Source organism: Lycium barbarum, chromosome 5 (assembly GCF_019175385.1).
Source record: "Lycium barbarum isolate Lr01 chromosome 5, ASM1917538v2, whole genome shotgun sequence".
In the NCBI taxonomy this organism is placed as follows: domain Eukaryota; kingdom Viridiplantae; phylum Streptophyta; class Magnoliopsida; order Solanales; family Solanaceae; genus Lycium; species Lycium barbarum.
The window spans coordinates 138,833,902-138,901,952 of NC_083341.1; the positions used below are offsets into that span (position 1 = coordinate 138,833,902).

The 68,051-nt window shown below is 35.5% G+C and overlaps 3 protein-coding genes and 4 long non-coding RNA genes across 14 annotated transcripts; 1 reads left to right on the plus strand and 6 right to left on the minus strand.

Moving 5' to 3' along the window:
• Positions 1-896: 896 nt before the first annotated feature.
• On the minus strand, positions 897-4,137 carry LOC132641855 (uncharacterized). 2 transcript variants are annotated; one of them, XR_009583001.1, is made up of 3 exons: positions 3,502-3,787; positions 2,578-2,628; positions 897-1,186 (listed from the first exon to the last, which is right to left on the minus strand). It is a non-coding gene; the product is annotated as an uncharacterized LOC132641855 (long non-coding RNA). The 2 variants fall into 2 exon arrangements; XR_009583000.1 differs by having other exon boundaries at positions 897-2,628; positions 3,502-4,137.
• Positions 4,138-6,057: 1,920 nt separating this feature from the next.
• LOC132641856 (uncharacterized) lies at positions 6,058-8,929 on the minus strand. 2 transcript variants are annotated; one of them, XR_009583003.1, is made up of 3 exons: positions 8,663-8,920; positions 7,739-7,789; positions 6,058-6,347 (listed from the first exon to the last, which is right to left on the minus strand). It is a non-coding gene; the product is annotated as an uncharacterized LOC132641856 (long non-coding RNA). The 2 variants fall into 2 exon arrangements; XR_009583002.1 differs by having other exon boundaries at positions 6,058-7,789; positions 8,663-8,929.
• Positions 8,930-11,218: 2,289 nt separating this feature from the next.
• On the minus strand, positions 11,219-14,109 carry LOC132641858 (uncharacterized). Its single transcript, XR_009583004.1, has 3 exons — positions 13,824-14,109; positions 12,900-12,950; positions 11,219-11,508 (listed from the first exon to the last, which is right to left on the minus strand). It is a non-coding gene; the product is annotated as an uncharacterized LOC132641858 (long non-coding RNA).
• A 2,270-nt stretch (positions 14,110-16,379) lies between these two features.
• LOC132641859 (uncharacterized) lies at positions 16,380-19,251 on the minus strand. Of its 2 annotated transcripts, XR_009583006.1 has the most exons (3): positions 18,985-19,242; positions 18,061-18,111; positions 16,380-16,669 (listed from the first exon to the last, which is right to left on the minus strand). It is a non-coding gene; the product is annotated as an uncharacterized LOC132641859 (long non-coding RNA). The 2 variants fall into 2 exon arrangements; XR_009583005.1 differs by having other exon boundaries at positions 16,380-18,111; positions 18,985-19,251.
• A 20,046-nt stretch (positions 19,252-39,297) lies between these two features.
• LOC132641860 (putative phospholipid-transporting ATPase 9) lies at positions 39,298-46,773 on the plus strand. Of its 2 annotated transcripts, XM_060358948.1 has the most exons (11): positions 39,298-39,597; positions 39,851-40,302; positions 41,032-42,380; positions 42,962-43,072; positions 43,165-43,441; positions 43,703-43,791; positions 43,872-43,980; positions 44,070-44,399; positions 44,526-44,624; positions 44,765-44,956; positions 45,774-46,773. In XM_060358948.1, exons 2-11 carry the CDS (start codon positions 39,907-39,909, stop codon positions 46,413-46,415), a joined length of 3,594 nt encoding a protein of 1,197 aa, XP_060214931.1. In that variant the 5' UTR covers positions 39,298-39,597; positions 39,851-39,906; the 3' UTR covers positions 46,416-46,773. The 2 variants fall into 2 exon arrangements, with proteins under 2 accessions (XP_060214931.1, XP_060214930.1); XM_060358947.1 differs by having other exon boundaries at positions 39,298-40,302.
• A 533-nt stretch (positions 46,774-47,306) lies between these two features.
• On the minus strand, positions 47,307-47,805 carry LOC132641862 (uncharacterized). The gene has a single exon (XM_060358952.1). It carries the CDS (start codon positions 47,780-47,782, stop codon positions 47,348-47,350), a length of 435 nt encoding a protein of 144 aa, XP_060214935.1. The 5' UTR covers positions 47,783-47,805; the 3' UTR covers positions 47,307-47,347.
• A 1-nt stretch (position 47,806) lies between these two features.
• On the minus strand, positions 47,807-55,806 carry LOC132641861 (proline-rich receptor-like protein kinase PERK9). Of its 4 annotated transcripts, XR_009583008.1 has the most exons (10): positions 55,591-55,746; positions 52,948-54,305; positions 52,448-52,858; positions 52,278-52,364; positions 51,545-51,615; positions 51,377-51,453; positions 51,127-51,274; positions 49,296-49,457; positions 48,876-49,197; positions 47,807-47,936 (listed from the first exon to the last, which is right to left on the minus strand). XR_009583008.1 is itself a non-coding variant. In XM_060358950.1 (9 exons), exons 2-9 carry the CDS (start codon positions 54,092-54,094, stop codon positions 48,994-48,996), a joined length of 2,307 nt encoding a protein of 768 aa, XP_060214933.1. In that variant the 5' UTR covers positions 54,095-54,305; positions 55,676-55,806; the 3' UTR covers positions 48,767-48,993. The 4 variants fall into 4 exon arrangements, 3 of the variants coding, with proteins under 3 accessions (XP_060214933.1, XP_060214934.1, XP_060214932.1); XM_060358950.1 differs by lacking the exon at positions 47,807-47,936 and having other exon boundaries at positions 48,767-49,197; positions 55,676-55,806; XM_060358951.1 differs by lacking the exon at positions 47,807-47,936 and having other exon boundaries at positions 48,767-49,197; positions 52,278-52,361.
• Positions 55,807-68,051: the final 12,245 nt, after the last annotated feature.

A 68,051-nucleotide genomic window follows, 5' to 3' on the forward strand; every position in this document is an offset into this window, starting at 1 on the left:
ATATTATTAATATTAAATAGAAAGTCCAAAAACAAAAGTAAATCAAAGACCCATCTAAACGATGCGGTCCAAATAAAATCAACAAAAACAAAAAGCAGCCGACCAAACACCACACCACTCCACCATTTAGGAAAGTTCTCGATCGGTCAAATTCGCCGGAGCAAAGAATCTAAATGGGTTTTCCGACAAGTTTTTTAATGAGGCAACAAGTACAACGTGTTACTTGATGAAGATAAAGGACAAACGTCCGGATTCCCGGAGAATGGGGACTTAATAGCACTCACCCGGTCATACAGCTCGGATGAGAGCTTGGGGACTATTACACCCACTCCGGAGTTTGCCTCGGTTAGCCGAAGCCGGAGGCCGCCCTCAACAAACAAAACCGGATCTAAAATATTAGGTTCCGATGTAAGGACCAAACGATCAAAAATGAATCGTGTCCACACAACATTTGCTACGACAAAACAAAGAGTCGGACCTTCTACCTTAGGTTCCGATGTAAGGACCAAACGATCAGAATGAATCGTGTCCATTTAGTACTTGCTACGGCAAAGGCAGGAGGAAAAAGTTCGCTCTCATGTATACAAATACTTGCAATGCAAAAATTATCGAAAATTTGGATAATATTCTCGAAATGTCTTTCTGGTAAAACACTTACCCCGAAGATTACTGCCGTATTTCGGCACTACTTCATTCATACGTACCTGATACCGGGCGCTACGCTCGAAATTCGGCAAAGGCAACAAGGTCATAGTGAAGTGAGCCAAAATTAGTAGCCCCACAGTGTCACGACCCAACTCCGTAGGCCGCGACTAGTGTCCGTGCTGGACACCCAAACGTACCCAATAACCCAAACTAGCATATCAGCAGAATATTTTTAAATGAAAAAAAATCAATTGGCGTTAGTAATTATCATAAATGAACCGACATAGTACATGGAAGCCGATAAGGCTGTCACAGATCATATCATCCAAAACATATACAGAACCCACACAAGTATGTCTACAGACCTCTACAGAACATAACAGAATCATAAGACGGGACAGGGCCCCGTCGTACCCCTGAATAATGTACATATATACGATAGCAGAAGACTGTACCAAAATATGGGCTCCGGATAAAGGAGCGCTCCAAAATAGCAGAATAAAGTCCTAAGCGGGCGGATCAGCAAACCTGTCGTTTGTACCTGCGCGGCATGAAAACGCAGCCCCCGAAGGAAGGGGGTCAGTACGAAATATGTACTGAGTATGTAAAGCACGGAACGTAGTAAACAAAGTCATAATCGAAGCAGAAGATACAGAAAATGAACTGAATATCCAGATTAGCAAAATGCTGATCATATAGCATAAATAATATTCGCTGGAAACATATGTCGTACCTGGTCCCATTATGGAACAAGATCATAACCGAAACAGAGCTTACAGAGAAGTGAGTGTAACATCCGAAGTATCAAATGCATATTTTCGAAACATGAGGAGTGTGTACAGAAACATATACCATATCATATCCGACCCCTTCCAAGGGACTCGGCAAACAGAACGTGGCCACCCCCCGACGCTGGTGCCACCACACATAAGGAGCAGAATAGGGGATAACCCCGTAACATAACATATCATATCAGATGGCCATATCAGATCATATCATATCATATCAGAGTGTGTACATGGCACAGCATACTCCACAACCCATGTACATGTATACCTGCCCCCTCACATCGAGGCACGGCGAACAATGCAGAGGAATACGCTTGACAACATATCCTGGCCCGGGCTCAGTGTGGGAAACATTGGGGCATCCACGAATGGAGTAGTGAGAAACTAATGCAAAATAAAATATAGCACATTTACGGAGACTCAGTAGCATAATTCAGATGACAAACCATATGACAGAAGCGGAGCAGTAATCATAGTGTATGCATTTCGGATATCCCAATAGCATATGTCAAAATAAGCTTTTTGTAATCATTTTCATGTTTCAAAATACATTATGGGCTTATCAAAATAATTCAAACGAATGTCATATATTTCCAGAGACTCAATAAGACCTATCGGATGACAAATCGAAATAATGAAATCGGACAGAATCATAGTGAGTGTATTTCGGATGTCATAATGGATTACAGAAGCATAATCTTTCTAAGTTCGTTTCCAAGTTCCGAAACAGTTTTACAAGACTTAATGGAATATTTAAAACAAGTTTTATTTAGTAATTACAAGCGTAGTTAAAAACATTTCTTTAAAAAAAAAACGCTCGAAGACAAGTCATAACCACTAAAAGGGTAAAATCGGAAATAGTGGGCCCACCTCGGGACAAACGAAGCGGTGGGCTCAAATTACGTATTTTAAGCTTATAAAGTCACCTACGGAGATTCTGGGGACATTCCATAATTTTCTAAACAATTTGCGGAAGTTTGCACAATTCTTTCAATAAAGCATACTTATAGGGTTCAATTCCATTGAATGAAAAAGGGGTATTTTCAAATGCGGATTCCGATGAGCAGAATACTTTCCGAGGCTCGAATCCGATCCTAGTACACCTAGGACATGCCAAAAGAATAATCGGGATAGCTTTACATACCTTGTATGCTCTTTACGCCTTTCCAAATTCAATTCCCGTTTCGCCCAAAATCTGCAATTGGTCACATTTACCAATTCTCAATTTCCAATCTTTAAGTATTCAATCTTTATTCATAATTGCCTACAGAAATTTGGGCAGCATCTCCCCTATACATATAGCATCCCCGAGAATTTAACTCGGCCAAAACAATCAACAACAACCCAACAACAACATAAACAACAACAACAATCACTGTAAACACAATATAACTTAACTAGCTATCTTCCCAACATAATGTCATAACCTTCATTTCAACTTCAATTTCCAAACTAACCTCAATGGTTTCACATTCATCATCTAGATCATCACAATATAATTTGGAAATATTTCATATCATTTCTACGAAATATTCACAAGATATACAAAATATACAAACTTTCCACCAAAACATAATTCACCCAAAACTTCAAATCTTCAACCTACATATTCATAACATATTTCCATCTTCCAATTTCATCAACCATAATCATAATTTACACCTTAACAATTCCATTTTCATAATTACATAAATCTACCATAAAATCACAAAACTTCCCATAACAACTTAACAACCAACCTTTCATGCTAATATGGACTTACATCCCTCCAAATCCACCAACCAACATAGCCATTCACATTTAAAACTTCATTTCCATATTTACATAAAATTACATTAAAATCACATAAGTTCCTATAATCATTTTCCAACAATTTTTCATGCCATCTTAAACCATTTTTCCTCCACATTATACAAGTGAACTACATTTATTTTCATCCAAAATTCTCTTCAAATCTCATTCCATAATTCACAATGCCAACGGACGAATTTATATCGCTATTTTCCCGTTCTAATCCGTTAAAACTTTAAATAAACTTGTTAGCAATGAAAAGGAACCTTATTCATACCTTAAGAATTCAGCCACCACGTTATCACCCTCCTCCTTGGTTGATTTTTAGCTCAAATTGAAGACAACGCAGCGTACAACACTTTTCCCTTCATGGGCTTCGGGATTCGGGGCTCGGATTTTGGTCAAAATTAGTTTTTCTTCTCTCCAAAGCTCCTCTCTCTCTCTTTCCAGAATTTTCTGGTTGTTACAGGTCTTAAAATGAGGAGGAAGGCCGAAATTTTCACTTATAAAAACTTGGGTAATGGGCCTAACCCGGTTGGGCTCGGATTGGGCCTAGCCCACCAACCTTTCTGCATTAAAACGTCCATATCTCATTGTCCCGACGTCACCTGGGAACCCACGACCTATGGTTGGAAAGATAATTCAATTATCTACAACTTCTATTTCTTGGTATTTTTCCAAATTCCAAACTTATAATACTGTTTTTGCCCCCCAGAGTCAGGTCACCCGAAAACGTTTTCTTAAAAATATTCGTTTGGAGGACTTCCACTTTGATTTGGCCCAAGGGTCCTTCTTGAGTTGTGTTTAACTTCACATATGTGATTCATATAATTTGTCACATGTCCCAAAAAAAATCTTGACGTGTGGGCCCCACCTCAACTTACAATTAATCCGACGTTCAAAAATACGGGATGTAACATCCTCCCCCCCTTTAGAACATTCGTCCTCGAATGTTCAACTAGCCTTATGGGGTATTATAATACGTCGGAGAGGTGTCTTTCTTTCCTTCAAAATTTCCCAAACGTTACTATTATTGTCCCCCTTTTACGTACTCGCCCCTTTTGTTTTTTCTATTTCCGAACATCGTTGTGCTGGAACGTCCCGGCCTTAGCTGGCGACGGAACTAGTGTCAGTTTACTTATAATATCTGTACCATGTCTTTCGCTTTGTCTCTCAAATTCTGTTCGGTTAATGTCTTTCATACCTCGCGACACTGGCTGCTGAGGTCCACCTGTCGGTCGGTACAATCATGAATGGGGTGTCATGTGTACAAATACACATTTACTACCATTTTGCTTACAAAACAATTCTCAAACGCTTATTCAAACTTACTCTCATTCCCAAGCTGCATTGCGCTATCTTCTTCCTCACCAGCTTATCTTGTCTTAGTCTACCCGACTTCTTGAGTGTTTCTAATCACTCCGCATATCCTAATTTCCTTTAAGTTACCTCAAATTTCCCATTCGTCCCTTATTCCTATACTTGTGAAAATTTTAGTTTACTTCCCAGGGGGTCACCCATCCCAGAATTGCTCTGGCCCTAGCACGCTTAACCTTACAACTTTAATGCATTTAGGCACGTTAAGGCCGTTATAATTACACCAATTGCCCTGCACGTCCTTTGTCACGTAATTTAAGACAAGTCGGGGTCTTGACAGCTTTTCAAAACGTTCTCGTAGCGGGTCCCACCCCGACCTAGCGAGAATTCTTTTACTTTTCTGACTATATAGTTACCGTGTTGCCCCCTGTACGTCTTCAATATTTACCTCCATGTATATATATATATATTATATATTTGAGTCGTGAGCGAACCACTCAATTCCCGACTGCTTGTCATACACTTTGTATTCTTTCAATTAGAGGAAACTTGATCGTTGGACATTTTTGCCCTTCCACATATTTTTGCCCTTCACATGGGCTGTGCTAAAGCAAAATGGGGTTGGAACATATTTCTGGTTCATTTAAATAAATTGCGAACTTGCTACTCGTATATGCTTTCTCGAGATAAAATTTTCCAAACAAGGATAATGCTTCTTACAAATGACATGGAGGGTATCTCTTAAACTTTTAATCCAACATAATAGATTTACCCTATCGGTATCGACCTTCAAGACATGTTAAGAATTTATGTCTCATTTTCCTCTTCATATTCCTAGAAAAGTTTGGGCAGAGGTTCCTCTGTATTTCTTACTATCCCAAAACCTGTACACAGGAAATACCAACCATGCCTCACAGGGCCAACACATATACGTATATACATATCATATCATATCGCATCATAGCTACACGAGGCTAACAATTTCAAATAAGAGTACAAAGATGCCGAGGCTTACCTCACATGCCCAACTCAAATGGCACCTGCTACACTTTCCTGTTTATTTTTCTTTTTAATCTTCAGCTTGTGTTTCAATCGTACTTCAAATACCTTACCCAGCATACGTCTTTCATACCATTACTTACCTGTGTACTGTGCAGCTTCCAATATCATCAGTCGCTGTCTTACGTCGATACCGTCCTCCAGCTGAAATCAAGGGTTAATAAAAAAAGGAATTCATTTCCTACAGCTGGCTCTATCGCACGATCTAAGATTCAAAGAAAGGTAACACCCTAAATGCCCTGTAGCCTCCTGTTTATAGATGTGGTGCACAACACACCGATAAACAAGACTCTACTAGACACGGTCTGTAGACATTCCGAGGACGAACTGCTCTGATACCACTTTTGTCACGACCCAACTCCGTAGGCCGCGACTAGTGTCCGTGCTGGACACCCAAACGTACCCAATAACCCAAACTAGCATATCAGCAGAATATTTTTAAATGAAAAAAAATCAATTGGCGTTAGTAATTATCATAAATGAACCGACATAGTACATGGAAGCCGATAAGGCTGTCACAGATCATATCATCCAAAACATATACAGAACCCACACAAGTATGTCTACAGACCTCTACAGAACATAACAGAATCATAAGACGGGACAGGGCCCCGTCGTACCCCTGAATAATGTACATATATACGATAGCAGAAGACTGTACCAAAATATGGGCTCCGGATAAAGGAGCGCTCCAAAATAGCAGAATAAAGTCCTAAGCGGGCGGATCAGCAAACCTGTCGTTTGTACCTGCGCGGCATGAAAACGCAGCCCCCGAAGGAAGGGGGTCAGTACGAAATATGTACTGAGTATGTAAAGCACGGAACGTAGTAAACAAAGTCATAATCGAAGCAGAAGATACAGAAAATGAACTGAATATCCAGATTAGCAAAATGCTGATCATATAGCATAAATAATATTCGCTGGAAACATATGTCGTACCTGGTCCCATTATGGAACAAGATCATAACCGAAACAGAGCTTACAGAGAAGTGAGTGTAACATCCGAAGTATCAAATGCATATTTTCGAAACATGAGGAGTGTGTACAGAAACATATACCATATCATATCCGACCCCTTCCAAGGGACTCGGCAAACAGAACGTGGCCACCCCCCGACGCTGGTGCCACCACACATAAGGAGCAGAATAGGGGATAACCCCGTAACATAACATATCATATCAGATGGCCATATCAGATCATATCATATCATATCAGAGTGTGTACATGGCACAGCATACTCCACAACCCATGTACATGTATACCTGCCCCCTCACATCGAGGCACGGCGAACAATGCAGAGGAATACGCTTGACAACATATCCTGGCCCGGGCTCAGTGTGGGAAACATTGGGGCATCCACGAATGGAGTAGTGAGAAACTAATGCAAAATAAAATATAGCACATTTACGGAGACTCAGTAGCATAATTCAGATGACAAACCATATGACAGAAGCGGAGCAGTAATCATAGTGTATGCATTTCGGATATCCCAATAGCATATGTCAAAATAAGCTTTTTGTAATCATTTTCATGTTTCAAAATACATTATGGGCTTATCAAAATAATTCAAACGAATGTCATATATTTCCAGAGACTCAATAAGACCTATCGGATGACAAATCGAAATAATGAAATCGGACAGAATCATAGTGAGTGTATTTCGGATGTCATAATGGATTACAGAAGCATAATCTTTCTAAGTTCGTTTCCAAGTTCCGAAACAGTTTTACAAGACTTAATGGAATATTTAAAACAAGTTTTATTTAGTAATTACAAGCGTAGTTAAAAACATTTCTTTAAAAAAAAAACGCTCGAAGACAAGTCATAACCACTAAAAGGGTAAAATCGGAAATAGTGGGCCCACCTCGGGACAAACGAAGCGGTGGGCTCAAATTACGTATTTTAAGCTTATAAAGTCACCTACGGAGATTCTGGGGACATTCCATAATTTTCTAAACAATTTGCGGAAGTTTGCACAATTCTTTCAATAAAGCATACTTATAGGGTTCAATTCCATTGAATGAAAAAGGGGTATTTTCAAATGCGGATTCCGATGAGCAGAATACTTTCCGAGGCTCGAATCCGATCCTAGTACACCTAGGACATGCCAAAAGAATAATCGGGATAGCTTTACATACCTTGTATGCTCTTTACGCCTTTCCAAATTCAATTCCCGTTTCGCCCAAAATCTGCAATTGGTCACATTTACCAATTCTCAATTTCCAATCTTTAAGTATTCAATCTTTATTCATAATTGCCTACAGAAATTTGGGCAGCATCTCCCCTATACATATAGCATCCCCGAGAATTTAACTCGGCCAAAACAATCAACAACAACCCAACAACAACATAAACAACAACAACAATCACTGTAAACACAATATAACTTAACTAGCTATCTTCCCAACATAATGTCATAACCTTCATTTCAACTTCAATTTCCAAACTAACCTCAATGGTTTCACATTCATCATCTAGATCATCACAATATAATTTGGAAATATTTCATATCATTTCTACGAAATATTCACAAGATATACAAAATATACAAACTTTCCACCAAAACATAATTCACCCAAAACTTCAAATCTTCAACCTACATATTCATAACATATTTCCATCTTCCAATTTCATCAACCATAATCGTAATTTACACCTTAACAATTCCATTTTCATAATTACATAAATCTACCATAAAATCACAAAACTTCCCATAACAACTTAACAACCAACCTTTCATGCTAATATGGACTTACATCCCTCCAAATCCACCAACCAACATAGCCATTCACATTTAAAACTTCATTTCCATATTTACATAAAATTACATTAAAATCACATAAGTTCCTATAATCATTTTCCAACAATTTTTCATGCCATCTTAAACCATTTTTCCTCCACATTATACAAGTGAACTACATTTATTTTCATCCAAAATTCTCTTCAAATCTCATTCCATAATTCACAATGCCAACGGACGAATTTATATCGCTATTTTCCCGTTCTAATCCGTTAAAACTTTAAATAAACTTGTTAGCAATGAAAAGGAACCTTATTCATACCTTAAGAATTCAGCCACCACGTTATCACCCTCCTCCTTGGTTGATTTTTAGCTCAAATTGAAGACAACGCAGCGTACAACACTTTTCCCTTCATGGGCTTCGGGATTCGGGGCTCGGATTTTGGTCAAAATTAGTTTTTCTTCTCTCCAAAGCTCCTCTCTCTCTCTTTCCAGAATTTTCTGGTTGTTACAGGTCTTAAAATGAGGAGGAAGGCCGAAATTTTCACTTATAAAAACTTGGGTAATGGGCCTAACCCGGTTGGGCTCGGATTGGGCCTAGCCCACCAACCTTTCTGCATTAAAACGTCCATATCTCATTGTCCCGACGTCACCTGGGAACCCACGACCTATGGTTGGAAAGATAATTCAATTATCTACAACTTCTATTTCTTGGTATTTTTCCAAATTCCAAACTTATAATACTGTTTTTGCCCCCCAGAGTCAGGTCACCCGAAAACGTTTTCTTAAAAATATTCGTTTGGAGGACTTCCACTTTGATTTGGCCCAAGGGTCCTTCTTGAGTTGTGCTTAACTTCACATATGTGATTCATATAATTTGTCACATGTCCCAAAAAAAATCTTGACGTGTGGGCCCCACCTCAACTTACAATTAATCCGACGTTCAAAAATACGGGATGTAACATCCTCCCCCCCTTTAGAACATTCGTCCTCGAATGTTCAACTAGCCTTATGGGGTATTATAATACGTCGGAGAGGTGTCTTTCTTTCCTTCAAAATTTCCCAAACGTTACTATTATTGTCCCCCTTTTACGTACTCGCCCCTTTTGTTTTTTCTATTTCCGAACATCGTTGTGCTGGAACGTCCCGGCCTTAGCTGGCGACGGAACTAGTGTCAGTTTACTTATAATATCTGTACCATGTCTTTCGCTTTGTCTCTCAAATTCTGTTCGGTTAATGTCTTTCATACCTCGCGACACTGGCTGCTGAGGTCCACCTGTCGGTCGGTACAATCATGAATGGGGTGTCATGTGTACAAATACACATTTACTACCATTTTGCTTACAAAACAATTCTCAAACGTTTATTCAAACTTACTCTCATTCCCAAGCTGCATTGCGCTATCTTCTTCCTCACCAGCTTATCTTGTCTTAGTCTACCCGACTTCTTGAGTGTTTCTAATCACTCCGCATATCCTAATTTCCTTTAAGTTACCTCAAATTTCCCATTCGTCCCTTATTCCTATACTTGTGAAAATTTTAGTTTACTTCCCAGGGGGTCACCCATCCCAGAATTGCTCTGGCCCTAGCACGCTTAACCTTACAACTTTAATGCATTTAGGCACGTTAAGGCCGTTATAATTACACCAATTGCCCTGCACGTCCTTTGTCACGTAATTTAAGACAAGTCGGGGTCTTGACAGCTTTTCAAAACGTTCTCGTAGCGGGTCCCACCCCGACCTAGCGAGAATTCTTTTACTTTTCTGACTATATAGTTACCGTGTTGCCCCCTGTACGTCTTCAATATTTACCTCCATGTATATATATATATATTATATATTTGAGTCGTGAGCGAACCACTCAATTCCCGACTGCTTGTCATACACTTTGTATTCTTTCAATTAGAGGAAACTTGATCGTTGGACATTTTTGCCCTTCCACATATTTTTGCCCTTCACATGGGCTGTGCTAAAGCAAAATGGGGTTGGAACATATTTCTGGTTCATTTAAATAAATTGCGAACTTGCTACTCGTATATGCTTTCTCGAGATAAAATTTTCCAAACAAGGATAATGCTTCTTACAAATGACATGGAGGGTATCTCTTAAACTTTTAATCCAACATAATAGATTTACCCTATCGGTATCGACCTTCAAGACATGTTAAGAATTTATGTCTCATTTTCCTCTTCATATTCCTAGAAAAGTTTGGGCAGAGGTTCCTCTGTATTTCTTACTATCCCAAAACCTGTACACAGGAAATACCAACCATGCCTCACAGGGCCAACACATATACGTATATACATATCATATCATATCGCATCATAGCTACACGAGGCTAACAATTTCAAATAAGAGTACAAAGATGCCGAGGCTTACCTCACATGCCCAACTCAAATGGCACCTGCTACACTTTCCTGTTTATTTTTCTTTTTAATCTTCAGCTTGTGTTTCAATCGTACTTCAAATACCTTACCCAGCATACGTCTTTCATACCATTACTTACCTGTGTACTGTGCAGCTTCCAATATCATCAGTCGCTGTCTTACGTCGATACCGTCCTCCAGCTGAAATCAAGGGTTAATAAAAAAAGGAATTCATTTCCTACAGCTGGCTCTATCGCACGATCTAAGATTCAAAGAAAGGTAACACCCTAAATGCCCTGTAGCCTCCTGTTTATAGATGTGGTGCACAACACACCGATAAACAAGACTCTACTAGACACGGTCTGTAGACATTCCGAGGACGAACTGCTCTGATACCACTTTTGTCACGACCCAACTCCGTAGGCCGCGACTAGTGTCCGTGCTGGACACCCAAACGTACCCAATAACCCAAACTAGCATATCAGCAGAATATTTTTAAATGAAAAAAAATCAATTGGCGTTAGTAATTATCATAAATGAACCGACATAGTACATGGAAGCCGATAAGGCTGTCACAGATCATATCATCCAAAACATATACAGAACCCACACAAGTATGTCTACAGACCTCTACAGAACATAACAGAATCATAAGACGGGACAGGGCCCCGTCGTACCCCTGAATAATGTACATATATACGATAGCAGAAGACTGTACCAAAATATGGGCTCCGGATAAAGGAGCGCTCCAAAATAGCAGAATAAAGTCCTAAGCGGGCGGATCAGCAAACCTGTCGTTTGTACCTGCGCGGCATGAAAACGCAGCCCCCGAAGGAAGGGGGTCAGTACGAAATATGTACTGAGTATGTAAAGCACGGAACGTAGTAAACAAAGTCATAATCGAAGCAGAAGATACAGAAAATGAACTGAATATCCAGATTAGCAAAATGCTGATCATATAGCATAAATAATATTCGCTGGAAACATATGTCGTACCTGGTCCCATTATGGAACAAGATCATAACCGAAACAGAGCTTACAGAGAAGTGAGTGTAACATCCGAAGTATCAAATGCATATTTTCGAAACATGAGGAGTGTGTACAGAAACATATACCATATCATATCCGACCCCTTCCAAGGGACTCGGCAAACAGAACGTGGCCACCCCCCGACGCTGGTGCCACCACACATAAGGAGCAGAATAGGGGATAACCCCGTAACATAACATATCATATCAGATGGCCATATCAGATCATATCATATCATATCAGAGTGTGTACATGGCACAGCATACTCCACAACCCATGTACATGTATACCTGCCCCCTCACATCGAGGCACGGCGAACAATGCAGAGGAATACGCTTGACAACATATCCTGGCCCGGGCTCAGTGTGGGAAACATTGGGGCATCCACGAATGGAGTAGTGAGAAACTAATGCAAAATAAAATATAGCACATTTACGGAGACTCAGTAGCATAATTCAGATGACAAACCATATGACAGAAGCGGAGCAGTAATCATAGTGTATGCATTTCGGATATCCCAATAGCATATGTCAAAATAAGCTTTTTGTAATCATTTTCATGTTTCAAAATACATTATGGGCTTATCAAAATAATTCAACCGAATGTCATATATTTCCAGAGACTCAATAAGACCTATCGGATGACAAATCGAAATAATGAAATCGGACAGAATCATAGTGAGTGTATTTCGGATGTCATAATGGATTACAGAAGCATAATCTTTCTAAGTTCGTTTCCAAGTTCCGAAACAGTTTTACAAGACTTAATGGAATATTTAAAACAAGTTTTATTTAGTAATTACAAGCGTAGTTAAAAACATTTCTTTAAAAAAAAAACGCTCGAAGACAAGTCATAACCACTAAAAGGGTAAAATCGGAAATAGTAGGCCCACCTCGGGACAAACGAAGCGGTGGGCTCAAATTACGTATTTTAAGCTTATAAAGTCACCTACGGAGATTCTGGGGACATTCCATAATTTTCTAAACAATTTGCGGAAGTTTGCACAATTCTTTCAATAAAGCATACTTATAGGGTTCAATTCCATTGAATGAAAAAGGGGTATTTTCAAATGCGGATTCCGATGAGCAGAATACTTTCCGAGGCTCGAATCCGATCCTAGTACACCTAGGACATGCCAAAAGAATAATCGGGATAGCTTTACATACCTTGTATGCTCTTTACGCCTTTCCAAATTCAATTCCCGTTTCGCCCAAAATCTGCAATTGGTCACATTTACCAATTCTCAATTTCCAATCTTTAAGTATTCAATCTTTATTCATAATTGCCTACAGAAATTTGGGCAGCATCTCCCCTATACATATAGCATCCCCGAGAATTTAACTCGGCCAAAACAATCAACAACAACCCAACAACAACATAAACAACAACAACAATCACTGTAAACACAATATAACTTAACTAGCTATCTTCCCAACATAATGTCATAACCTTCATTTCAACTTCAATTTCCAAACTAACCTCAATGGTTTCACATTCATCATCTAGATCATCACAATATAATTTGGAAATATTTCATATCATTTCTACGAAATATTCACAAGATATACAAAATATACAAACTTTCCACCAAAACATAATTCACCCAAAACTTCAAATCTTCAACCTACATATTCATAACATATTTCCATCTTCCAATTTCATCAACCATAATCATAATTTACACCTTAACAATTCCATTTTCATAATTACATAAATCTACCATAAAATCACAAAACTTCCCATAACAACTTAACAACCAACCTTTCATGCTAATATGGACTTACATCCCTCCAAATCCACCAACCAACATAGCCATTCACATTTAAAACTTCATTTCCATATTTACATAAAATTACATTAAAATCACATAAGTTCCTATAATCATTTTCCAACAATTTTTCATGCCATCTTAAACCATTTTTCCTCCACATTATACAAGTGAACTACATTTATTTTCATCCAAAATTCTCTTCAAATCTCATTCCATAATTCACAATGCCAACGGACGAATTTATATCGCTATTTTCCCGTTCTAATCCGTTAAAACTTTAAATAAACTTGTTAGCAATGAAAAGGAACCTTATTCATACCTTAAGAATTCAGCCACCACGTTATCACCCTCCTCCTTGGTTGATTTTTAGCTCAAATTGAAGACAACGCAGCGTACAACACTTTTCCCTTCATGGGCTTCGGGATTCGGGGCTCGGATTTTGGTCAAAATTAGTTTTTCTTCTCTCCAAAGCTCCTCTCTCTCTCTTTCCAGAATTTTCTGGTTGTTACAGGTCTTAAAATGAGGAGGAAGGCCGAAATTTTCACTTATAAAAACTTGGGTAATGGGCCTAACCCGGTTGGGCTCGGATTGGGCCTAGCCCACCAACCTTTCTGCATTAAAACGTCCATATCTCATTGTCCCGACGTCACCTGGGAACCCACGACCTATGGTTGGAAAGATAATTCAATTATCTACAACTTCTATTTCTTGGTATTTTTCCAAATTCCAAACTTATAATACTGTTTTTGCCCCCCAGAGTCAGGTCACCCGAAAACGTTTTCTTAAAAATATTCGTTTGGAGGACTTCCACTTTGATTTGGCCCAAGGGTCCTTCTTGAGTTGTGTTTAACTTCACATATGTGATTCATATAATTTGTCACATGTCCCAAAAAAAATCTTGACGTGTGGGCCCCACCTCAACTTACAATTAATCCGACGTTCAAAAATACGGGATGTAACATCCTCCCCCCCTTTAGAACATTCGTCCTCGAATGTTCAACTAGCCTTATGGGGTATTATAATACGTCGGAGAGGTGTCTTTCTTTCCTTCAAAATTTCCCAAACGTTACTATTATTGTCCCCCTTTTACGTACTCGCCCCTTTTGTTTTTTCTATTTCCGAACATCGTTGTGCTGGAACGTCCCGGCCTTAGCTGGCGACGGAACTAGTGTCAGTTTACTTATAATATCTGTACCATGTCTTTCGCTTTGTCTCTCAAATTCTGTTCGGTTAATGTCTTTCATACCTCGCGACACTGGCTGCTGAGGTCCACCTGTCGGTCGGTACAATCATGAATGGGGTGTCATGTGTACAAATACACATTTACTACCATTTTGCTTACAAAACAATTCTCAAACGCTTATTCAAACTTACTCTCATTCCCAAGCTGCATTGCGCTATCTTCTTCCTCACCAGCTTATCTTGTCTTAGTCTACCCGACTTCTTGAGTGTTTCTAATCACTCCGCATATCCTAATTTCCTTTAAGTTACCTCAAATTTCCCATTCGTCCCTTATTCCTATACTTGTGAAAATTTTAGTTTACTTCCCAGGGGGTCACCCATCCCAGAATTGCTCTGGCCCTAGCACGCTTAACCTTACAACTTTAATGCATTTAGGCACGTTAAGGCCGTTATAATTACACCAATTGCCCTGCACGTCCTTTGTCACGTAATTTAAGACAAGTCGGGGTCTTGACAGCTTTTCAAAACGTTCTCGTAGCGGGTCCCACCCCGACCTAGCGAGAATTCTTTTACTTTTCTGACTATATAGTTACCGTGTTGCCCCCTGTACGTCTTCAATATTTACCTCCATGTATATATATATATATTATATATTTGAGTCGTGAGCGAACCACTCAATTCCCGACTGCTTGTCATACACTTTGTATTCTTTCAATTAGAGGAAACTTGATCGTTGGACATTTTTGCCCTTCCACATATTTTTGCCCTTCACATGGGCTGTGCTAAAGCAAAATGGGGTTGGAACATATTTCTGGTTCATTTAAATAAATTGCGAACTTGCTACTCGTATATGCTTTCTCGAGATAAAATTTTCCAAACAAGGATAATGCTTCTTACAAATGACATGGAGGGTATCTCTTAAACTTTTAATCCAACATAATAGATTTACCCTATCGGTATCGACCTTCAAGACATGTTAAGAATTTATGTCTCATTTTCCTCTTCATATTCCTAGAAAAGTTTGGGCAGAGGTTCCTCTGTATTTCTTACTATCCCAAAACCTGTACACAGGAAATACCAACCATGCCTCACAGGGCCAACACATATACGTATATACATATCATATCATATCGCATCATAGCTACACGAGGCTAACAATTTCAAATAAGAGTACAAAGATGCCGAGGCTTACCTCACATGCCCAACTCAAATGGCACCTGCTACACTTTCCTGTTTATTTTTCTTTTTAATCTTCAGCTTGTGTTTCAATCGTACTTCAAATACCTTACCCAGCATACGTCTTTCATACCATTACTTACCTGTGTACTGTGCAGCTTCCAATATCATCAGTCGCTGTCTTACGTCGATACCGTCCTCCAGCTGAAATCAAGGGTTAATAAAAAAAGGAATTCATTTCCTACAGCTGGCTCTATCGCACGATCTAAGATTCAAAGAAAGGTAACACCCTAAATGCCCTGTAGCCTCCTGTTTATAGATGTGGTGCACAACACACCGATAAACAAGACTCTACTAGACACGGTCTGTAGATATTCCGAGGACGAACTGCTCTGATACCACTTTTGTCACGACCCAACTCCGTAGGCCGCGACTAGTGTCCGTGCTGGACACCCAAACGTACCCAATAACCCAAACTAGCATATCAGCAGAATATTTTTAAATGAAAAAAAATCAATTGGCGTTAGTAATTATCATAAATGAACCGACATAGTACATGGAAGCCGATAAGGCTGTCACAGATCATATCATCCAAAACATATACAGAACCCACACAAGTATGTCTACAGACCTCTACAGAACATAACAGAATCATAAGACGGGACAGGGCCCCGTCGTACCCCTGAATAATGTACATATATACGATAGCAGAAGACTGTACCAAAATATGGGCTCCGGATAAAGGAGCGCTCCAAAATAGCAGAATAAAGTCCTAAGCGGGCGGATCAGCAAACCTGTCGTTTGTACCTGCGCGGCATGAAAACGCAGCCCCCGAAGGAAGGGGGTCAGTACGAAATATGTACTGAGTATGTAAAGCACGGAACGTAGTAAACAAAGTCATAATCGAAGCAGAAGATACAGAAAATGAACTGAATATCCAGATTAGCAAAATGCTGATCATATAGCATAAATAATATTCGCTGGAAACATATGTCGTACCTGGTCCCATTATGGAACAAGATCATAACCGAAACAGAGCTTACAGAGAAGTGAGTGTAACATCCGAAGTATCAAATGCATATTTTCGAAACATGAGGAGTGTGTACAGAAACATATACCATATCATATCCGACCCCTTCCAAGGGACTCGGCAAACAGAACGTGGCCACCCCCCGACGCTGGTGCCACCACACATAAGGAGCAGAATAGGGGATAACCCCGTAACATAACATATCATATCAGATGGCCATATCAGATCATATCATATCATATCAGAGTGTGTACATGGCACAGCATACTCCACAACCCATGTACATGTATACCTGCCCCCTCACATCGAGGCACGGCGAACAATGCAGAGGAATACGCTTGACAACATATCCTGGCCCGGGCTCAGTGTGGGAAACATTGGGGCATCCACGAATGGAGTAGTGAGAAACTAATGCAAAATAAAATATAGCACATTTACGGAGACTCAGTAGCATAATTCAGATGACAAACCATATGACAGAAGCGGAGCAGTAATCATAGTGTATGCATTTCGGATATCCCAATAGCATATGTCAAAATAAGCTTTTTGTAATCATTTTCATGTTTCAAAATACATTATGGGCTTATCAAAATAATTCAAACGAATGTCATATATTTCCAGAGACTCAATAAGACCTATCGGATGACAAATCGAAATAATGAAATCGGACAGAATCATAGTGAGTGTATTTCGGATGTCATAATGGATTACAGAAGCATAATCTTTCTAAGTTCGTTTCCAAGTTCCGAAACAGTTTTACAAGACTTAATGGAATATTTAAAACAAGTTTTATTTAGTAATTACAAGCGTAGTTAAAAACATTTCTTTAAAAAAAAAACGCTCGAAGACAAGTCATAACCACTAAAAGGGTAAAATCGGAAATAGTGGGCCCACCTCGGGACAAACGAAGCGGTGGGCTCAAATTACGTATTTTAAGCTTATAAAGTCACCTACGGAGATTCTGGGGACATTCCATAATTTTCTAAACAATTTGCGGAAGTTTGCACAATTCTTTCAATAAAGCATACTTATAGGGTTCAATTCCATTGAATGAAAAAGGGGTATTTTCAAATGCGGATTCCGATGAGCAGAATACTTTCCGAGGCTCGAATCCGATCCTAGTACACCTAGGACATGCCAAAAGAATAATCGGGATAGCTTTACATACCTTGTATGCTCTTTACGCCTTTCCAAATTCAATTCCCGTTTCGCCCAAAATCTGCAATTGGTCACATTTACCAATTCTCAATTTCCAATCTTTAAGTATTCAATCTTTATTCATAATTGCCTACAGAAATTTGGGCAGCATCTCCCCTATACATATAGCATCCCCGAGAATTTAACTCGGCCAAAACAATCAACAACAACCCAACAACAACATAAACAACAACAACAATCACTGTAAACACAATATAACTTAACTAGCTATCTTCCCAACATAATGTCATAACCTTCATTTCAACTTCAATTTCCAAACTAACCTCAATGGTTTCACATTCATCATCTAGATCATCACAATATAATTTGGAAATATTTCATATCATTTCTACGAAATATTCACAAGATATACAAAATATACAAACTTTCCACCAAAACATAATTCACCCAAAACTTCAAATCTTCAACCTACATATTCATAACATATTTCCATCTTCCAATTTCATCAACCATAATCGTAATTTACACCTTAACAATTCCATTTTCATAATTACATAAATCTACCATAAAATCACAAAACTTCCCATAACAACTTAACAACCAACCTTTCATGCTAATATGGACTTACATCCCTCCAAATCCACCAACCAACATAGCCATTCACATTTAAAACTTCATTTCCATATTTACATAAAATTACATTAAAATCACATAAGTTCCTATAATCATTTTCCAACAATTTTTCATGCCATCTTAAACCATTTTTCCTCCACATTATACAAGTGAACTACATTTATTTTCATCCAAAATTCTCTTCAAATCTCATTCCATAATTCACAATGCCAACGGACGAATTTATATCGCTATTTTCCCGTTCTAATCCGTTAAAACTTTAAATAAACTTGTTAGCAATGAAAAGGAACCTTATTCATACCTTAAGAATTCAGCCACCACGTTATCACCCTCCTCCTTGGTTGATTTTTAGCTCAAATTGAAGACAACGCAGCGTACAACACTTTTCCCTTCATGGGCTTCGGGATTCGGGGCTCGGATTTTGGTCAAAATTAGTTTTTCTTCTCTCCAAAGCTCCTCTCTCTCTCTTTCCAGAATTTTCTGGTTGTTACAGGTCTTAAAATGAGGAGGAAGGCCGAAATTTTCACTTATAAAAACTTGGGTAATGGGCCTAACCCGGTTGGGCTCGGATTGGGCCTAGCCCACCAACCTTTCTGCATTAAAACGTCCATATCTCATTGTCCCGACGTCACCTGGGAACCCACGACCTATGGTTGGAAAGATAATTCAATTATCTACAACTTCTATTTCTTGGTATTTTTCCAAATTCCAAACTTATAATACTGTTTTTGCCCCCCAGAGTCAGGTCACCCGAAAACGTTTTCTTAAAAATATTCGTTTGGAGGACTTCCACTTTGATTTGGCCCAAGGGTCCTTCTTGAGTTGTGCTTAACTTCACATATGTGATTCATATAATTTGTCACATGTCCCAAAAAAAATCTTGACGTGTGGGCCCCACCTCAACTTACAATTAATCCGACGTTCAAAAATACGGGATGTAACACACAGACGGGGACTTCGACATCAAAATCCAGCTAAGGCTGAGATTCAGGTGTCCGAAGAATACCGGCCCTAAAAGATAAAAATAGCCGAATAATTCCGGCCCTAAAAATGCCCGTTGTGATTCAGAGACGTCCTTATTCACTAAGCATAAGATAAGTCGCATGGGCAAAAACTCAATAGAATTCTCGGACATAATGTACTGGATGAGGCAAAATGCCGATATATAGGCATAGTCTGAAATAATGACTCCTTAAAAACGAAATCGACAATTCGGGCGGAAACCATAACAAAACATTCAAGCAAAGTGAAGAGTCAAGGAAAATACATGTTCCATTTATAGCAAAGGGTTTTTACATTGAAAACTCCTACAAAGGCAAAAAAACATATATAACGAAATGCTAAGTACAGGCCCAAATCTATCCGGAATGGCTGGAGCCGAAGTCCTCGGACACTGTCCGCTCGAAGTCATCAGAGTCGGTCCCGAGGGCACCCTTTGCCTCTTCCTCGATTCTTTTAGCCTCGAGAATAAGGGTCGGCAGATACGTAAAACCATGCTCGGCTTGCTCAAGGGTGATCCTCCGAGACTTCCATTTTTCATATTCAGCGGCAATGGTAGCATGAGTCTCAGCGGCCTCGACGCTCTTCAAAGCTTCGTCCAAATCAGCCTCGGCCTGGGCTAACTTCGCCGCTAAAGCATCCCGAGCCTCTCCAAGAACATTCTGCATTTGGATGGCCGATTGAAGCTCGGCCTGGAGAGTGTCATTTGCATCAACCGTCTCCTTAAGCTCATTTTTCAGATCATCACTCATCCGGGCCCTCATCTCCGCCTTCTCCTCGAACACCCTTACACACTCATGATATCGGGCACTCTCAGATTCGAGCAGCCGATTCCTCTCGGCCAAGCTCGCAACATCCGACTTCACCAGGTCCAGCTCCTACCGGAGTTGGGAGAAGGTGGTTTCGAGCTCACCAAGCCTCGAGGAAATTTGAGCGTTGTCTCGGTTAAGGCCGATTTTATCAGCTTCGAGACTCCGATTGTATTCGGCCATCGCAGCAAGCTCACTCCTTAACTGATGATTTTCGGCCTTATCGGTCAAGCTCGGGTCGGAGATTGGAAAGGGCGACTGCTCGGTTCAAATCCTCCTCTTTCTCCTGAAGAAGGTGCAGATATTTCTCCGTTTCCCGGCCCTGGGCATCTAGTTGGCCCTTAAGATCGTCCATCTCTTGCTGGGCACGGATGAAGGCTTCGTTGACGAGCACCACACTCTGCAAGTGAAGCAAGTTAAAGACTCGAACAAAACAAGGCTAAAATTCTCAGTAAAGTTATGCAAGGATGGCTAAAAATCTTACCCGGTTGCCCGCATACATACCCTCGTTAATAAGGCACTGCCAAGAGACCCCGGTCATCTTCCGCTTGTCCGAATCCGAGACAAGAGGCCTCAGATAGCTCGCCACACCCACCGGGCTAGAAAGAAAGCTGCAGTCCTGGGGGACAGTGACCATGACCGATTTTGTTCTCCTCGGTTCCACGCTTGGGGCCGAAAAGATACGCACCAAGCTGTCCCGAGCCCCAGATTCGGAGGTCCGGCTGGCCGACCTCGTCGCCCGAGGGATAGGGAGATGCCCGAATCCCGCAGCTTCGCCGGTAGCGGGAGGAGTGCCCGAGAACATGTCCTCAAACTCGTCAGGCCTCGGAGCCGGAGTAGAGGAACTTGGGGCAGCCTCAGTATCTTCAGCAAAGCTCGGGGGCTCCGTAGTTGCCGCAGGCTCATGCTCGGGCGTCAGATGAACATCAATGGGGACTTCAATCTCTGGGACCGGCTAAGTCCTTTGACCGACTTCAGCAGCGGCCGCCTCCCCGAGCCTTCTTGTCCTTTGCAGGGGAGCTTCCTCGGAAGAAGTTTCACCTGAAATGTCGACGAAATCAATCGACCTTAGAGGAGGCGGGGAAAGAATTTCTTCCGCACCTGTGTGTGAAACCGGCACCAAAAGTCCTTCGCCAGCAGAAGGAAGGGGTGGAACGGCGACAGCCTCCTCCGCGATCGGAGCCACGGGAGCATCGGCACCGACTCTCCGAACAATAATGTCGGGCTCTGTTTCATCCCGTAAGGTCCGAGTGATGCTCCTCGCCCTCTTCTTCGACTTTTGCCCTTTATCCGAGGGCCTTTTCCTCTTGGCGGCAGCAGCATCAGCAAGGGTACGAGATGCACCCGCTGAGTCAAACTCGGGTACCGACGTTGTGGGTTCGGCTGCCGTCTCCGGTTTGGTATCCACCGAGCCCTTGGGCAAACCTGAAGATCAAAGACATAGTGAATACGGATAGTAGAAGATGCAGTGAACACGGGTAAGGGCACAGTATTACCGTGGTTCTGGATGACCCATCGGCCGCGTGACAAGTGGCCCCACGTCCGGTCGTCGTGGATATGTTGGCTAAGGAGCGTAGTGACCCATTCGCTCAGGTTCCGGACGACCGGAGGAATATATCCATTAGCTGATATAAATAAGAAAAACGGTGAGAAAGTGGGATCAAAATTCGACGAAACATGCAAGAGCAATTACTTAAGGATTCAGACTTACGCTTGTTGTTCCACTTATCCGGAAAGGGCATGTGATCGGCCGGAATGATGTCCTCGGTCCTCACCCGGACATATCGCTCCAGCCAGCCCCTGTCTCTGTCTTCGTCCATTTTCAAGAAAAATGGATATCGGCTACGCTTGGCGGGTTTTATTACGCCACCCCAGAACAGCCTCGGGGAGTATAAGCGTATCAGGTGGGCCAGCGTGAGCTCCTTCCCGGCATTATTGGCCAACAACCGGAGGCCTGCCACGACCCTCCAAACGATCGGACCAATTTGTGCCAAGGTCACGTCGTAGGTCCGGCACATGTCCAGGATGACCGGATCTACCGGAGGATCAATCTTGAGAGTGAAGGGATAAGTATACACATACAAAAAACCTTCCCGGTGGTCAGTGACTGACTCACTCAGCCCGGGGGAAAAAACCTGAACCGGACGGGTGTCCCACCCGCAGTCAGCCCGGACTATGTCGAGCTTCTCCTCAGTAATGGATGAGGGGTATCGCCTCACGTCGTACCCCCTATCGGGACACCGAAGAAGGTTTTTCAACCTCGAGATCTTTGTTGAAGTTGGGTTTGGCCAGTATAATGTCCGAGGCTGTAGGTTCGAAGGAGCTCTTTGCTTTAGCAGGAGATGCAGGCTCGGTTCCTTAGGATGAAACCGAGGTCTCAGACATTTTGAAAGTATGGAAAGAAGAAGTTGAGTGTATTCAGAAAGGGAGTTAAAAAGGGAATAAGGGAACACACGATATAGGAAGTATCAGAAGATGAGAAGCAGCAATAAACAATAACAGAATAGTGTAAGAGAGGGGCAAAGTTGCTTCCTTTCGCGTAGAGTAAACGATGAATCAACAACGAATTTGGAATATAGGATGAATAGCTGTGATGAAGATGAAGAAATGCAGCAAAGAGTGAAAATGAAGAAGGAATGGGTCGTAAAAGTGTTAGAATGTAGAGGTAAAAGGGCCTTATATAGGTAAGGGCTGTGACGGTTACGATTCCCCAGCCAACCGGGGAGCGCCACGTGCCCCATAATTAATGAGGAATGACTTGAAACGACGTGCGTGCGGCAGTTGTCAGAGCAGACCATCGGGGACGAGACACGTGGCCGATGGCAGAAGAACGTGGCGCAACTGTTCCCGCCAAAAACGAAAAGATAACGACGGACAAAGGGAGTCATCGGTTTAGTGATTCATCCACTCCCCATCACTCCGACAAGTCTACGATCCAGGAAGTGTGGGGACTATCTGTATACGGTAAAAACCGGGTATATGTTAAACCGGTGGGACCGAAGGCCGAGGGAAGAAAGGGGCAAGAACGTGCATGAAGGCTCCCATTCTGAACCGGGGAAACGCTTGGACCGGAGTAAAGGAAGGGCGTCATTTGATCCGGTTCTTCTATGACCGGTTGTTCGAGGCTGTATGTCCGTTTGGTCGTGGCCGGTGGTTCCGGAGATCCGTTGCGCCGGTGCCACGCGTCGATGACGTCCTGCAGTGTTCAACTGCAAATCGTACGGGTGTCAGACCGTACGGTCTACCTAATCCAACTCAGAACTTTTTCTTTATTCTATTATTTTTTATATTGTATGAAGCCCATGGGGCAACACTATAAATAGGGGGCATTGTCCTCCTATTAGGGGGTTGGCTCCTTCTTATCAAGAATTCTTGTAATAGCAAAATATATACAAAATCTCTCTCTCATACATCTTCGTTCCATATTTATTGTGCTTATTTCTTACGTTTCCTAAATCAAATACCGTTTATGTATTAATAGATACACGAGTACATAGCAAACCATTGATCATCAATTGCTCCTTTATAGCATATTCGTATATTTCTTCTCTCTATCAAAATAAGTACAAGATATAGCCACATATCCTATACCTCACTTACAATTTTAATTGATTATCCAAAACCGGGGTAAACAAACTTAAATGTTGGAGAGTTTTATTTGAAATCCAGGTCTAGTAAGCACTTGGTTAAAAAGGACAAGGGGTTAGAGAGAAGCGTTTTATGCAAATTGTTATGAAGTGTTTGTATACCCTCGTCTCTTTTCTCTATTTGTGTTCTTTCCCTTCTGTGTTTGCTCTTAGCAATTCATCCTTCAGTTTGTAATGTCCATTGTAATTCCCGTTTACAAGTTAGTAAAGTACATAGTACATAATACTGAAATATTTCATTTAAGTTAGACTTTAATAGTGCTCTTTACTAACCTGTTAATTAGAGCTTTAAATAACCTATACGTGGGTGGTTAATTTACTTTCCCTTCTCTGTAAGTCTATATATATTCCAAATTATGGGTGCTTTAATAACGTGTAAATGGGTGTTTATTTCTCATCTTTTATGTTGGTCTGTATATATTTCAGGCATTGCTGCTATAAATAGAAGACCAAAATGTATTAGTCTCCTACAGGTTACATCCTTGTATAGCATTTGCTGAATTTAGCATTTTCTGTTTTTCATCATTTATGCATTAACTGCGCGAGGGTAAGTAGTTACCTGATAGTATCTGTTCTTTTTGTTTTTTCAATTCAGACTTCTTTTTTCTTCTTGACATGTTTTATTTTAAGTTCTTTATCTTAAATCCCCTATCTTCCTCAATTTCTGCTATCTAACTATTTGACTTTTCATATATAATAGTATTTTGCAATTTTAGGTGAAGGTGTTGTTTGATGAAAGCACTCTCTCCATCCTAATTTATGTGGCAATATTCGGATTTGCAGAATGAAACGAGTTTATCTTTGACTGTAATTTTATATGCCTTTTAAATATTTTAAATTGTTAATTATTTTGATTTATGATATTTTTACGTATTTTCCAAATAAGATTCTATATCCAAATTCATAGTTAAAATGAAAAGATTTGACTCTAAAAAAATTGAACTATGACACATAAATTGAGACAGATGGAGTACTATTTGAAATGATGAATAGGAATGGCTGATGAAACTTTTCCAAATTCTGGTTGTTCATCTGAAACACAAGTTAGATAAAGTATATGTTTTTAGCATGCCTTTTATTCCGCTATGCAATATATATATAGTTATTCTAACTTTTTATTTGACTCATGTTTGCTTGTAATTTTTATAGGAAAACGAGCCTTAAGATAGTTGTCCAGTTAAGAAAAATCTCTTCATCGAGAATGATTCATTGTGGCGTTTAGTTGAAGTTTAAAGCCGTTTTTACATCGAAATTCAAAAGATTATACATATATCTTTCTTTTTTTAAATTAAAATCGCGGGAAGTTGATATTATACATATAGTTAAAAATGAGCACTTGAGTTGAAGTTTATTTATCAATAAATATTTGAAATTGAAGCCAAAAAGAAATTGTAAGTTTGTTGTATGTGGATATGTTCTTCACTTGCCGAAAGTTTGTAAAATTTGAAGATATGAGTGAATATAACCAATAATAAATTACTTGTTTTATTTTCTTTATTGTTTTTAGTTTTGTTAGTTTTTATTTCTGTTTCATTTATTTGATTTGTAAAGTTTTATTTTTAGATGAAAATCTGGTAACAAAAAATATAGTTAATAAAAACTCATAATTCATGTTAAAATTTATCTATTATATCTCAAGTCAATTTATTAAATTATTATTTCTAAAATTATTGATATTTTTTTATAATTGTGCGAAGCGCGGATAAATTCACTGGTTAATGTATAAAACTTAAATCCTACAATTGGTATTATTCATTATTTCTATATTGTAAAAGCCCAATATAATATATAAGTAAAACTTACACAAATAACTACCTTTTAATAGTTTCTAACACGTTATAGCTACAAGTTGAAGATTTACAATTCGTAGCTGCTTTTGGCTGTATTTCAGTTGAATCTCGCATTTTTGAAATACAGTGAAATACAGCGAAATACAGCGCGACTGTTGAGTAAAAAACGGTTATATTTATGGCAATAAAAATCTTTTTTAAATTATATGGTAATTTGTATTAATGGTTCCATGATTCACGCAAACCTCATGAGGTTCCATTACAGCTAACATTTGTCAATCAAAATCACTCCATATAGTAAAATTTTCTTTCATCTTTGAAATTTTTTCAACAATCTGATTCGAGCTAATACACTCTGTAATTCACGAACGAGTGATTTTGTATTGTCGTATTGAAAAACAGTTGCAAAATTCGATTATCAACAAGGTAATTTCGATTTCATTCTATTTTTTTTGAAACACAGGGAAATACACGGACATACAAAATCGGGTTGAGTAAAAATAGGCTATATTTTTGGAAAAAAATCTTCTTTTTCTTTTTAAATGGTAAGTCAAATTAAATCAACCATATTTCGCGCATAACGACTGATGTTCCCATAACAGCTCACGTCTTTCTCTCCCCCTATTACTCCATTCCAAATAGAAATACGCTGAAATATATTGAAATGCACATATCAATGGCAAAAATAATACACTAAAAATATACTGAAATTAGATAGAACACAGTGAAATACACATAATCAATGGCAAAAATATACACTGAAATATACTAAAAAATAAATATACTTTTTGTTAATACACTGAAATATACTGAAACATTTTATCAAACACTTGGTGGGCATGAAGCTCCAGAACTCTCATCAATGGTGTTTCTACACCAACAACCTATTCTCTTGCTCCTGGTTGATGCTACAATATCATATTGCTATAATCAATACTATTCTTCATCACTCATATGATAAACAACACCACATGATTAGCAAACATAAGAAGAATTTTCCTCTTCTTTTGGCCCATCCATGGAGATTTAACAGATGAATTGTTATGGCTGAGCTTCGGCCATTGGCTGGAGATCCTCCATTGCTTTCCTTGTTGCCACTTCCTCCACCACCAACAACAATCACGACAACCACGTTTCTCTCTCCAAATTACTCCATTCCAAACTTTTAGAAATACTTCCAAATACAGAAAAATATACACTAGAATACAATGAAATATGGTTGATTGTTTAAGAAATATAAAATTGTAGTAGGCGTATATACTATGAAATATATCAGAAACTATCTCATAAATTAGAAATACATTGAAATACAGCGAAAATATACTGAAACATACTGAAACATTTTATCAAACACTTGGTGGGCATGAAGCTCCACAACTCTCATCGGAGGTAGAGTATGCGTTGGATTCATACCGAAGGGGCGATATAATAGCGTCGTTATCAGTGAGAGAAGGGAATTAGCAATATTTTTCAAAATCATCATCGCCTCTTTCAAGTAGGGCTGCTTATTGGGCGGATCGGGCGGATTATTACACTTAACGGTTCGGCTTATCGGTTATCGGCTTTTAAATGTACTAATCCGCTAGCCAACCGATAAGATATCGGTTGGTTCGGTATCGGGTTAGCAATAATCGGGCGGCGCATCGCTTAAATCTACGATACAATAAAAATTAAAATCATGGCATGTAGTCCAACTTTCACCGATGAAATGGAAATTACAGCTTCCACACCCTTTACAACATCCCCATATGTTCGTTACATATCATACAGTGACCGTATGACAGTCTTCTTAGGGTAGAGTTTACACTATCAATTCTACTGTTGTTGTTTCAAATATGAAATAGGCAAGTGGTAACTGAAGGCATTAATGATAGAAATAGTGTATATTTCCTTATATAATCATGTTTGGCCGACAAAGAGTCAAACCTATTAGAATATAACAAAAGTACTTTTGCAGTTTGTGATTTCACATATGCCTAAGGGATAAAAATATAAATATAATAATTTTTAACGGTTTAACGGTTTATCCGATAAGAAATTTGAGTAGTCCATCTTCGCACCGATAAACTGTTAATTATAAAATTTTAATTCGTTCACCAACCGTTAATCCAATAACCCAATACCGATAAGCCGATAAGCGAATTTTGCGGTTGGGTTATTGGTTACGGTTCGATTTTGAACAGCCCAACTTTCAAGCCACCGATTATACTCACCAGGCACCAGCACCACTTCCACCAACTCCACCGGCAGCATTCAATGCTCAGGCGGAAGCATTAAAAAGAGAAAAGAAAAAAAATAAAAACCCTTTGAACGATATGTAACAACAATGAAGAAATTGCACGGATTGCCCTTCAAAAGGAGCTGAACTTTAATTTTTGCATTTCAAATGCCAAATAAGTTGTTTATAATACTCCCACTGTTAAAACAGATCTGGGAGTGAGATAGGTAACGGAGAGAGAGAAAGAGAAGGGTGAGAGAGATAAAGAGAGGGGTGAGATCTCATGGACCGTGTATTTAGGGATAGAATAGCTAATAGACCGTTTATTTAGGAGATAAGGAAACACAATAATTGAAATATAGTTGGGTAGCTATGAAATGTAATTTTAGAATAATATAACTGTAAAAATTAAATATTAAATAAGATAGTTATTATTTATAATTAAATCTTAGAGGTAGATATGATAAGTAGATTTTCCTTACTTATTAAGCTAGGCTATAAGAAGGAGATGTAACGTGACATATTATTATAGTAATTAAAAGTGGAAAAGTTTGCCATCAAATTCTTTATATCTTTGTCGATCTTAATCTAGAATACTTTTAATCTTGTGGGTGATGTGTGGCCAAGCAAACGTCATTTTCTGGAATTCTTAACATATGAAAAGTTAAATGCCATGACGCCACTAGTAATATGCCAATTATATATTGACGCTTTTCGTCATTAAAAGAAAAGATATCAATCTAAAGAAAGTTTGGACAATTTTTCCAAAGGGGAATTAAAGTTTCCAAGATAAGATGTGACGAGCTTTGCAAAGATATTCATAGGAATCTTTATACGAAACTATTTTCTCTTCAACTGTCTAGTATTTTTTTATTAGTAAATTTCTCTCAAAACTCAAACTGTGGAACTTCTGATATAATCTCTAACTCAATGCCTAAAGTACCCTATAATCCACCATGGTGGACTTTTGCTTTAAAAATTATTGATGTTTGGGCTTAACACGATAATTAAGGTGGATTTACACACATTTTCCTTTTTAGGCTACCGTTTAATTTTGTCTCTATTTTTAAAATTGTACAAATATACCCTTTGAAAAATGATACTTTTGGACATTATATTGTTAGACTCACATCTAATGTTTGCTCATATGTGTACTGAATGAGATTGTTCATTCCTCAGCTGGGATGAAGAGTTTAGGCATAATATCTCGTTTAGGCATAATATCTTCTACTTTTTTGTGTAATTTTTTGTTTTTAACACAAGGTTAGAGGTCCTATCCAAACTCCCCTCCACCACAAGGAGTCTTTAATTGAAATAAAAAATATATAAAATTTTAGGCTGTGGTCTAACGTTTTCTCATAAGATATACATATTCAATTTGTTCAAAAAGAATCTTTAGACCGTGATTTTAAAAGTTCATAAATTGCAAGAAACATTTTTAAAAAAAGGCATATACTAAATAGTTGTTTCCAAAAAGGATAACCAATAAAAAAATTCGGATCATCAGTGCTTGATCGTAACACAAAATTAGACACTCGGATACCAAAAGGAGAAAGGACCAAAAAAAGGGGCAGCATGGTGCACTAAATTCCCACTATACGCGGGGTCCTGGAAAGGGCCGGACCACAAGGGTCTATTATATGCCGCCAAAGGAAAGAAGAAATAATTGAAAAGTAATGTCAACAAACGTTCAAACGCAATTTCACATTATAGCATATTTGTACATATAATACTAGAAGTAAAAAATGAAAGAACAAAAAAGAATATTGCCATTTCTTAGACATCATGAAAGTCAACTAAGCGTTAAGAGGGAAGAAAATAAGTCGCGAAAATTGGCTGTAAAATAGAAACATCTACCTACAAATTGGTGACTGATTGAAAAAATATGCTATAGTATTAATTATCTAGAATTTATAGTCAACTTTGTAAACGGACGTCTAATGCGAAATATGGTATATAGCTTACCCTACGTACGAAAATAAAATTAATAATTATTTCACGCAATAAGCCTCTCTTCAACTTTTAGTTTATCTTTTAGATACACGGTGGTTGTAAATTAGTGGATAGTGAATAGACAAATGATGTCACAAAGTATTCCATAAATAGATAATAAGTGAGTGATGAGTGTGTTGAATTGAAAGATGAAAAGGATACAGATTGATTGTTCCTCAACAATTGGATGGTGAGTAGATTAATCAACAAATGCATCCGATCCATGAAACTCCTGAATTAGAACTACTGTAAAAAACTGATAAAAATCACCGGTAAAAAAATCGACTGAAAAAACGAAGGAAAAAACTGACTGATTCGACAATTTTTTTAAATCTTTTTTTTTAAGAAAACCGACGGACTGCGTCGGTTATTTTTCGCTAAAAAATGAGCAAAAAATATAATTATTTTTTATATTGTTTTCTAAAATAAACCAACAAATTTTTTATTTTATTTTTTGTTTTAGAGCGAAAAACAATATAAATTAAATCAATGTAAGTACTTGATCAAAGAATATGAGTGGTCTAGTGGTAGAGCCCTTTAATTCCACGCAACATACCTGAGTTCGATTTCAAGTTGCTACATTTCATTATTTTTATTTTCAAAAAAAAAAAATAACGACGGAGTCCGTCGGTTTACGTTACGTCGTTTTTCGATTTTATTTTGGTTTTAACCGAAAAATCGACGCAGTCCGTCAATTTTTGCCTTTTTTTTTTTTAGTGGTGTAAATGAATATTCATTAAAATGGTCAATGATGAAACTAGTAGATCCAGTCCAAAAAAGAAAATTCCTCGTTTCTAACTACATTCAAATTGCATATTACGAGTCTTGCTAGCATGATTCTCTCTCTCTCTCTCTCTCTTTTTTTTTTTTTTTTTTGGGATGGACTACATTGTTTCCAAGGTGGCAACAATGAAATAGGAGGACCGGCCAATGTCAATTGTCTACTGCCTTTAGCTTCGTATTTTTAATTTATAATGCGTTCCGTTCAAAATAACTAGTAGTATCGTTTAAGGTTTTCGCATATTTATCAAGAAAATACTACTATTAACGTTAAGAAAATACTACCATTAACGTTAAGTGTTATTTGACTAAATTACCCTTTATTATATCTCATCACATTACTCCCTCCCTTCCCTTTTTTTTTAAAAAAAAAAAAAATTGTTTTTATTACATAGGGGTTAGGGGAAGGAGAAATGGGAGAGGAGATTACAATATGGGGATTCGAACCCTCACCAACAAGGTGAAAATTCAGGTAGTCAACCAACTGAGCTACTAGGTCCCTACCTCCCTTCCCTTTTACTTGTCAGTAAAGGGATGTTTTTTTTTTCAAACCAATTGGAGTACTAACAGTCAAATTTAAAATTTTAAAATACCATTAATAATAATAATTTTAGTAAAATAGACATTTAATTAATATTTTTCTTAGGAGGAGCGCAAAATGCATACTAGACAAGTAAAAATGAACAAAAAGAGTGCCTTTTATCTCTCCTCAGCCCTTTTAAGATCATTTCATGTAAGGTAAATTTGAAAAAAATTGTAAATGCTTAACCTTTGTTTTTCAAAGCAACACTTTTTTTGGAGAGTAAATTTCCAAAATTGCCTGGTAATATCATTTTTGTTCATTTTAGGACTAGAATATCACCCTACTATCACTACTTTTCTCAAAATATATTAAATAGATAAAATCCTCCTTCTCTCCTAGTTAGCATGTCATGTCACACATTTTTTTTTTAATAATAAATATATTTAACTCATCCAATCCATTTATCTCAACCCAAACCAACCCATATTTTATAGCCATTTAATCCAGTTAGAAAACATCAAACAAGCGTAACTAATATTAAAACTAATATACACATTAAATAGGGTGACTGTCATAACGTGAGGCAAAATTAAAGAAGTTCAAATTAGAACTAAAATAACCATTTATCTTCTTTGTAGCAGTTTTTCTTTGCAACATTTATTCTTTTCCTAATGGCAGTTTTTATCTAACTGTATGTGCCACATAGAGAAAATTGCTTAATGAAATTATGTATCATTAATTATCAATTTTGAGTGATGCAGAATAGGTTCTTTTCTTTCTATTTTGTCTTTAAAACTGTCGTAAAGAGGATAAATGGATATTTTAGTTTTGATATTAGTTACTTGTTTAATGTTTTCTAAGGGTTAAATGGATATAAGACATAGTATCCGGATCCTCTCAATTTCCCCAAGGTCCTACTTGAATTGATAAAACATGTCCCATATCAATATCAATGGCTTAGATTTAATTAATTAAACCGAGCTTTTAACCTTAGTTAGAATAATAATATATCCATGTGTTTGCTCCCAAAGATTTGGCTATCACACAATTATAGCAGAAATCACTACAAAAAAATGAGTAATTTGCGGAGGTTGAAAGTTGCAATTCGCGAATGTTTCAGCCTCCACTCGTTGCTAGAAGAAGCTTCACCTCCGCGAATTGCAACTTTCAACCTCCACAAATTACCTATTTTTTTTAGTGAATGTTCTTTAATTTTGTAAATGTTTTCCAAATATATTTATTTGGCAGCAATCTCACAATTATGGAGCTGGAAATTTTCTTCAACAAAAAGATTGCATGTCTGCACAATTAGAAAAGGTTAAAAAAGAATTGATAAATACATTTCATATCAACAATTATTATCAACTGTTGTGCTAATTAAATTCGTGTGAAGTGCAGATATGTCTCTTTCTTTCAGGGAGATAATATTAAGTGTTTATGCTAATGCCCTTTTTTCATGAAACATTCGAGAAATTTAAACTTAATTGTAAGAAGGTGATAAAACGAAGGCCTGACGTGCTGTTTCACTAAATTTGAAATGATTAGTGGGACTAAATAAAATGACAATGATTATTATTCTAACTAAGGTTATGAGCTTGGTTTAATTAAATATAAGCCATTGATATTAATATGAGACATTTGTCATCCATCCAAGTAAGAACTTGAGAAAACGGAGACAATAAAAAATGGAAAGGAGCCGAATTCATAAGACATGGGTTGATTGGTTAAATAGGTTTGGGTTGGGTTGGGTTGAGTTAAACGGATTGGATGAGTTAAATATATTTCTTAGTAAAAAAGTTGAATTTTATGTTACATATCATGTCAACTAGGAGAGAAGAAGAGTTTTGTATGTTTAATATATTTTGAGAAAAATAGTAACAATTAGGTGATATTGTAATCCTAAAAGAAACAAAAGTGATATTGCTAGGCAATTCTCAATACATGGATCGTTTAGGAAATTTACTCTTTTTTGGACCGAGTTGATTTAGTTAAAAAGACATTTATCTGGGACAAAGGCTAAAGGAATATCATAGACTTCAACTAATAATAAGTGGAGTCAATCGATTTTGTAATCTTTTGCAAATTTATTTTTGCACATAATATTTTTTATAATTGTTTTTTCTATTCAAATTGATTAATTTTCACGGTTTAGGCGGCTTTTGGTTTTCGTTATCATTGCGGCATGCCAAGAATGTGTTGCCGTAAAAGGAAGACATAGTCACGTGATTTCTTGTTCAAAAAATTCTCCACATTAATAGACCAAGAGCCTGTTTGAATTGACTTAGAGCCTGTTTGGATGGGCTTATGCTTATAAGCTGATAAGCTAAGAAAAATAAGTTGGGGTAGTCTAACTTTTGTTTTTGACTTATAAGCTGTTTTCAGCTTATAAGTTGCCTTAGATAAGCTAAGTTAAATGAGCCCAATTATTTTTTTGAGCTTATTTTAAGCACAAAATGACTTTAAGTTGGCCAGCCAAACACTCAAAAAAGCTGAAAACAACTTATAAGCAACTTATAAGTCAATCCAAATGGACTCTTATAAGTTGTTATTTTCAGCTTTTTTGAGTATTTGGCTGGCCAGCTTATAAGCCATTTTGTGCTTAAAATAAATCCAAAAAAATAATTAGGCCCGTTTGGTTTAACTTATCTAAAACAGCTTATAAGCTGAAAACAGCTTACAAGCCAAAAAAAATAAGTTAGACTACCTCAATTTTTTTATATTTTTTTTGGCTTATAAGATAGGCTACCCCGGCTTATAAGTTGCTTTTTTAAGCCCATCCAAACAGGCTCTAATAGTGAGTTGATTTCTGTCATATTTTTCGTCCAACCACTTCATTCATATATTGAACCTTATATTGTATGTATAGTTGTATCCATGGGAAAATATGTGAGGTGGTTGGTTGGGCGAGAGAGTACCATTTTTCTTCTCTCTTCTACTCCTTGATCATAAATGATTTTCTATGTTATTCTTAAGTTGAAATTTCTTTTTGACATTACTATACCAAGACAGTTAACAAAAAAAAGTTATGCAAGCGAGAAATAGATGAAATTGTGTTTGCTGATTACTTTTCAATTCTGTCTTTATATGAATAATCACTCTCATGGAATTTCAAATTTTACAGGTGAAATCTTATAGTTATGTCTTGGAGTTTCACATGTGAAATTTGAAACTCCATGTCCTAGCTATTTTTTAAATTATAGGAGGTTGAGAAGTCATTATTGTGAATTTCACCGGAAGGAAATAGGATAATGAAAAGTTATCGGTATTATTTTACACATTAAGGTGAGAATTGAGTGTAATTACACTATGTAGGTACATGACAACTTTTTAGTTTCTTTCTTTTTATTTTTACTTTAGCTTCTTTTCTTTTAAATTTATTTTTTATTTCTATTATTCTAATTTCTTTTTTTGTTTCTTACTTTTAAAATATATTTTTTACATTATTTATCTGTCATTTTCTTTCTTCTTATTTTTCAACCTTTACTTCTTGTGATTTCATGTAATTGCTCGTTTATTGTAGTATTTATTATTATTCTCTTCATTTAATGTAACTGCATTATTATAATTTTTAAAACTACACCTTCTAATATTAGAAAAAATGAGTCGTTAACAAACTTGACATATAACGAGTGACGTCATTAAAGTATAATTTTGTTGATGAATGAGGCTATAGACTTATGTTTTCCTTTTCTTTTGATTATATTAACTTAAGTTATGTTGGAATTTACTTTCTGTTATGTTGGAATTTGACAAGAGTATTATGTAAAAAAAAAAAAATGAATTTTGAACTTACATTATATTTTCTGTTCCAATTTATTTGTTTTAGTAGTATTGACTTGTTATTTCACATTACATGCCATTCATTTCTAAATTAGAATTGCTAAAATATTTTTTCTCAAGCATTTGAATAATGTAGGGCATTATAGTTATAAATATTAACCTTTTTACAAACATGCGTCCATAATAGTCTTAAAAAATATATGATTTTAATTTTTATTATTAATTAAATTAAAATATTATTACATGAAAAATATATATCAATTATTTTTACAATATTAGTTACAAATAAAAGATTGTTAATTAATATATTGTCAAGAATCAATATTTATCTTAAATATCTGATTTAATATCATTTATAAAGGCACGTATTTGTCAAATATTAACTTTAAATTTTTGATAATTAATTTTTATTTTTAAATCTAATTAAATTGTGTAATTACACTTGTGCAACCAAACAATACTCTTGTAATTATATTGTAATTATATTATGACAAACAAATAGACTGTTGTAATTAGTATACTGCGTAATTACTAGGATGTGAAATTACACTAATTCCAATTACCAGGTGGCTTTCCAAACAGACCCTAAGTTTTTACCTTCGTATGTTTATAGCAAAAGTGTCAAAATAGTACAGATGTTTCTTGATTTTAACGCGTGGAAAAATATAAGTCAATTTATGGTTAGTTAAATTACAATATTCTATGCGTATGAAAACTAAGCATATTTGATGAGATATTATAGTAAGACTTATTGAATTGAACCAATATGAATGTGCATCTTTTTAGACCACTCAAATGGTTAATGTGAAATGGAATGGGACAAAATTGAAATAGCACAGGAACAAACTTGTTGAAAGAGGAATATTCCAAGAAAAACCTAATAACCTAGTTAGAGAAAGGAGGACCTGAACTCCAATGACCATGACTGAAATTACATAACGTGTGGTATATTCATAAATCAACGGCATATGATTGTGTACTTAACATGGATAAAATCTCTCAATTTTTAATTTGAGGTTTCGCGTTTAAGCCTGAAGAATAAAAAAGATCTTTAATGAGCTTCCAACAACATGAATCTAAATTAATCGGGACTCAAAATGAATATCAGTCTATCAAACCGGACAAGGAAAAGGGAATATTCATCAACATATTTGCTTTTTTACTTCATCGAACAACAAAAGTTTAAAGAGAGAGAGAGAGATACAAGAACGTATTATTTGATGTCTTATAAATTTCAATGTTTTTATAGGACTGTCGTTTTTGACAAGAGCAATATTTAATATTTAATACACAATATAATTTTCTGATGATTAGTCTTCAACTAACCATCTTTTTGCCGATGTGGCTCCGCGGCTAGTGTGTACGTGCGATTCTATTGAACATGTTAGAGATGATTGACTTTCTAGTACAATTAACTCGTCCTAATAAAGTCATGAGCCTTGAATTAAATTGTGACAAGGTAAAATGTGGAATTGTGTGATAAATCAATATCAACTGCACGTACTTCTGAAATCAATATAAAGAAAGAGACTAAAATAGAAGCCTCTTAATTAGCCTTATTCTAAAAAATATGACTAATTTTAACAATTTTTCTCTAAAACAACGTGAAAACTGAATATAATCACAAGCAATAATAAGTCCTCATTACTCATTAGTCTTCATTTTTCATCTTATATGTTATAAGATGGAAAAGTTCATCTTATATTTTAAGAAAGAAGGAGAAAAGAAATAATTTTTTCCTCAAGTAAATACTAGTCCTTATTGATTAACTATTCTCCATATACTAATTTTGTAGATATATTAATATAGGGTGAAAATCATTTACCCCCTCAACTTTACCTTAAAAATCAAACTCCTCCTCAACTTTGAACAATAGTCATTCTTCCTCCTTTATGTCAATTGACTTTTTTAAATGTCTATTTTACCCTTATATTATAAACTTTGGTCTATTTGTATTGCTTTAAAATCGTGATTTTTTTTTATGTAACAGACCTATCGAAGATTAATATTATTTTGAACGAAAAAAGAAATGTGAGACATAGCGATTAAGTATATAAGTTAATGACATTCTATAATGAATAAATGAGCAAAATAGTAAAAATAAGTTTATTAATAGCAAGCACAACACTAATATCTATTTACACAATTGTAAATATATATATATATATATATATATATATATATATATATATATATATATATATATATATATATATATAAAGGAGATATTTATAAGCTTATTTCAATGTAGGTAATAAGAAAGATAATTATAAGAACAATGGTAATTTTATAAAAAGATTATCTATTTGTATTGTTAAATTAAAATTTAGAAAATATTATATTAATAATAATTAAAACTCGTTTATCTACATAGACAACAACGAATCAGAGAGTTGTAGAATTTAATTATACATACATGTATGAGCACATTTACATACATACGTACATGCGCGCGCGCACACACACACACATATATATATGTATACATATATATATATATATATATATATATATATATACATATATATAATGCACGTAAAATTAAAATCATAAAGAACAACGATAGATTTTGCAAGAAAATTATAAAAGGATTATTCTACATGTAATGCTAATGATATAAAAAAAACTATAAGATATTATAAAATTATTTAAGCTATAGAGAAAATACCTAGGTAAAAATATATTATATGGTTTAAATATATAATGTATTACATAGATAGACGATAATGATGTCAAGGGCATAATAGACATTGCATAGCATAAAGGGGGGAAAAAGACTATTGTTCAAAGTTGAGGGGGGAGTTTGATTTCTAAGATAAAGTTAAGGGGTGTAAATGATTTTCACCATATTAATATATAGTAGTATCCGTTAACAATAGAAAATAAAAACTATTCTCTATATACTTTCCTTTTTTTTTTGGTTTTGCTAACCTCTATATACTTTCCAAATCTGAACAAATTAATCATATGCCATATTTTATGGCCATGTGGCCAAGGTGTACAGTGGCTGCGAAATACTCAGACGTTTCTAGAAAGTTGACCATACTACACCTAAATTAGTTGGAAAAATAATTAAGGCAGCAGATTTTAATATTGTAAAAATTCGTTCCTTTTTTTCTGCTCATAATTCTCTTTTCTTGTGAAACAAGGAATTTTAATTTGTTCCATAAAAGTAGATTTTTTAATAGATCCATTTACTGCCATCAAATATCGAAAATAGAAACTTCTATGAAATAAGACTTTTTACTACTTTTCCATCCCAAGTTAAAGCTATTTCATTTTTAACAAAATCAGTTCTTTCTCAATTATTTTTCTTCCCATAATTTTCCTTTATTGTGAAAGAAAAAACCTAAATACTTTCCATAGATTTTAATAGTTGATGAAAATAGAAGCTTCTATGAAAATAAGTTAAAACTATTTTATCTAATCTTTTTCTTTTTTTGCAAAACCAGTTCCTTTACGTGTATCTCAATAAGGTTACAAACTCAAGTCCCTTATACAAAAATGGAAAGATTTAAATTTTTAACAAGTATATACATATATTATTTTTCTTTTTTTTTATAATCATTTATGCATGTGACTTACGTAAGTGCTGATGTGAAAAGATTAGTTTTAAAATTAAGTTATTTAAACTAATTTTGACTCTTTATTAACACGTTGCAGCCTTTGCAACATGTTGGCATATTTTTTGGCCTTTTGATACGGTAAAATTTGTCTCTCTCTTGTTCACTTGTTAATATTTTATAAATTTATAATTACTGATTAATCTTATTTTTTTTCTTAAATCTTTTATCTATTCATCTGAGAATAAAAATAATCCAGAACAAAAATGCTATCAATTTTTTCTTTTGTCTTTTACCTCTCTAAACCAACAAACAGACAAATGAATGATATTTTTATATTACATTCTTGAAAAAAAAAATAGATTCTTTTTCCCAACATGAATTCTTGAAAAAATAAATTTTTACTGGGAAATTACTATTTCTTTAATGGGGTTTTGTTTTCTTGATTAAGATTTTTTTATTTTTTTTATTTTTTTTATCTGTGTAGAATCAAAATGTTTAATTTGTCAAGTCAATAATATGAAAAAGAGGAAGTGAGAGAGAAAGAGAGATTTAAGTCAATGTTCAAAGGTTTTGTGCCAAAGGGAAGAATAATCAAACATTACAACAATAATTTTATGTCCACTGTGTAATTCACAATATATGTTTTATCTATATTATATATATCAGCTGTCATACTGTGTCTCTTCTTCATTAAATTTATATTTCACTTTGATTCTTTCATTTGTTCAAGCTCTGAACTGACATATTTGCATTAATTGCTGACAAAAAATAACAACTTTGTAGCCAAATCTTGTGGTCAAGACTTACTTGGTACCAAAACTAATATTTCCTCTAGCTTGTGCCTATATTTAGTCAAATTTTCTTTATGGGGTTTTGAAAATTTTAGTCATGGTTCAATTCTTGGAAAGTAATTTGTCATAAAGTTGTGATTTTTGGTGTTTCTTGGAAAAAAACTGTATATTTTTCTGTACTGAAAAGGAAAGTAGTAGTATTTTGGTTACTATTTTGGGAGTTAGTAATTTATCATAAAGTTCTGATCTTTGGTGTTTCTGGCCATTTTCAGAAGGTGGTTCTTGAAAAGGAAAGTAGTAGTTTTTTGGTTACTATTTTGGGATTATAATGAGGACTGGTAGAAGGAGGAAGCTACATTTTAGCAAGATCTACTCATTTAAATGTGGGAAAGCATCAGTTTTGAGTGATGATCATTCACAAATTGGAGGACCAGGATTTTCTAGAGTTGTATATTGCAATGAACCAGATAGTTTTGAGTCTGGAATTAGAGAATATGATGGGAATTATGTTAGTACAACAAAATATACAGCTGCAACATTCTTGCCAAAGTCCTTATTTGAACAGTTTAGAAGAGTAGCTAATTTCTACTTTCTTGTTACTGGTATCTTGGCTTTTACACCATTAGCTCCTTATTCTGCTGTTAGTGCTATTCTTCCGCTAATAGTTGTTATTGGTGCAACTATGGTTAAAGAGGGTATTGAAGACTGGCGTAGAAAGCAACAGGTATATCACGTTTTACTAATTTTAAATTAAAGTAGAGCTTATTGATACGACATAGTTTCTTGAAAAATGTTTTTTTGATGATGTTTTGTGGCTGCTTAGAAAGGATTTTAGAGATATAATGATTTTGTTACTGGACTATGTGTATGAATAATCTGAGGGATTCTTGGGATCTAACTGTCTAAGATGTGAAAGTTCTGTTGTGTGGACTATTATAAGTGGAAGACGAACACTATAATTTTTTTTTTTTTTTTGGAATTAGCTATGAACTTCATCGCTGATCCGTCCCTAAATTGCTCGTTGCTAACAATTTTTTGTGATAATCCCTCATTAAATAGGATTAGCAACGGGTTTTATTGTTTAGCTACATAATTTGTCCGTTGTTAATTCTTGTTTTTTAGTAGTGAAGGCAGTTATGCAAACTATTAGGATTGTGTGTATATGGTAATTTTTGACTCTCCCAAGATTTGTTACCATTTTGAATTGAAAGTAATATTCTCTAAAATAATCTGATTTTCAATCTATTTCATTTTTGGACCAGCTTCATTATTTCCATATTTTATACGGTGGCATTTAATCTGTTCCTGTCATGTATGATACAGATTCTCTGGTAGCGCGGAGTCTCTTTTGATTTACTGATAGTAGTAATTTATACATTTACTTCTGCTTCTTGTCACTGGCCTGCCCAGCCAACACAGTTTGTCAATCGTCTTCTCGTTTTCTCCTTTTCAGGATATTGAGGTGAACAGTAGGAAGATTAAAGTACACCAAGGAGATGGAGTTTTTAATCTTTCTGAATGGCGACATTTGAAAGTTGGTGATATAGTTAAGGTGGAGAAAGATCAATTCTTTCCTGCAGACCTTCTTTTGCTTTCGTCTTCTTACGATGATGCGGTTTGCTATGTTGAGACCATGAACCTTGATGGAGAGACTAATTTGAAGCTTAAACAGGCACTGGAAGTTACTTCATCCTTGCATGAAGATTCACACTTTAAAGACTTTAAAGCCTTAGTTAAATGTGAAGATCCTAATGCTAATTTGTATACTTTTGTCGGAAGTATGGTATACGAAGAACAACAAAGTCCTCTTTCTCCTCAGCAATTACTCCTCAGAGACTCTAAATTGCGCAACACGGAATACATATATGGGGCCGTCATTTTTACTGGTCATGACACAAAGGTCATGCAGAATGCAACAGATCCCCCTTCTAAAAGGAGTAAAATTGAAAGGAAAATGGATAGAATCATTTACTTCTTATTTGCAGTTCTATTCACAATTTCTTTTGTTGGATCAGTCTACTTTGGAATCGTGACTAAACAGGATTTAGATGGTGGACATAAGAGGTGGTATCTGCAACCCGAAGATGCAGATATCTTCTTCGATCCAGGAAGAGCTGCTGCTGCTGCCATTTTGCATTTTCTGACAGCTGTCATGCTATATAGCTACTTGATTCCTATCTCCTTATATGTGTCGATTGAAATTGTTAAAGTTCTTCAGAGTATCTTCATTAACCGGGATATTAATATGTACTATGAAGAAACTGATAAACCAGCACATGCCCGAACCTCAAATCTAACTGAGGAACTTGGCCAGGTTAACACAATACTTTCTGATAAAACTGGAACTTTGACTTGTAACTCAATGGAGTTTGTTAAGTGCTCCGTGGCTGGTACTGCTTACGGACGTGGTATTACAGAAGTTGAAAGGGCCTTGGCCAAGAGAAACGGATCTCCACTGATGGCGAAAAAAGTTAATGATCGTGCTGAGGACGGTGTTGTTAGTCCTAGGGAGTCAACTGTTAAAGGTTTCAATTTTGAAGACGAGAGAATCATGAATGCTAGTTGGCTTTTCGAGCCTCATTCAGATGTACTACAGAAGTTCTTCCGTTTGTTAGCAGTTTGTCATACAGTTATACCAGAAGTAGATGAAAGTACAGGGAAAGTTTCATATGAAGCTGAGTCCCCAGATGAAGCAGCGTTCGTGATAGCTGCTAGAGAAGTTGGTTTTGAATTCTTTAAAAGGACACAAACAAATGTGTCTGTACATGAATTGGATTTGGAATCTGGCAAGAGAATTGAGAGGTTAGTTAACTTGAAACATGTTCTGCAGTATATGTTTTCAGCATTTTTAGTTTTCTGAAAGAATAGTATCTCTGATTTTTGGCTGGCTCTTGATCAAGTGTGACATTATTAAATTATCCATAAAAAATAGTAGTAATTCCCCGAAAGTCCATCGGTTTTTGCTGTATTTCTAGTAGTGTTTTTTGGTAGTCACCTTTAGTTTTTAAGTCCATTCTGTTAGTTGGACCAAAGGTGCTCTACTTTAACAAACTCAAGGGACTAAAGATGCTCAAGATTATATTTCAAGGACCAAATAGACCTACTCCCATAGATAAGTGACAATTTTGGCTAAAATCTCCATAAAAGCTTATCAAACAATCATCTTCGAGAGCACTCACATGAACTTCTGCAGAAACATTTTATGTTTTAAAAGTGGGTAGAAAATGCAGTCTAGTACCAGTGACATTTCTCGTTGATTTTCAAATCTCTATGAAAACTTAAGACAATGAATGCTAATTATGTTATTCAGATATTTTAATGCAGTGCTATAAACATGAGTATCTTTTTTTGTTAAGTGTAATCTTAGAGATCTTTGTTTGCAGGTCATACAAAATTTTGAACGTTTTGGAATTCAATAGTACAAGGAAAAGGATGTCTGTCATAGTAAAAGATGAGGATGGAAAGATCTTGTTACTCTCCAAAGGTGCTGACAGGTTAGTCAAGTTGTAACTTTCACATGTACCATAAATTCTTTAAACTCTTATTTTAGTTACTGACCTAGTTTTGGTGTCTTCTCTTTATGCAGTATCATGTTCGAAAGACTTGGAAAAAATGGAAGAAAGTTTGAAGAAGAAACAAGGGAACATGTGAATGAATATGCTGATGCAGGCTTGAGGACCTTGATACTGGCATATCGCGAACTCAGTGAAGACGAATACAAAACTTTCAATGAAAAATTTCTAGAGGCCAAGAATTCAATCAGTGAAGACCGTGAAACAATTATCGATGAAGTGACGGATAAGATAGAAAAAGACTTGATTCTCCTTGGTGCTACTGCTGTCGAGGACAAACTTCAACCAGGGGTAAGTTTTATTTAGAGATAATTACAGATCAATGCCTTTCGGTGATCTAATTTACAAAATAGCCAGCAAATGTATTGGTTTTGTATATTTAAGTATAAAATATACATATAATACACATAAACATACATATAATATACATAATCAGTTTGGGTTACCCACAGAACTGTTACCAAGCGTTGTTGGTTATTTGAAATTTGTTGATTTATCTGTTCCACACGTCATTTGGATGTGTATTGACTTTTCTGTTTCTATTCATGCTAGGTTCCTGATTGCATTGACAAACTCGCTCAAGCAGGCGTAAAGATTTGGGTTTTGACTGGGGATAAGATGGAAACAGCCATTAATATCGGGTATAGTAATTGGATTATGAGTTTTAGTAGTTCTTATTTGATACAAGTTCAAACAATTCTGACCAAAATGTCTTCTGCAGTTACGCATGTAGTTTGCTTAGACAAGGAATGAAGCAAATCATCATAACGCTGGAAAGCCCTGATATTATAGCTGTAGAGAAAACTGGAGAAAAGAATGCAATTGCCAGGGTAAATACATGACTAAATATGTGAAACTAGTTTTTGAATTTTAAAGTTTCATATTCATGAAGTTTTGTTTGATTTATTTTTTATTACAGGCTTCAAAGGGAAGTGTTTCACGACAAATTACTGAAGGGAAGGCTCTACTTACTGCTTCAAGCACAGAGGCATTTGCTTTGATCATTGATGGGAAATCTCTTACATATGCCCTAGACGATGACGTAAAAGATATGTTTTTAGACCTTGCAATCAAATGTGCCTCTGTTATATGCTGCCGTTCATCACCAAAACAGAAGGCACTGGTAACAAGACTTGTCAAAAACGGGACTGGAAAGATAACATTGGCAGTTGGAGATGGAGCTAATGATGTAGGAATGCTTCAAGAAGCTGATATCGGAGTTGGAATCAGTGGCGTTGAAGGAATGCAGGTTCAAGAGCTTATATTTTTCTCTTGCCTCTTTTTAGCAACTTTGATAATTGTCACATTTATTCTTTTTCTCCTCCTGCCCTAACTAATTTTCATTTTTTTTTTCTTTTCTTGTTTTACTCATTAGGCTGTTATGTCAAGTGATGTTGCAATTGCTCAGTTCAGATTTTTGGAGCGCTTGCTTTTAGTGCATGGACATTGGTGTTATAGAAGGATCTCTACGATGGTAATCTATTTTCCTTTGATTTCCTCCTCCAAATTTGTTCTCTCATCATTAGTTAGATGAGATAAAAATGTGTTTAAAGATAAATCTATTGTTTCGTGGAGCAGTTTGATAACTGGTTTCTTATATTTGTTTCCCTGCAGATATGCTACTTCTTCTACAAAAACATTGTATTTGGTATCACTGTGTTCTTATACGAGGGATACACATCATTTTCTGGACAACCAGCATACAATGAATGGTTTCTGTCAACTTACAATGTCTTCTTCACATCACTCCCTGTGATTGCTTTGGGAGTTTTTGATCAAGATGTATCTGCCCGATTGTGTCTTAAGGTATGTTATACTTGATGCTGTATTCATATTCGCTTAATCGCATATGATGTGAAGAATAGTCCCTTATCACTAGTGTTTGCCAAAAAGTACAAACTAGTTACTACGGTCAGCTGTTTTTGTATCTGTTATAGCTAGAGAAAATGACAAAAATGGTCCCTTATCATTGATAGTAGGTTCAAAATAGTCCCTTAGGTATCACTTGAGCAGTTTTGGTCCTTTAAGTTTGTCAAAGTGAGCACTTTTTGTCTCCGTCAAATATTTACCAAACTTAGATTGTTAAATTCAATTCGAACTATGAAAATAGAAAATATTTAATGGGGACTCACATTTGGAAGTACAAATTTTTTTGTAGTTTATGTTATTTTTTAATCTATTTTGAGAGTCTGGTGTTAACTTTTAAACTTTTTGAGGTGTAATTTCTATTATTTTTAACCTGTATTTTGTGTCTGATATACCTTTTTACATCGTGGTTTTTGAAATTTTGACGGAAATTTCTAGTGTTTCTGGCTAAATAAATCTTCTCATAGTTTCCATTAAATTTAACAATTAGAATTTGGTAAATATTTGACGGAGACCAAAAATGCTCACAGCATTTTTGGCAGACTTAATGGACCAAAACTGTTCAGTTAATTCTTAACGGACTATTTTGAACCTACTACCAAAAATAAGGGACAATTTTCGTTATTGACTATTTTGAACCTACTACCAAAAATAAGTGACAATTTTCGTTATTTTCTCGTTACAGCTACTTTGGACATGACATGGAATTATGTACTTCTGCGTAGTTTCTAATAGTTCTTTTGCTATTATGTGGCAGTTCCCTTTACTGTACCAAGAAGGTGTTCAGAATCTGCTCTTCAGATGGCGTCGTATAATTGGCTGGATGGTCAATGGCGTTTGCAGTGCGGTGATAATCTTCTTCTTCTGCATAACAGCACTAGATCCTCAAGCTTTCAAAAAAGACGGTAAAGTTGCTGAATACGCGGTTGTTGGAGCAACCATGTACACATGTGTTGTTTGGGTTGTCAACTGCCAAATGGCTCTTGCTATCAGTTATTTTACCTTAATCCAACACATAGTCATCTGGGGCGGAATCGCTTTGTGGTACATTTTCCTCCTGATTTACGGATCCATGTCTACGACGTTTTCCACTACCGCGTACCAAATCTTCGTGGAAGCCTTAGCTCCGACCCCGTTCTACTGGATCACAATGATATTGGTGATCATTTCAGCTCTGATTCCTTACTTTGTATACAATGCTGTTCAGACACGATTCTTCCCGTTGTACCACGGGATGATTCAATGGATAAGGTACGAGGGAAGGTCCGACGACCCAGAGTTTTGCCACGTGGTGAGACAAAGGTCGATAAGGCCCACAACCGTAGGATTCACTGCTCGTTCATTAGCAAGAACGAATCCTTTGGAAGACAAAACAACGAGGACCAGTAACCACAGATAACATCTGAATTGTTCAAGCAAGAACTTGCTCATTGTACATATTTTCCGAGCTGGTTCTGTACACAACTGCATACATGGAGGGCACAAACGTCGATTTTACTAATATACCATGTGTTAAATGGGCAAAGATGCACCATGGGTTTGTAAATTTTTGTCAACTGGTAATATATTTGTAATTCTTTCATTCTATATCGTGTAGATTTGTTAAGTTTTTGTAATTTATTGAATGCTAGAAGCAGCATAGCAAGCAACTTTTAATAAGAAAGAGGATTGGATTTGTTTTAAGACCCAATATTCTCTTTCAAGTTATTATCATGTGTACATTTTTAGCAAATAAATAATGAGCATTCTTATTTGAACTCTCTGTGTGTATGAGAATTTTATCTTTCTGCAACAATATGATAAGGACATTTTGCATCTTCTTCCAGATATCCTTTGTTTTTGCATAAAGAAAGAAATGTTAAAAAAGAAGAGAAAACGAATATTAGCTGCTCTATGTCAGACGAAAATGACATGTCAGAACATCTTGTATATATACCGAAAACCAAGTTTAGCATACCAAGAGACAAATACTATCACAGGCGAATTCAAGATTTAGATTACGGTAAGTTTTGACTAAGTTTGTCTAGTAAATATAGTACTTTTCTTCACATTTACATAATGTGATCTAACCGTTTTCAATAAGCATTGACTGGTAACATTGAATAAATAGTAAGTAATCTTCCAACACATGTTAAATTATCTGATGGCGTAATTTTTATTTTTTTTAAACACTCGCGTCAGTGTATCAAACTTAATCTCTGTAGAAGAAACAGTACCCCCAAGAAATCTCTAACAGATAGGAGATTTAGTTATTTATAAACTTTAGTTAAGGCAATAGAAATTAGAAACATTGTAGAAGAACATATGATAGTGTCATTGCAAGTTGAAAGATCAAAAGACTTGTATCAAATGAGTATGAAAAACATGATAATCAACTGTTTGTTTCCTTATACATGTTGTGATTCTCTCTGTCTCTGAGACTACCTCTTCATCCCCACCCCAAAAACTTCCAAAAGCAAATTCACCCTTTTGAGAAAACTCCTCTAAAACATTTTCAACTTCTTCCATACAACACAAACTCTCAAGTTGAATCCTCAAAGGTACTTCATGTTCTTTCAAGATTCCATCTTCATGTCCCTTAATCTCCATCTTCATAGTTTTCTTGCTCCGTCTTCGATTTTTCAGTTTCTTTATATATGCTTTTGTTTTCTGTAACATCTTGCAAGGAAGGTTAAGCAAGAATAAGATGATGATTTGGAGGATCAAGCATTGGCAGCAGCAGCATATGACTATGCAATCGGCCGCGAAGATGTTTTTGTCTTCCATTTTCTATGAAAGATTGAAGCAGAGAGAGGAGAGAAAGGGTGAAGGTAATGAAGAAGAAGGTTATGAATAGAAGTCGTTTCTTGTCAAGGAATAGGTTGCTTCTCTTTTTAAAAGGGTATATTGATGTTTGAAGCATTGAGAAAGTAAATATTGCCTGCAAAGCAAAACAAAAATGGAACTGATAGCTTAAAACAAATTGTGTAAGGAAGCATAAGCTGTCCTGTTCTAGTTACTTGTATTACACATTTTCATACATAGCTAGGAGAAGAACTTTTCCGGTATGAACTTGCTCACATTGCCGGTCTTAAGCTAGGTAAAAGAGAAGGGCTGCGGTAGGTTGATAGTTAGTGTACAACAAGTCAATTTATGATGACTCCTCACGTGGGAAGTGCCATGAACTCGGCAATAATGGACTTCGATGTGCTTAAATGCAGCGACATGAACAACGAGGATTTATATAACCGATCACAACTTGTTTAAGATTGAAGCATATCTGTTTGTTTGTTTGTTTATGGATAGCTAGCAGAAGGGTTCACTCAACAGGCTTCATTATTGAGGCCTGTCTTTGACTTTTTTGCACTTGCCTTCCAAAGAAAGCATATGATCTTCTCAATCTAGCCTTTCCCTATTCCTTGTTTCAATGGATGTAAACATTTTATAATCAAAATTTAAAAACTTTCTATTTACATTTTTCTAATCACGGTGGCGTCTAAACCAGCTTGTGCGGACCTCGACTATTCCAACAAGGTGCATAAATTTTCTTTTAAGCAAATATTGATTCATTGGTGTAGAAATCTTTTGATGAATACTGAGGGATACTAGCAAACCTATCACCAAATTCCAATTCCATTATATTTTAAAGGGCCTTCTTTCCCACCTCCTTTTGTGAGAGGAAACCTTATTCTCAAGATCTACATGTTCCATCAAATTAGTTTACATTTCCACCATTTGAGAACAACATAGGGATCTGGAGAGGGTAGCATGTACGCAGAGAAGCTGTTTCATTTCCACCTTTTGAGAAGAACAAAGACATTGAATAGACCTTTGAAAGAACAAAAATATTGGAGATGACAAAAAAATTCTCGTTACTTACAGGAAAAATTGCGACCAAAATCACCTCGGAGAGGCAAACATGTACCTCTCAACGTAGGAGCCTTTGATCTATGAACAGATACATATACACTTGCTGTAGCAAGGCGTTTAGCTGTGTGCTATACCCTATCTTCAGCCGACTCTCCGCTATGCTGTGTACCTTGACTAAAAAAATCAGAACTAAAATCCGGACTACCAAATGCCATCCTTCGAAACAATCTTATTTCTGCAGATTGTTCTGCAGAGTTATAGATTCTACTTTCACCAACTTTCATCCCATTCGTCAGATCAGACGTAGACATGTTATCAAAAGCTCTCATAATCTGCAAAGAATAAGAACGATTTGGATGTAAATTCCCTTCGTGCAAACTCTTAACGGTGTTTCAGGTGTAGGATTTTAGTGAAATAAAGAATCAGTTACCTGTCCCATGCCCGGTCTCTTTGCAGCTGAGTGGCGCACACAAGCTGCAGCTGCCTCGATCAGTTGAAACATCTCAGGGATAGCATAATTCCTCTCGAGGCGTGGATCTGTCAACTGATCGAATTCCAATTTCTCAAGTGCATGCGTAAGCAAAGGCCGAGCCTGGAAGAGAAAAGAAGATCAAGTTGCAAGTAAATAATCGACTATAACAATCAAGAAGTCAATGAACAGAATTTAAGATAGCCCAGGAAATACTGTATTTCCAACATAATCAGCTATGCTCAATCAACATGGTAAATATTCAGACTCTTAAATGTATAAAATAAGAGATTGTCCTTCAAATATGTCGCCTGTCAATTCTAAACAAGAGCAGAGAGAGAGAGAGAGCAAAAAACAATCCTGTTTCAGTGTGAAAAACAGCCGTTAATCATCTCGTGCAATTCAAAGTATAATTAATTTGGTACATGCTTATCAAATATTTTTCCAAGATGCCACTGAAAGACATGCTTTTGATGTCACCATATTTATCATGACGAAGAAGATATACAGGCTATGCATTTCTTCAATGTCATCAACACAGAATTTACAGGAAAAATAATCAAAAGCACTTACCAAGCAAAAGTTAGCTCACCTCACCAATTCAAAGTATTTCAAAATAATCCATCATTAAACAGATTTTAAAATAATGGTGACAGTGTTTAATGTATGTATTAATGGAATAGACAAGGTGTGTGATTCCAGGTGAACATGCAAGGTATAAGAAACGGTTATTATATGGACTCAAATGAACCCTCACAAGACAGAAAACTTCGCAAAAATGAAGGACCAAATTCGTGCAATTGGTACACAACCAGACAAACCTAAGATTTCCGTTCACTCACTTAGCATGTAAGCTGCAAATAAGTTGGAATAGTGTTGTGCACTTAATAACCTACAACATCAAACCTAACTCCATCCTTCTCTTGCTTTCTCCTATTTCACTAAGGGATATAAAAAAAGTACCATTCTTCGTGACCAAGAAGAGCAGCGTTTACAGCAATTTGTATTCGGTCATAGCTTTTAAGTTTAGCTTTTGGACACCAAATTCCCTAGATTTATTTCGCTCCAAGATATCTGATAAGCCTCATGTTAAGGATCAAATTGAAAAGATATCTTTCCAGAACATGGGAAGGGACACATGGTGATTTTAACAAAGCTCAAAAATGTGAGCCGACTATTATCTTTAATTAATGTCCTCAAAATAAATCATCAGGATTTCCCAAGTCCACTTCCAAATTGTCTTCTGAACTTTCTCAAACTTTTTTTTTTTTATGACATGGAAACCCGCAGCCGCTACCCTTCGGGTGCGCACAGGGTAAACCCAGCTCCTGTGCAATAGCTCGCAAACCACACAGGAGAGATAACCCGCACTAAGCAAGCCCCGTGCGACGAGCTCGACCCAGAAGGCAAATCCCCTGCTGTTGTAGGCAGGGGGTTTCGAACCTGAGACCTCCATTATGAAAGCCCCATGCTCAACCAACTGAACCTCCCTTGCGGGTAACTTTCTCAAACTTACAAGCAAAAACAACACAAGCTAGCAGCCGTTTATAAGAGAGGAGCAGCTCTAATCCATTTAAATGGAAGATGAGTAAGCAACTATATGGTAGGTCTAACAAATAATCAAGTTCTGTTCCAAAAGTCTATTCCTAAAGTTGAAAAGGACAACCACACTTTCAGAGGCTAATATTTTGGAAGTTTCTCCACCCTAAGGTTTCCAGGATAGAGGTCGGAATTTCTTTTAAAAGAACTTATACCAGAGAGATAGAATAGATTGGTTTGGCTATAAACGTACCCACTCAACTAGACTCTCATCCCCTATAGGCTGAGATGTATCAACCGGCTTCCGTCCAGTAATCAGCTCCAGAAGCACAACCCCAAAAGAATATACGTCGGATTTTTCGGTCAGCTTGCCACTTGATGCATATTCAGGAGCCATGTATCTGAAACGATCCAAGGAATTAGAAACAGACACATAAAGACAAGGAATATAATGCATTATTTCCTAAATTCCACTAAGTGTTAATGTTGGTGCAGGAACATACCCAAATGTTCCCACAACACGTGTTGTAACATGAGTTTTTGCATCCTGAGCTAATTTAGCTAATCCAAAATCAGAAACCTGTGAAAAATAAACAGAATTATAAGCAGTTTTTGAATCTAAGAATTATAAAACTAGATTAGGATATTGACTGTTGAGGATTTTGACATACCCGAGCATCGAAGTTAATATCCAAAAGAATGTTTGATGACTTAATGTCTCTGTGGATAATGCGAGGATGGCCTGTCATCACCAGGAGAAATGAATAAGACAAAATAAGAGTGATAATTATGAAATCCAGAGTTAAAGGAGTGATAAATAGAATAAGGGATCGTGTGGTATGGAAATAAGTTATGCTGGCATTATTTCTCATCGATTGTTTGGTTTGTTGTATTAAAAATAACACGCATTGTGTAATCACATAATAAAACTGAATAGGGTGTATAAGTATAAAAATAGTACTGGTTTGTTGATGTCACAGTTTACTATGTATAAGAATGGTGACTGAATAGGCTGTATAAGTAATACTGGTATTAGTTGTACTACACTTAAATTTGCAACCAAACATTGTACCAAGATTTATACCAGCATTATTCTACCTAATACACCCTACCAAGCGACCCCTAAGTGTACCGCATAGATATTACAGGCAACAAGAACAAAGGGGTCTATAGTTGTTCAATGTATATTTGTTTTTTGTTTTTTTAACAAGTATTGGTCAATGTATTTTGTAATTGATGTAGAGAGAAAAGGGTTTCAATAAAAAAATTAACAGAGATAATCAAGTATAGACTATCTGATGGTGCGATTTTCATGGTTCTTTAATCTCTTTTTTTACCCAGACAAGAAACAAAGTGCAGATAATCAACCATAACTATAAGAATCAAGGAAGTGAAGAAACTTACAATCTTCATGCAGATAAGCTATTCCACGAGCTCCACCAACAGCAATCTTAACCCGTGTTGCCCAATCCAAAACAGGCCTTCCTTCTGCTGTAAATTGCAAGTATCAACATCATAGTTTTAGTGACCAAATGTCAGCAATGAGTTGTAAAAAATTAAAGATTTTTATTTACCATGAAGATGGAAGTAAAGGGTGTTATTTGGGACATATTCATAAACAAGGAGCCTTCTGTTCTCAGAAATGCAATAACCTACAAGGGAGACCAAATGGCGATGGTGTACTCGACTAATGATTTCAACTTCAGCTCTGAACTCCCGGTCCCCCTGGCGCCCACCGATATCTAGTTGCTTTACTGCTACATCCCTCCCATCTGGTAGTCGTCCTTTGTATACAGAACCAAATCCACCCGCCCCCAATATATTCTCAGCCGAGAAGTCATTAGTAGCCTTAACTAGTTCTTCATAAGTAAACCATATCTTTGAATTTCCCAATCCACCAGATCCTCCAGGAGAATTTAGGAAATTATTGCCAGTTCCATTACCGGTCACAGGTGTTGATTCCTGTATCCTCAATAAGACAGAATCTGTACACAGTTTGCGCATCTTCTCAGATTGGATTCAAAATTTGTGAACAACAAATATTACATTGATATACTAGTTTCTGAAAAGTTACCAGATTTTGGGGTGGAGCCCATAGAGGTTGGCATGACATTTCCGCCATTGCCATGAAAAGCCTTTTTCTTCCGCTTCCATACGCACCAACCAACTACTCCAATAACACTAAGCAATAAAACTGCAACAATGATGCCAATGGCAACTGTACCTCCAGTCCCTATGCCGTTACTACTCGAACTGTTTGAGCTGTCTGCTGCATTACCACTCGATCCATTGGTAGGGGTTCCACTCCCACCTGAAGGAACGGGTGGTGAAGGAGGTGTATTTCTAGAAGGTTCCGAGGACGGGGTAGGAGGTGAATCTCGTGGTGGCGGAAATGATGGTGATGGAGGTGAATTCGCAGGTGGAAGTGGTGAAGGGGGTGAATCTTTAGGAGGGTCAGAGGGTGGGGTAGGAGGTGAACCTTGTGGTGGCACAGACGTGGGGGGTGGAGGTGAATTCACGGGTGAGGGTGGGGCCGGGGATGAACCTTTCGGAGGTTCAGGATCCGGATTCTGTGCAGGTGGCGGAGGTGATACAGGTGGAGGATCAATTTTTGGAGGCGGTGAAGGTGAACTTGGAGGATTGGTTGGTTGTGGTGGAGATGCGGTAGGAGGAGGATCAAATTTTGGAGGCGGCGGAGGTGAACTTGTTGGAGGAGTTGGTTGTGGGGGAGGTGAGACAGGTGGAGGCTCAACTTTCGGAGGTGGTGATGCACTAACTGGTGGGCTAGATGGAGGTGGAGGAGAACTAACAGGGGGAGGAGAAGATTGAGGTGGCGGTGAACTAGCAGGCGGAGGAGAAGATTTAGGTGGCGGTGAACTAGCAGGTGGGCTAGGTGGAGGCGAGGAAGGTAAGGGTGGAGAAGCGGATGCTGTGGGTGGGGAAGCCATTGGAGGAGGCGATATTACGTTACTTGGAGGAGGCGATTGTGGGGCTGATGGAGGAGGCGAAGTCACGTTACTTGGAGGAGGCGATTGTGGTGGTGACACCGGGGGAGGAGCAGATTGCGGGGGTAAGGTTGGAGGAAGAGAAGAAACAGGTGGTGCTGTCGCATTAGGTTGAGATTCTGGGACAGGAGAAGGAAGCTGAGAAGGTGGACTTAAGGCAATTGGTGGAACAGGAAATGGTGCAATATTTGGAGGTGGAGAAACTACTACTGACATTTCACCACCACCAAAGACTAGCTAAATTTACACCATTTCTTCGATAGAATTATCAAACTCTCCAAATATCAATCAAATATACCAGTATTCCAAGAATTCTACCCAAAAAGGGCACACTTGCTTTAACTTAAATTTTCTCAAAAAGGTACACAAACATGCAATAAATTGCTTCTTCCTCTAAAGCAATTCACTTCCTTTCCAAGCTAAACACCTAGGAATTTCAGAAAGAAAAAAAAAACAAGAAAAGATTCAAGCTTTACACAAATTCAACTCAGTAAACTTGTTGGATAACAAAACAACAACAAAAAGGTTCAATCTTTCAAGAAACTCATTCAAAATGCACCAACCACTGTAAAGTAAAAGGAAAAAGGTTTCCAAATATGCAATGAAAAAGATCGAAATTCATAAACCAATTCTCTCCCAAGTGAGATAAAGCAATTCCCTTCATTGCCAAGCTAAACACCAAAGAGTTTCAGAAGAAAAAAAACAACAACAAACGATTCAACCTTTCCAGAAATTCACTCAGTATACTTACTGAATAAAAAACAAACAAAAAGGCTCAATCTTTCAAGAAACTGATTCAGAATTCACCAACCAAAGCAAAGTAAAAAGAAAACGGTATCCAAACATGCATTATTGCTTCTTCCTACGTTAAAATTGGCATCTCAAAAGATCGAAATTCGTAAACCAATTCACCCCCAAGTGACATAAAGCAATTCTTAACACTTAAAAGAGTTTCAGAAAAAAAAAAACAAGAAAAGATTCAACCTTTCCAGAAATTCACTCAGTATACTTATTGAATAAAAACAAACAAAAAGGCTCAATCTTTCAAGAAACTGATTCAGAATTCACCAACCAATGCAAAGTAAAAAAGAAAACGGTATCCAAACATGTACTATTGCTTCTTCCTCCATTAAAATTGGCATCTCGGAGGATCGAAATTCGCAAACCAATTCACTCCCAAGTGATAAAACAATTCTAAAAACTAAACGAGTTTCAGGAAAACAACAACAAAAGATTCAAGCTTTCCACAAATTCAACTAAGTAAACTTGTTGTCTAACAAAACAACAACAAAAAGGCTCAATCTTTTTCAAGAAACTCAATCAGAATTCACCAACCACAGTAAAATAAAAAGAAAAAAAATGCCAAACCATGCACATAACTCAGAAAAATTTCACCTTTACCAAATTCATCATCACACCATTAAAACACATTCACAAAATCCTTATTAAAATCAAATGAAGAAACTAAGATCACTGATAATCCTTATAACAGAAAAAATAAACATACCCAAATCACCAAATGTACAATCAAGATATACCAAATCACAAAAACCCAAATACCCAAATCAAGAAAAGACACACAAAAAAAAAAAAAAAATCCCAATGTTATAATTCACATATAAAAATTCAATCTTTATTAACAAAAACCCAAATTAGCAAATAAATCCAATTGTGAAGATAAGCCAAACAAAAAGATATCTCTTTTTTAATACCTGATTAATATTTTTTTTTTGGCATGATCAAATGCAAGAAGCAATCTTTAAAATACAAAAACAAAAGATAAAGAAAACTTAATACTTGTATATTTGTTTGTTTACCCAAAGAGGGTAAACACGGAAACTGGGGTCTGGCAAAATCTAAATCTCTTCTAGTGCACCAACAGTGAAAGTGACTTTTTTTTTTAAAAAAAAAAAATGATAAGGCAAACTATCACACGTTGAAAAAAATTGGATTTGTCTTGTTAGGAATATGATGTTTTTCGATCCTGTCATACAAGTCATTATTGTTATGATTATAAATTAGTTCGGTTGCTTGTTAAAACGTCAACATCAAAAGCATAATATAAATAATTATAATATAATAAATAAAGTTTTAAGCTAAGGTTGCGCAACGTTGCAGCTAATGCATAGAGTCAGCGCCTAAAATTCCAACGTGTTACCTTGGTTTTTTTCAAGCCGACATTACATTTTCTAATGTATATTACTCTATCCGTTTCAATTTATGTAAACCTTTCGGATTATAATTATCAAACTTTATAATTTTGATATAAATATTTTAAATTTATAAACATTTAGAATCTATATAAAAAGTATTATAAGTCATGATAATTTATAAATTTAAATAAATTAGAAAAAATGATAGAAAGTATGGTCAAAACACCACCTCGTAGACTCCCCAAATAGTAATAGGTTCAAATAAAAAACGTTATAGTTTTTTTATTTTTTTAATAATACAGTAATGATGTTCGGTTAATTTTTATTTTTATTTTATGATAGTGGTGTTTGGATTTTCTTGCATGTACCTCAATTATTATACTGGTATTTATTACCTCTCACCAGCACATATATCAAGTACACTTATTTGTTAATTTTTTGTGACAGTGTTGTTTGAGTCAACTTCGCCACCTCTCACCAGCATAAGTATTGGGTAAAAATTTCCGCTATTTTTTTTAAGAAGGCAGTGTATGTGCTATCTTGCCGCATCTTGATTATTTCATCAGGAATCTACTATCTCCGACCAATATATGTGTCGGATAATTCTACCCGTCAAGGTTTAGGCAAATAGGAAGAATTTACCTAATGTATTTTGCCTCTTCTTGGATTTGAACCTTCACTGATCATTAGGTCACCCTTGGGTGCAGTAATGTCCGGACTAATTTGCACACACTTTAATATTTTTTTCGAGTGCCTATTGCTTCCCACTAGCTCAAAATATTGAGTAACTCTACCTACAAATGCTTAGACAAATATGAAAATAACACTTAATATATTTTGTCTCTAATCAATTTTTGAATCAGATTTCACATAATTTTCACTAGATCATAATATTGTGCATAGATTTTCTACTCTTTATTAGCACTACATCCACATCCATCTGAAGTCTTAACTAAGTACAGAATTTATTTATCCTTTTTCCTTTTTACCTCACTTCAAGAGAATCAACAATTGACTTTCACTTACTTCTTCATAACTCAAACTCTTAACCACAAATTATGATTGACCATATACTTTACCAAGTCAATACATTTTCTCCCATATGATTAATTATGTAAATAGAATAGAACAACACTCACTTTTTAGGGCTCGTTTGGTACAAGGGATAAAGATAAATAATCCCAGGATTATATTTGAGATGAATTTATTTCACGTTTGGTTGGGACAAAATGGTGGTATAACTAATCTCGGGATTAGTTATCCCGGAATTGTAGTGTTATTTTATCCCTATGAGAGGATGGAATAACTAATCCCGGGATAACTAATTCCAGTATAAGTTATCCTGGAATAACTTGTTTCCAAGCAAATGACCCCTTAGTGATTCGGTCCCTACGTTTTATGTTTCTTTTATATTTCAGCCTTAAATGACGTTTGACTAAATTAATCTCCAAAATGTGCAATGTTTGACCAAATTGAAGATAAAAATTTAAAACAAAAAAGAAACAAAGTGTGCTAAGCAAACTTTCATCTACGATATATTTTTGAATTTTATGAAGATTTTGATTAACCTTTTGTTGGACGGATTGTTTGATGTATAAACTGATTAGGTATGGATCATGCTATATTGAATACACAATAACATATGAATTGTTATTCAAGAATAATGATACCAAAGTCAAGAAATAGTTACAAACGATAGATATGTACAGGTTTTAGTTAAATAAGAGCTTTACACTCAAATTTTACTATATTAGTAATAAATTTGTCTAAACTTGACTTTTGATAACTCGACATACATTCCTTATAATATCATTTTCCATTATCAACATTTTAGATGTCATTAATAAAAAATCTTACTGGGATACTTGTTTATCACAATTTACTCTAAACATATCTATTTTAATTAGGTCTAAAATCAACCCCTGGCTAAATTGCAGTAAACCAAAAGAATTTTCAATCATGACAGGAGTGAAATGAAGTAAATATTAGTACTACTATTAATTATATCCAATGTGCCTTAAATTAAATTAAAGATAACTTATTACGAAAATCTTGCCAACTATATGATTTATCTTGAAATCAAACTCTCACCGTTTTACCCAGTCAAAATAAATATAAAAAGAAAATCTCCCATTTGACCGGGTCAACTGCAATATGAACACACTAAAAACATAAATAAAATAAACTAAAATAAAAAGAGCACATTAAAGGGGGAAACAAATGATATTCATGTTCTTTGGCTCTAAGGAGAGAAACCTTCCAGATTAACAAAATCAAGAAAACACCGTCACCAAATTAATCACCAAATTAAAGTCCTTATTTTATTTAATTAATTTCATACTAGTAATCATTAAAGTTTTTAAAATATTTCTGGTATACCACAGAGAGCCAAATAATGCTAATATTTGATTGATAACATGAAATCAATTATTAATATTAGGTGCCTCTATTTTCATATCGTTCAGGATTAATTATTACATTACTTAGGTTAGCTAAGCAAACACTAATTTGTCAAAACATTTTATTATTGTGATTTAATCAGTATGGTCTGAAATCAATTATTAATTTGCTGATAATTCCATAAAACTCTTACGTAGTGATTTTTTTTTTTATATATATATATATATATATAATCACGATAATTACTAATTAAAGACGGTCATATGTGCTTGCATTTTTAAGGCTGCTTTGTAAAATCTAGTAATTGACAGTTATATGCTAGTTGTCATTTGAAAAAGAACGCCCCTCATATGTTTATTTATAGTTATAGAAGGAATATGATTAAAATGATGTTCTAATATTTGATAGCGATTCCACTCTCTGGAACATTTTTGTTTTTATTTTGGTAAGAAAATACTTAGAATTTTAGACATTACGTGCTTTTGAAAAACCAAAAAGAAACTTTCTCCAGTTTAGTTGTCAATCTATTCATAATAATCAAATACTTAATAGTTGTCTGAATTCTCATTTTTGACCCAAATTTTTCAAGGTATAGATCAATATGAACTATTCTTCGAAGATTATTTAATTAGGATATTTAAAAGAAATAGATATATGCCTTATGGTGAATAAAATACATAAACAAAAAGAAAATATGAGAAAACTATGGTTACATAATAATTAATATAAAGGTTAGAAAAATGCAAAGTATCAATTAAAATGTCTGTTTGTTAATATTAGAAAATAAAATTTGAACCAATGAGTGGACCTTCTTTTAAAATACATTAAAAAAAAGGCATGAAAGCTCCCTTACTTCAATAAACAAACAAAGCAAAAAAAGCAAATTCTCTAGTTGGTCGATGTTGGATTTCCTATTCTATTCATTGACTTTGACTGGAATTTTCCTATTTTATTTATCGAAAATATCAACTTTTAAGAAAATAATAATGCGTTATTTAAATTCTAGTTTTTGTTATCATCTATGGTGATTTATTCTCCAATTCCCTAAAAATGACAAATCCTCATGGGATTCTCCAAATCCATTAGATAATTAAATACATAGTAATAGTGCCGTTGTTTAATTTAAAATCTAAGATTAACTTTTTGCAACTTGTTGAGTTTATGTCAAATCACTTTTGTTCTATATGTGGTTGAGCACGTGTTTGACGGTCAAGTCCAACTTTTATATATGCAAAGTACAACTGCAATTAATATTTGAATGGTACCTTGATTGAGCTGAACATGTCATTTTCATCATATTAAATTTTTATAAATGTCCCTTTTTTCACCTTATTAATATAGTATACCAACTTAAAATAATTCGACGTCCGAATATGAGTTTATTAAATTTTTATAAATGTCCCTTTTTTCACCTTATTAATATAGTATAACAACTTAAAATAATTCGACGTCCGAATATGAGTTTAAGGGCAAGATGATCACAAATGATTTAAAAACATAGTATATATTTAACGCAAAAACATCACAATGTAAATAACCTAGAAATCATTAACAATTCATCAAAAACACCAAATATGTGCTTATATCTTTCTTTGTTATTTTTTTTTTATCTTACAATATTCTGTACTAATTAACTCAATTAATTCGAACTCATGCCGCTCGAGTAGATTCCATTAAAGGGGAAAATAATTTTAACGGAATTTTTTTAATTTTCAAACATCAAAAATCGAAGTCTTTGATCAAAGATAGGGAAATTAATTGAGGTAGTAACACAAAAGGTCACTCAACTACATTTTTTTGCGCGGATTGCCCTTCTTTTGGGGTGGTCTTTAAATTTTGCCCATCATATTTGTGGTATTTAAGTTTTGTCATTCGCTTGGATAGGTGGGTGAATACTTGAGGTTCTGGATTCGAACCCCCGCTCAGGCATAAAATAAAAAAATAATTTCGCAAGGCAGGGGTGGGGGCATGTATGCCGGATCCGGCATAAATTCCTTAAGGAAAAACTAAAGTTATACTGGATCCGGCATAACTAAAAATTTGCCCCATAAGGCAGATTTTTCCTTAAGACATGGTTTAGTTATGCCTTATAGGACAGACTTTTAGTTAAGGCATAACCAAAAGTATGTCCCGTAAGGCAAGAACTTTTTCTTAAGGCATAGACTTTGCCTTATAAGACAAACTTTTAGTTATGCCTTAAGGAAAAGTTCCGCCTTATGGGGCATACTTTTAGTTATGTCTTATGGAACACACTTTTAATTAAGGCATAATTAAAAGTTTATCTTCAAAAGTTATATATATATATACCTCAAGTCAAAGTCTGTCCCCTCCGGCAGAATTTTAGTTAAACATAACTAAAAGTCTGTCGGAGGGGGCATAGCGAAATTCAAACTTTGCTTTGTAATTTTTTTTAAAATTTTTGACTGAGCGGGGTTCGAACCTGGAACCCATGAATTTTAGCCGAAGGGTAAAATTAAAAGACCACAAATATGAGGGGCAAAATTTAAAGACCGCCCCAAAAGAAGGGCAATTTGCATAATTGCCCACCCAACTATGGGCAATGATTTCTCAAGGTTATGTTTCTTTGTTTTATAACAACAAGGTCACTCAACTTTCTCTATGTCACATCAAAAGTCACCCTAATATTTGATAAATAAAATATGACATGACATTTAATTTAGTCCATATGGACTTTTTATTTTTTTTCCTCAATCCACGTGGCAATAAGATCCAACCCGATTCAAACACAAATTAACCCTTATTTACCCTATTCTCTCTTAATTAAAATGGAGTTTCTCTCTGTGGAAAAAATTAGCCCATCGTTTTAATAAAACCGCATAGTCTTCTTTTTCCTTCTCTCATTTGGCGTGACTAACACGCAAGTTGACGTTATAGAAGGTTTTGAGGGTGTCAATAACGAACAAGTTGAAGTTGCAGAGAATGTGAATGATGAATAAATTTCATTTTCTAGTGTTATATGTGTGCCAAGCGATGTGGGTGTTTCAAAAAGATCAGGCAAACTTTTTAAGAAAAGAGTCATGAACGACTATGTTTAAGAAGTCTAAGAAGTGTTAAAGAAGGAAAACAAAGACGACAAGATTTTAATAAAATGATGAACTAATTTTTTTTCTTCTGTGAGAGAGAGAGAGAACCTCTATTTTAATTAAGAGAGAATAGGGTTAATAAGGATTAATTTGGGTTTGGATCGAGTCGGGTCTTTTTGCCACGTGGACTGAGAGAAAAAAAAAGGAAAAGTCATATGGACTAAATTAAATGTCATGTCATATTTTATTTGTCAAATATTGATTAGGTGACTTTTGATGTGATCTAGGGAAAGTTGGGTGACCTTATTACAAAACAAAGAAACATAACCTTGAGAGATCATTAACCATAGTTGGGTGACCTTTTGTCTTACTATCTCGAAATTTATTTATGAGAGTTGCTAAATTACCACACCAATTTGACCCAAATTTGGTCACACATATGTAAAAAGTAAAAATCACCATAACCTCTATTGTACAATTTTAAATTAAGATAAATTTTGAGAAGAAAAGATAGAAATCACATTAAGTAAGCATAAATTATTAAATTTGACCTAAATAGTCATATAAATTTACCTCATTTGGGTCATTGTGGCCAAAACAGTGTGACAAAAAGACCTTATTGTTTATTTATATGTCTCACCACATTGTCTTTTCATCATTTCCTCAATTAGGATATATATTTTAGGAATAATTACTTAATGTAGCTTCTTATAAGACCTATTTATTAATAATAACTACCCTTTTAGTTATTTATATTTAGTAACTAATTTACTTTTCTAATTTACCATTCATAGCTATATCAGTAACTATACACATACATAGTTAAACAAATCTTTTAATAATAGACATTGACTATTATAGGCATTGACTATTATTAAAATTGGTTCCATAATTTTAGCTTCCCTTTCCTTTTTCAACCATGATTCTCCTTCTTCCTTCCCTTTCCTTCTTCAACCATATTCCATTTCCTTCCACTAAATCCTAAACCCTAACTTCTTCTCAACAACGGCTATTATTGTTAGCTTCTTATTTTCCACTAAACCCTAAACCTTAACTTCTTCTCAACAATGACTATCATTGTTGTTGCAGGTTCTGCCAAACATGTTAGATTTTTTTATTTTTTTTTGGCATCAAAATATGGCATTTGTTAACATACCTTCTTGATGCCTCAATGGCTTTCAATGTTATTTGATTCGTTGATTTTCTACACTATTATTTTTGCTTTCATTAAGTAATATGTATGTAATTTGTGTATTTGAACCAGTGATGCATATGTTTGCATGTTTTTGTGTATTTGAACTAGTGATTAACTGTTTATATAATACACATACATATTTTGTATATGAATGTTTTATGTACTGGTGTATTTGAAACAATGATGTATTTTGTTGCATGTATTTGTGTATTTGAAATAATGATCAACTGCAAATAAATACACAGTCATTTAAATTGTTTATGAATGTTTCTATGTATTTGTGTGTTTGAACCAGTGATGCATATGTTTGCATGTTTTTGTGTATTTGAACCAATGAGTGATGTATTTTGTTTGTATGTGTTTGTGTATTTGAAATAGTGATGAACGACGAATCGAATACACAGTCATTTAAATTCGTTTATGAATGTTTGATTGTATTTGTGTATTTGAATTTTTCAATATAAACTTAAATACAATTTTTTTTAAGTGTTTTGAAGTTACAAATCATGTATTTTTTGAATTACCGGTTGAATGATCATAATCTTTGTTTTTGTGTTTCCTTATATTATTAATGTTTTTGAATTTAGTTACAAAAAGAAGGGAAGAGAGAAGGAAAATCATGGTTGGAGAAAGAAATGGAAGCTAAAATTATGGAACAAAATTTACCTTAAAGAAGGGAAGAGAGAAAGATGTTAAGAAAAAGGTATTATTCTGTCTATTAATAAACACCACTGTTAATGCCTAAATTTAAGAGATCTGGTTATTGTTTACAGATTAGTTATGTATTTGAAGACCTTCAAATACACGCGTCCAAATACATAAACTAATGAAATGGTAGCTACATATCTTAATATTGAAAAGGGTAGCTACTAATGGTAATAACCTATATAAGATAGTTATTTCTGTAAGTTTACCCTTTTTTTTTTATTTATTTTTATTTTTTATAATTGTGTTGTTGCACACATCTCGATTAATTTTACAATGTACCTACTATTTTTCATTGGCACAAATACGAGTAACTATGTCCATCAAAATTTGGCAGATAAAAAGAAATCACTTAAGTTTTTTGAAATCTCATAATTCTTTACCCGCTTAAAATTATACACAATTACTTTTTATTATGGCAATCATTTTAATTTGATAGTGTGAAAATGGTGCACTGACAGCGATAGTAGTTAAATTGCACCCAGTTTTAGTCGTTTCTTCTATAATGAAATCACCTCATAATGATTCACAATAGGAAGTACTATTGATATAATTACACAATTTTTCAGTAGTTTTCCTGAGGAAATTATGTCTTGCTCTTTTTGGGGGATAACAAAAGGAAATAATGGTGGGTTCACGTATTTTTGTTAGTGGGACAATACTGTTTATGGTCCTGCTCCTGTCTTTTTTTTCTCCCTCATTCTCAATAATAACAATTTTGAATATTAGCTGAATTTGTGGGCCTAATAATTGCATGCAGACAATGGTACGTTTTGCGCACTTTCTTGGGAGTACATTTTTTCTGCACTTTCTTTGAATCTTAGTAGATTTTTATTCCCTACCCCATACCTGCATAAATTCATTGAAGATACTATCAACAATAATGCTGGCATTTCTCTGAACTTTCTTTGCTTGTTGTAATGGTCTTACGTCATTAATGACTTATTCAAAATTTTAGACGTTTTTGGGGGTTAGTTTAGAGAATAGGTCCTTAAATGTGTGTAGACATAACAATTTACCTGATTTAAGTTGGGCATCTACAAGACAAGCTGAATTTATAGTTTTCGATCAAGACCAAAAGTTTGTTAAGGGCTTTTTGGAGGCTACTAGCTCTACCTAAAATCCTAACCCACGTCTATAAAACACAAAGGCACATATTCTCTTGAACGGACATCTCAAATATCCCATAAACTCTCGGGTATTCATAAAGAGGTCATGCCATCAAATATTATTTTTTCTCAAAGTCAAATTGATCAAGTAGAGGTGTTCTTCCTCAAGATCAACTCAGGTCTGCAGCATCCTATGTGCAACAACTATGCTACTCACGGCCCTCGAATAATTCAGAAAAAAGAATAAAGGAATAAATAGGGTTGTATTCAAAATCTTGATAATTTTTTTTTTGTGACTACAGTTATTTTTCATATTTGAAAAAATTTGTTGCAAACAATGTGATTTTAACTCCATTCATACTTGTTTTTTCGCGCGCACATAAATAGGGTTCAATAGGGCACTAGGTTCTGGCAAATCTGAGAACTAAGAAATCATGGTTGGATCCGTCATTAACATCGATATCGAGTTAGTAGACAATTATTTATCTAGGAATTTGTCAGTTGTAATATTTTCGTTAAGACAAGTCAAGATATGACGAAGCAAACAGATGAAGAACCCAAGAGGATTCATAATCGTATAGTATACACACATAAAACAATATTGCCTTATGATCTCCACAATATATTACAGTGACGGGGTATTAATTGGTCGCTGTTATCAAGGGTAACTCCGCCCTTGATTTTAGTAAGTCATATATACGTATGTAATAAATATAAATACAAGGGCAAAGGTGTAAATATACCCCTCAACTTTACGATTTAGAGCAGATATACCCCTCGTTACAAAAGTAATGTATATATAGCCATGCCGTTACAAAATTGTGCAAATATACCCTTGCCGATACAAAATGGTGCAAATATACCCTTTTCGCTCATGGGATTTTTCTAAAAAAAAATAATTTAGGTTATTTTTTAATTAAAAAAAATGTCACGTGACATTAAAAAAACCATTTTTTTTAGTAGACATACTTTTCTAAAGCCACATAGTAAATTTTTTTTAGTGGGTCGGGTCTGGTGCATTTTAAAAAAATAAGTCTACCCATTTTTTAAAATGAACCAGACCCAACCCACCAGAAAAAAATTACTATGTGGCATTAAAAAAGTATGTCTACTAAAAAAATGGTTGGACTTTTTTTTGTTTTTTATAGTCAGGTGACTTTTTTTTAATTAAAAAATAACCTAAATGATTTTTTTTTTTAAATTCCGTCGGCAAAAAGGGTGTATTTGCACCATTTTATAACAGCGGGGGTATATATACATTACTTTTGTAACGAGGGGTATATCCGCTCTAAGGGGTATATTTGCACTTTTTCCCTAAATACAATTAACCATATACCGATATCAACATCAGTATTTCAGTAACCAACCAATTTTAACCGTACAAAATTTTATAATCGAATACTTTTAGCCGTACACCAAGGTTTAAACCATGCACCGAATAACTTTATGTAGGCGTTTGAACATGCGATTTCATCTCATGAGATGAAATCAGTGTTTGGACATGCGATTTCATCTCTGATTTCATCTCATGAGATGAAATCCCAAATCATCCAAAAAGGCATGATTTGGGATTTGAAATCATGTTTTCAAAATATATAAATGTAAAATTTGACCCATACGTTTATGTTTTATAAAAAAAGACCCATAAGTTGGTAGATATATTTACCAATCATGTTTACTAACCATAAGTTTGTAGATATATTGTTCGTACCATGTGGGAGGATTATATTAAAGAGTAGTTACATTACTATTCATGTTAAATTTTCCTTTTTATTGATCTAAAGTTTGATCAATTGATGTTGTATTTTTAGAAAGACCTTCTAGTTAGGGGTGGGCGTTCGGATCTTCGGTTCAGTTTTATCAAATTTCGGTTAGGCTATTTCAGTTTCGATTTTTTGAAGGTGGACACCGAACACCGAACCAAACTAGTTCGGTTCGGTTCTTTCGGTTTCGATTTTTTGAAGTTCGATTCGGTTTGGTTTCGATTTTTTTAATATGATATTAGAAGCGATTCCATTTACACTAATTCATATACTCAAAAGCAATAAAACATAAAACTGATAAATCGAAATCAAACAAACAGGATACACAAGAACAAAAAACCATAACCATGATATAGGATTACTAGGTGTTATATACATACGGATAAAACACATAAAGGACATACATTAATCCTAAAGACACATCCTAGTCACCTTGCTTTGTTAAGGATATTTGATTTTATTAATTGACGTGGAAAATTAGGGATACAAAAGCAAAAGAGGGCTTGCTATAATTAGGTTTTTTTTTGGCGTAAACTTAATGAGCTTGGACTATTTTAATTTTTTTGGGTAATGTATTAAATTTCGGTTCTTCGGTTCGGTTTTATCAAACTTCAGTTCGGCTATTTCGGTTTCGGTTTATTGAAGGTGAACACCGAACACCGAACTAAACTAGTTTGGTTCGGTTTCAATTTCTTGAAGTTCGGTTCGGTTCGGTTCGGTCCAGTTTTTTGGATTTTCGGTATTTATGCCCCGCCCTACTTCTAGTAGCATATTAATTTTATTATGAACTATGATTTACTCATTTGATAAGATTGAACAAGAATTGAGAAAATTTTGATAGTTTTCACAACTTGTTAGGTTTTTATGTTTATAAAACAAACTGCAACTTAAGAAATTCAAATTGCATGTCCAAACATGATTTCATATCATGACTTCATCTCATGAGATGAAATCATATCCAAACGGCTCTATATGAGTTCATTTATAGCTTGCTTCACTAAAAGTTTCAGGTACTTGACGAAATTTTTTCAGAAAAATAAATGATTTTGGAGTAACAGTAAACGTTGTTTATGTACTAGTGGGAAGAATATTTTATTCAAAAAAGGAAGATGTGGGAAGAAATAAAAATTGCTAGCTTCTCTATAGGAGTAGACAGCAAAAAGTCTAAAATTTGCATTCAAGATTTAAAGTTGTTTTCAAAAGTTTAATTATCCCTCTTTGACTTTTTATTCTTTCACAAATTCAAAGTTCAAACAAAGTTATCCATATCTTTGCTTACGTTTGCTAATTAATGGGATTATCTCGACAGATAATTGTGAAATGACATAAATTTTATGGGCCGATATGACACCTCCTGGCCCACATTACTATAGACCAGTGTTCTTAACCTTTTTTTTTTTTAGGGCAATTCGCTTCTTTTGGGGTGGTCTTTAAATTTTACCCCTCATATTTGAAATATTTAAATTTTACCTTTCGGCTAAAATTCATGGGTTTCAGGTTCGAACCCACACACAGTCAAAATTTTAATAAAAAATTCGCAAGGCAGAGTTTAAATTTTGCTTTGCCCCCACTGACATACACTTGTGAAGAAATTTACCAAAGTTATGCCGGACCCGGCATACTTATGCCTTATGGGCAGACTTGGCATAAGTATGCCGGGTCCTGCATAACTTTGATAATTCCTTCACAAGTTTATGCCTGGTCCGGCATAAAAGTTTGCCCATTAAAAGTATGCCCCCACCGGCATAAACTTGTGAAGGAATTACCAAAGTTATGCCGGACCCAGCATACTTATGCCAAGTCT

What these genes read in the sequence shown, in the direction of transcription:
- LOC132641860 (XM_060358947.1), top strand. Translation starts at nt 39,907, where the DNA reads ATGAGGACTGGTAGAAGGAGGAAGCTACATTTTAGCAAGATCTACTCA. An exon ending in ACTGGCGTAGAAAGCAACAG is followed by an intron (nt 40,303 to 41,031) that starts GTATATCACGTT and finishes TCTCCTTTTCAG; the next exon opens with GATATTGAGGTGAACAGTAG. An exon ending in TCTGGCAAGAGAATTGAGAG is followed by an intron (nt 42,381 to 42,961) that starts GTTAGTTAACTT and finishes CTTTGTTTGCAG; the next exon opens with GTCATACAAAATTTTGAACG.
- LOC132641862 (XM_060358952.1), bottom strand. Translation starts at nt 47,782, where the DNA reads ATGGAAGACAAAAACATCTTCGCGGCCGATTGCATAGTCATATGCTGC.
- LOC132641861 (XM_060358950.1), bottom strand. Translation starts at nt 54,094, where the DNA reads ATGTCAGTAGTAGTTTCTCCACCTCCAAATATTGCACCATTTCCTGTT. An exon ending in CCTTTACTTCCATCTTCATG is followed by an intron (nt 52,365 to 52,447) that starts GTAAATAAAAAT and finishes TGCAATTTACAG; the next exon opens with CAGAAGGAAGGCCTGTTTTG. An exon ending in ATGAGAGTCTAGTTGAGTGG is followed by an intron (nt 49,458 to 51,126) that starts GTACGTTTATAG and finishes TTTCTCTTCCAG; the next exon opens with GCTCGGCCTTTGCTTACGCA.